Below are 60948 nucleotides of genomic sequence, written 5' to 3' on the forward strand. Positions count from 1 at the left end.
TTGTCACTGTATAACACTGGGCTACAGTACTGGTGTAACCGGTCTCTCTCTGTATAACTCCGGGGTACAGTACTGGTGGGGACAGGTCTGTCACTGTATGACACTGGTGTACAGTACTAGTGGGGAGGGGTCTGTCTCTTTATTACACTGGGGTACAGTACTGGTGGGGACGGGTCTATCACTGTGTAACACTGGGGTACAGTACTGGTGGGGACGTGTCTGTCACTGTATAACACTGGGTTACAGTACTGGTGGGGACGGGTCTGTCACTGTATAACACTGGGGTACAGTACTGCTGGGGACTGGACTGTCACTGTATAACACTGGGCTACAGTACTGGTGGGGACAGGTCTTTCTCTGTATAACACTGGGGTACAGTACTGGTGAGGACGGGTCTGTCTTTGTATTACACTGGTGTACAGTACTGGTGGGGACGGGACTGTCACTGTATAACACTGGGATACAGTACTGGTGGGGACTGGTATGTCACTGTATAACACTTTGGTACAGAACTGGTGGGGACGGGTCTGTCAATGTATAACACTGGGGTACAGTACTGGTGGGGACCGGTCCCTCACTGTTTAACACTCGGGTACTGTACTGGTGGGGATGGGTCTTTCACTGTATAACACTGGGGTACAGTACTGGTGGGGACGGGTCTGTCACTGTATAACACTGGGGTACAGTACTGGTGGGGACGGGTCTGTCACTGTATAACACTGGGGTATAGTACTGGTGTGGACGGGTCTGTCACTGTATAACACTGGGGTACAGTACTGGTGGGGACGGGTCTGTCATTGTGTGACACTGGGGTACAGTACTGGTGGGGATGGGTCTGTCACTGTATAACACTGAGGTACAGTACTGGTGGGGACGGGTCTGTCACTGTATAACACTGGGGTACAGTACTGGTGGGGACGGGTCTGTTATTGTGTGACACTGGGGTACAGTACTGGTGGGGACGGGTCTGTCAGTGTATAACACTGGGGTACAGTACTGGTGGGGACGGGTTTGTCACTGTATAACACTGGGGTACAGTACTGGTGTGGACGGGTCTGTCACTGTATAACACTGGGGTACAGTACTGGTGGGGACGGGTCTGTCACTGTATAACACTGGGGTACAGTTCTGGTGGGGACAGGTCTGTCACAGTTTCACACATGGGTACAGTACAGGTGGGGAGAGATCTGTCACTGTATAACACTGGGGTGCAGTACTGGTGGGGACGGGTCTGTCACTGTATAACACTGGGGTACAGTACGGGTGGGGACAGGTTTGTCACTGTATAACACTGGGGTACAGTACAGGTGTGGATGGGTCTGTCACTGTATAACACTGGGGTACAGTACCGGTGGGGACGGGTCTGTCACTGTATAACACTGGGGTACAGTACTGGTGGAGACAGGTCTGTCACTGTATAACACTGGGGTTCAGTACTGGTGTGGACAGGTCTGTCACTGTATAACACTGGGGTACAGTACAGGTGTGGATGGGTCTGTCACTGTATAACACTGGTGTACAGTACTGGAGGGGACGGGTCTGTCACTGTATAACACTGGGGTACAGTACTGGTGGGGACGGGTCTGTCAGTGTATAACACTGGGGTACAGTACTGGTGGGGACGGGTCTGTCACTGTATAACACTGGGGTATAGTACTGGTGTAACTGGTCTCTCTCTGTATAACACCGGGGTACAGTACTGGTGGGGACAGGTCTGTCACTGTATGACACTGGTGTACAGTACTGGTGGGGAGGGGTCTGTCTCTTTATTACACTGGGGTACAGTACTGGTGGGGACGGGTCTATCACTGTGTAACACTGGGGTACAGTACTGGTGGGGACGTGTCTGTCACTGTATAACACTGGGGTACAGTACTGGTGGGGACGGGTCTGTCACTGTATAACACTGGGGTACAGTACTGCTGGGGACTGGACTGTCACTGTATAACACTGGGCTACAGTACTGGTGGGGACGGGTCTGTCACTGTATAACACTGGGGTACAGTACTGGTGGGGACGGGTCTGTCACTGTATAACACTGGGGTACAGTACTGGTGGGGACGGGTCTGTCACTGTATAACACTGGGGAACAGTACTGGTGGGGACGGGCCTGTCACTGTATAACACTGGGGTACAGTACTGGTGGGGACGGGTCTGTCACTGTATAACACTGGGGTACAGTCCTGTTGGGGACGGGTCTGTCAGTGTATAACACTGGGGTACAGTACTGGTGTGTACGGGTCTGTCACTGTATAACACTGGGGTACAGTCCTGTTGGGGACGGGTCTGTCAGTGTATAACACTGGGGTACAGTACTGGTGGGGACGGGTCTGTCTCTAGACCCTGTCTCCCTCTCCTCCCCCTCATTGCACACCTCTGCCTGTTTATTTTCTGTGCACGTATTCATTCCCGTCAGAGTCCTGGGGCCCATATTTATCCCTCGACCCACCTCGCTTAAGAATAGCGGGGGAATCGGGCCATTGTCGCTTTGCCGTTTGTGGGAGCTTGCTGTGCACCGGATTTCCTGCCTTGCAGCTGGCGAGCTACCTCCCAGCAGCGATAGGATCCCCTCGGGCTGTCAGGATCGCTGGGTGGCTGGTGGGCAGGGCTGGGGTCGGGGGGTTGGGACGGGGGTGGGGGTGGTCTCGTGCTGTCGGAATGTGCTTTCCCCGTCCGCTTCGCTGCTCCCTGTTGGCCGGTTGGGTTGTCCGCTCGCTCTCGAACTCCCGCTGCACCGTTTGGGTACAGACGTCGGAGTTGGCAAGCTGGGCCAGCTACGAACAGCGCTCGGGGTAGTGGGGGACGCAGAACAGAAGCTGCCCTGTTTCCTGCGTCTCGCTGAGGCAGAGTGACGGGCAGTCGAGTCAGCAGCGCACGTTCAAAGTCAGACCTGCCCTTGCATCCAGAGCGTCTTTGTGTCAGTTTGTTTCTGTGTGGATGTCTCCCAGGGACAGTGAGGCTCAGAACATGTTGTCCCACTCAGAAAGGAACTCATTCTCCGAAATGTTAGAGCCGGAATCTAGAATTGGAGTAACACCCAAACTATTTTTGGAGGGATGCCTTTCGAGGCAGAGAAGTGAGGTTCGACGTGCAATGACCGAGTTTAGAGTATGTAGAGGGTGTACATTAGTGGCCAACTGCAGTGGCCTCCCACTCTCGCCTCCCGCTTACTAAGGTTCACGGATTCGAGTCCCACTCCAGAGCTGGGGAGTGCTGAACTTAAGGTGGGTGCCCTGGTGCAGTGCTGAGGGAGTGCCGCGCTGTCGGAGGGTCAGTGCTGAGGGAGCGCCGCACTGTCGGAGGGTCAGTGCTGAGGGAGTGCCGCACTGTCGGAGGGTCAGTGCTGAGGGAGTGCCGCACTGTTGGAGGGTCAGTGCTGAGGGAGCGCCGCACTGTCGGAGGGTCAGTGCTGAGGGAGTGCCGCACTGTCGGAGGGTCAGTGCTGAGGGAGCGCCGCGCTGTCGGAAGGTCAGTGCTGAGGGAGCGCCGCACTGTCGGAGGGTCAGTGCTGAGGGAGCGCCGCACTGTCGGAGGGTCAGTGCTGAGGGAGCGCCGCACTGTCGGAGGGTCAGTGCTGAGGGAGTGCCGCACTGTCGGAGGGTCAGTGCTGAGGGAGCGCCGCGCTGTCGGAGGGTCAGTAGTGAGGGAGCACACGCTGTCGGAGGGTCAGTGCTGAGGGAGCGCCGCGCTGTTGGAGGGTCAGTAGTGAGGGAGCGCCGCACTGTCGGACGGTCAGCGCTGAGGGAGCGCCGCACTGTCGGAGGGTCAGTGCTGAGGGAGCGCCGCGCTGTCGGAGGGTCAGTAGTGAGGGAGCACACGCTGTCGGAGGGTCAGTGCTGAGGGAGCGCCGCACTGTCGGAGGGTCAGTGCTGAGGGAGCGCCGCACTGTCGGAGGGTCAGTGCTGAGGGAGCGCCGCACTGTCGGAGGGTCAGTGCCGAGGAAGCGCCGCACTGTCGGAGGGTTAGTGCCGAGGAAGCGCCTTACTGTCGGAGGGTTAGTGCTGAGGGAGCGCTGCACTGTCGGAGGGTCAGTGCTGGGGGAGTGCCGCGCTGTCGGAGGGTCAGTGCTGAGGGAGCGCCGCACTGTCGGAGGGTCAGTGCTGAGGGAGCGCCGCACTGTCGGAGGGTCAGTGCTGAGGGAGCGCCGCACTGTCGGAGGGTCAGTGCTGAGGGAGCGCCGCACTGTCGGAGGGTCAGTGCTGAGGGAGCGCCGCGCTGTCGGAGGGTCAGTGCTGAGGGAGCGCCGCGCTGTCGGAGGGTCAGTGCTGAGGGAGCGCCGCACTGTCGGAGGGTCAGTGCTGGGGGAGCGCCACGCTGTCGGAGGGTCAGTAGTGAGGGAGCACACGCTGTCGGAGGGTCAGTGCTGAGGGAGCGCCGCACTGTCGGAGGGTCAGTAGTGAGGGAGCACACGCTGTCGGAGGGTCAGTGCTGAGGGAGCGCCGCGCTGTCGGAGGGTCAGTGCTGAGGGAGCGCCGCACTGTCGGAGGGTCAGTGCTGAGGGAGTGCCGCACTGTCGGAGGGTCAGTGCTGAGGGAGCGCCTCACTGTCAGAGGGTCAGTACTGAGGGAGCGCCGCACTGTCGGAGGGTCAGTGCTGAGGGAGCGCCGCGCTGTCGGAGGGTCAGTGCTGAGGGAGCGCCGCACTGTCGGAGGGTCAGTGCTGAGGGAGCGCCGCGCTGTCGGAGGGTCAGTGCTGAGGGAGAACTGCACTGTCGGAGGGTCAGTAGTGAGGCAGCACACGCTGTCGGAGGGTCAGTGCTGAGGGAGCGCCGCACTGTCGGAGGGTCAGTGCTGAGGGAGCGCCGCGCTGTCGGAGGGTCAGTGCTGAGGGAGCGCCGCACTGTCGGAGGGTCAGTGCTGAGGGAGTGCCGCGCTGTCGGAGGGTCAGTGCTGAGGGAGCGCCGCGCTGTCGGAGGGTCAGTGCTGAGGGAGCGCCGCACTGTCGGAGGGTCAGTGCTGGGGGAGCGCCACGCTGTCGGAGGGTCAGTAGTGAGGGAGCACACGCTGTCGGAGGGTCAGTGCTGAGGGAGCGCCGCACTGTCGGAGGGTCAGTAGTGAGGGAGCACACGCTGTCGGAGGGTCAGTGCTGAGGGAGCGCCGCGCTGTCGGAGGGTCAGTGCTGAGGGAGCGCCGCACTGTCGGAGGGTCAGTGCTGAGGGAGTGCCGCACTGTCGGAGGGTCAGTGCTGAGGGAGCGCCTCACTGTCAGAGGGTCAGTACTGAGGGAGCGCCGCACTGTCGGAGGGTCAGTGCTGAGGGAGCGCCGCGCTGTCGGAGGGTCAGTGCTGAGGGAGCGCCGCACTGTCGGAGGGTCAGTGCTGAGGGAGCGCCGCGCTGTCGGAGGGTCAGTGCTGAGGGAGAACTGCACTGTCGGAGGGTCAGTAGTGAGGCAGCACACGCTGTCGGAGGGTCAGTGCTGAGGGAGCGCCGCACTGTCGGAGGGTCAGTGCTGAGGGAGCGCCGCGCTGTCGGAGGGTCAGTGCTGAGGGAGCGCCGCACTGTCGGAGGGTCAGTGCTGAGGGAGAGCCGCACTGTCGGAGGGTCAGTGCTGAGGGAGTGCCGCACTGTCGGAGGGTCAGTGCTGAGGGAGCGCCGCACTGTCGGAGGGTCAGTGCTGAGGGAATGCCGCACTGTCGGAGGGTCAGTGCTGAGGGAGCGCCGCACTGTCGGAGGGTCAGTGCTGAGGGAGCGCCGCACTGTCGGAGGGTCAGTGCTGAGGGAGTGCCGCACTGTCGGAGGGTCAGTGCTGAGGGAGCGCCTCACTGTCAGAGGGTCAGTACTGAGGGAGCGCCGCACTGTCGGAGGGTCAGTGCTGAGGGAGCGCCGCGCTGTCGGAGGGTCAGTGCTGAGGGAGCGCCGCCCTGTCGGAGGGTCAGTGCTGAGGGAGCGCCGCGCTGTCGGAGGGTCAGTGCTGAGGGAGAACTGCACTGTCGGAGGGTCAGTAGTGAGGCAGCACACGCTGTCGGAGGGTCAGTGCTGAGGGAGCGCCGCACTGTCGGAGGGTCAGTGCTGAGGGAGCGCCGCGCTGTCGGAGGGTCAGTGCTGAGGGAGCGCCGCACTGTCGGAGGGTCAGTGCTGAGGGAGAGCCGCACTGTCGGAGGGTCAGTGCTGAGGGAGCGCCGTGCTGTCGGAGGGTCAGCGCTGAGGGAGTGCCGCACTGTCGGAGGGTCAGTGCTGAGGGAGCGCCGCACTGTCGGAGGGTCAGCGCTGAGGGAGCGCCGCACTATCGGAGGGTCAGTGCTGAGGGAGCGCCGCGCTGTCGGAGGGTCAGCGCTGAGGGAGTGCCGCACTGTCGGAGGGTCAGTGCTGAGGGAGCGCCGCACTGTCGGAGGGTCAGTACTGAGGGAGAGCCGCACTGTCGGAGGGTCAGTGCTGAGGGAGTGCCGCACTGTCGGAGGGTCAGTACTGAGGGAGCGCCGCACTGTCGGAGGGTCAGTAGTGAGGGAGCGCCGCGCTGTCGGAGGGTCAGTGCTGAGGGAGCGCCGCGCTGTCAGAGGGTCAGTACTGAGGGAGCGCCGCACTGTCGGAGGGTCAGTGCTGAGGGAGCGCCGCACTGTCGGAGGGTCAGTGCTGAGGGAGCGCCGCACTGTCGGAGGGTCAGTGCTGAGGGAGCGCCGCACTGTCAGAGGGTCAGTGCTGAGGGAGCGCCGCACTGTCGGAGGGTCAGTGCTGAGGGAGCGCCGCACTGTCGGAGGGTCAGTGCTGAGGGAGCGCCGCACTGTCGGAGGGTCAGTGCTGAGGGAGCGCCGCACTGTCGGAGGGTCAGTACTGAGGGAGCGCCGCACTGTCGGAGGGTCAGTGCTGAGGGAGCGCCGCACTGTCGGGGGGTCAGTGCTGAGGGAGCGCCGCGCTGTCGGAGGGTCAGTGCTGAGGGAATGCCGCACTGTCAGAGGGTCAGTGCTGAGGGAGCGCCGCACTGTCGGAGGGTCAGTGCTGAGGGAGCGCCGCACTGTCGGAGGGTCAGTGCTGAGGGAGCGCCGCACTGTCGGAGGGTCAGTGCTGAGGGAGCGCCGCACTGTCGGAGGGTCAGTGCTGAGGGAGCGCCGCACTGTCGGAGGGTCAGCGCTGAGGGAGCACCGCACTGTCGGAGGGTCAGTAGTGAGGGAGCGCCGCACTGTCGGAGGGTCAGTGCTGAGGGAGCGCCGCACTGTCGGAGGGTCAGTGCTGAGGGAGCGCCGCGCTGTCGGAGGGTCAGCGCTGAGGGAGCGCCGCACTGTCGGAGGGTCAGTGCTGAGGGAGCGCCGTGCTGTCGGAGGGTCAGCGCTGAGGGAGTGCCGCACTGTCGGAGGGTCAGTGCTGAGGGAGCGCCGCACTGTCGGAGGGTCAGCGCTGAGGGAGCGCCGCACTATCGGAGGGTCAGTGCTGAGGGAGCGCCGCGCTGTCGGAGGGTCAGCGCTGAGGGAGTGCCGCACTGTCGGAGGGTCAGTGCTGAGGGAGCGCCGCACTGTCGGAGGGTCAGTACTGAGGGAGTGCCGCACTGTCGGAGGGTCAGTGCTGAGGGAGTGCCGCACTGTCGGAGGGTCAGTACTGAGGGAGCGCCGCACTGTCGGAGGGTCAGTAGTGAGGGAGCGCCGCGCTGTCGGAGGGTCAGTGCTGAGGGAATGCCGCACTGTCAGAGGGTCAGTGCTGAGGGAGCGCCGCACTGTCGGAGGGTCAGTGCTGAGGGAGCACCGCACTGTCGGAGGGTCAGTAGTGAGGGAGCGCCGCACTGTCGGAGGGTCAGCGCTGAGGGAGCGCCGCACTGTCGGAGGGTCAGTGCTGAGGGAGCGCCGCGCTGTCGGAGGGTCAGTGCTGAGGGAGCGCCACACTGTCGGAGGGTCAGTGCTGAGGGAGTGCCGCGCTGTCGGAGGGTCAGTGCTGAGGGAGCGCCGCACTGTCGGAGGGTCAGTACTGAGGGAGCGCCGCACTGTCGGAGGGTCAGTGCTGAGGGAGCGCCGCGCTGTCGGAGGGTCAGCGCTGAGGGAGAGCCGCGCTGTCGGAGGGTCAGTGCTGAGGGAGCGCCGCACTGTCGGAGGGTCAGTGCTGAGGGAGCGCCGCGCTGTCGGAGGGTCAGCGCTGAGGGAGAGCCGCGCTGTCCTCCATATTTTATAAAGGATATAGGGACACTGGAGAATTGAATAAATTGATTCGCAAGGACGATCCCAAAAAGCACTGGCATGGAGCAGAGGGGCCGAATGGCCTGTTTCTGTGCTGGACGTTCTTTGCCACAATGGGAAGGTGAGTCTGCAGGCCGGACCCCATCGGCAGAGGGTGAGGGTAAGCACAGAGTTAAGGTATCCGGTCAGTGCCCTGTCTTTGGAGCTGGGCGAGTCGAACAGGGACATCAGACTGCAAGGGGGGCAGGTTAAAGGCTTAAAGGGGAGGCTCTGCGATCGGCCGAGGGGCATTTGATGGGGAAGAAGGGATGAGGGTGCAGGGCAGAACGAGGGCTGCGTGGGGCGGGGGTCCAATGGACTCTTTATGGGGTTCATGAGATGGGCCCTTTGACCTAGCAGCTTCTCCTAACTAAACATGTGCTGCTCCTGTTATCCCTGAGCAAGGAAAGGGGAGGTTGCAGCCGAGAGACTAAAATAACAGTCTGCGGAGCAAGGCTGCTACACTGGTACAGGTTTTATTAGTGACAGTGTCACCATTCTGATTCTCCAGGCAGAGAACGTTTAAAATTGAGGAAATTGCAACTGTCCTGTGGTTACAATGTGCACATCCCATTCCTCTGACTAAACACACACAGATCCTACTCCCATCCCCGATACAGGTGAAACCTTCTGCCCAATTAGACCCACCTCCCAAGGAGAGGCTGCAACCATTTTCACCGGGAGTGTTTGATGGGGACGGTGTAGAGGGTGCGTTACTCCGTATCTCACCCTGTGCTGTACCTGTCCTGGGAGTGTTTGCTGGGGACGGTGTAGAGGCAGCTTTACTCTGTATCTAACCCCGTGCTGTACCTGTCCTGGGAGTGTTTGATGGGGAAGGTGTAGAAGGAGCTTTACTCTGTATCTAACCCCGTGCTGTACCTGTCCTGGGAGTGTTTGATGGGGAGAGTGTAGAGGCAGCTTTACTCTGTATCTAACCCCGTGCTGTACCTGTCCTGGGAGTGTTTGATGGGGACGGTGTAGAGGGAGCTTTACTCTGTGTCTAACCCCGTGCTGTACCTGTCCTGGGAGTGTTTGATGGGGACAGTGTAGAGGGACCTTTACTCTGTATCTAACCCCGTGCTGTACCTGTCCTGGGAGTGTTTGATGGGGACGGTGTAGAGGGAGATTTACTCTGTATCTAACCCCGTGCTGTACCTGTCCTGGGAGTGTTTGATGGGGACAGTGTAGAGGGAGATTTACTCTGTATCTAACCCCGTGCTGTACCTGTCCTGGGAGTGTTTGATGGGGACAGTGTAGAGGGAGCTTTACTCTGTATCTAACCCCATGTTGTACCTGTCGTGGGAGTGTTTGATGGGGACAGTGTAGAGGAAGCTTTACTCTGTATCTAACCCCTGTGACATACAGAGGTAAAACTCTCTTTACGCTGCTCCGATGATCTGTATTAACATTTTGTTTGCTAAGGTTGTATCGATATTCCAAAAATGTTTTGCACACCTGTTGTGAATTGGAGTGTCACTTCATTACAAAGCCTTCTATTGTTCTATGTCATGGGGCACATTTGCCACATTACCAGACTCGACCCACACTCCAGAAGCTTGACACCATCCTAGACAGAGCAAACCTGCTTGGTTGACATCGCATCCACCACCTTCAATACTCAATCTCTCCACCACCGACGCACAGGGGCAGCAGTGTGTGTACCATCTACAAGATGCACTGCAGCAACTTGCCAAGGCTCCTTCGACAGCGCCGCCCAAACCCACCACCTCTACCACCTAGAAGGACGAGGGCAGCAGACACAGGGGGAACACCCACCACCTGCAAGTTCCCCTCCGAGCCCCTCACCATCCCGACTTGGAAATATATCGGCCGTTCCTTCACTGTCGCTGGGTCAAAATCCTGGAACTCCCTCCCTAACAGCGCGGTGGGTGTACCTACACCACACGGGACACAATCCTGGAACTCCCTCCCTAACAGCACGGTGGGTGTACCTACACCACACGGGACACAATCCTGGAACTCCCTCCCTAACAGCGCGGTGGGAGTACCTACACCACACGGACACAATCCTGGAACTCCCTCCCTAACAGCGCGGTGGGTGTACCTACACCACACGGACACAATCCTGGAACTCCCTCCCTAACAGCGCGGTGGGTGTACCTACACCACACGGACACAATCCTGGAACTCCCTCCCTAACAGCACGGTGGGTGTACCTACACCACACGGACACAATCCTGGAACTCCCTCCCTAACAGCACGGTGGGTGTACCTACACCGCACACGGGGACAAAATCCTGGAACTCCCTCCCTAACAGCGCGGTGGGTGTACCTACACCACACGGACACAATCCTGGAACTCCCTCCCTAACAGTGCGGTGGGTGTACCTACACCATACGGACACAATCCTGGAACTCCCTCCCTAACAGCGCGGTGGGTGTACCTACACCACACGGACACAATCCTGGAACTCCCTCCCTAACAGCACGGTGGGTGTACCTACACCACACGGACACAATCCTGGAACTCCCTCCCTAACAGCACGGTGGGTGTACCTACACCACACGGACACAATCCTGGAACTCCCTCCCTAACAGCGCGGTGGGTGTACCTACACCACACGGACACAATCCTGGAACTCCCTCCCTAACAGCACGGTGGGTGTACCTACACCACACGGGGACTGCAGCGGCTCAAGAAGGCAGCTCACCCACCACCTTCTCAAGGGGGGCAATTAGGGATGGGCAATAAATGCTGGGCCCAGCCACATCCTGTGAAAGAATTAAGAAATAGAAAAAACATTTCAAATCCTGGCTCTAAATTGTGTTCTGATGTCCTGTGCTGGGTATAGACGTTATATAATTTTATTTAGTTACTAGCACTTTCTAAATATAGGTTCCGTGATGAATTGAGGAGCTATGTTTTTGGTGCTGTTTGTCAATCAGTTACCACACCCTGTTTTTTTGAATATATATTCGTTCATGGAATGTGGGTGTCACTGGCTGGGCCCAGCATTTTTTGCCCATCCCTAATTGCCCCCTTGAGAAGGTGGGTGTGAGCCGCCTTCTTGAGCCGTTGCAGTCCCCGTGTGTTGTAGGTACATCCACCGTGCTGTTAGGGAGGGAGTTCCAGGATTGTGTCCGTGTGGTGTAGGTACACCCACCGTGCTGTTAGGGAGGGAGTTCCAGGATTGTGTCCCCGTGTGGTGTAAGTACACCCATCGCGCTGTTAGAGAGGGAGTTCCAGGATTTTGACCCAGTGACAGTGAAGGAACGGCCGATATATTTCCAAGTCGGGATGGTGAGTGGCTCGGAGGGGAACTTGCAGGCGGTGGTGTTCCCCCTGTGTCTGCTGCCCTTGTCCTTCTAGGTGGTAGAGGTGGTGGGTTTGGGCGGCGCTGTCGAAGGAGCCTTGGCGAGTTGCTGCAGTGCATCTTGTAGATGGTACACACACTGCTGCCCCTGTGCGTCGGTGGTGGAGGGAGTGAATGTTTGTGGATGGGGAGCCGATCAAGCGGGGTCTGATTTGTCCTGGATGGTGTCGAGCTTCTCGAGTGTTGTGGGAGCCGCACTAATCCATGCAAGTGGGGAGTAACCCATCCCACTCCTGACTTGTGCCTTGTAGATGGTGGAGTCGGGAGGTGAGTTACTCACCGCAGGATTTCCAGCCTCTGACCTGCTCTTGTAAATATTCTGTCACACTCCTGACTTGTACCTACTAAGGGTTAAGGTTGAGAAAGAGCAGCTGAGTGATTTTTTTTCTGCTCTGTATATATCATCGCTGAATCAATTGCGCCTCTCTCTCAGTGCAGAATACAGACAGTGGTTTGTGACTCTGACCGTAACTGTGCTTACATTCCATGTGCTCTGTGATGTTCTGACAGAACCACACGTTAGGGCAACAGCAGCTGATGCAATCCTCCAACAACAACAGCCTTACATTGATATAGCGCCTTCAACCTAGCAAAACATCCCGAGGAACTTCACACGTGGGCTGAATCAAAGAAATATCAGATCCCATGACATGTCAGGAGATATTAGGGACAGGCGACCGAGAGCTCGGTCAAAGAGATCAGTTTCAAGGAGCGTCTCAAAGGAGGAGAGTGAGAGAGGGAGGGAGAGGCGGAGAGGATTGGTGGGGGTGGATTTCAGAGCTCAGGGCCCCCACCCCCAGGCAGCTGAAGGCACGGCCGCCAATGGTGGAGCGATGGGAATCTCTCCTCATCCCTGTCCAAAATGTCCGTCCCCTTATCCTGAGAGTGTGACGCTCCCCCCACCTCCCCCGCAATGTTCGAGACTCTCCACCCAGGGAAGAGGGAGAGTGTACACAGCCTCTCAGCATTGTCCTGGTCAACCCCCCTCCGAGTTTTGTACCCTCCTGCTTGCATCGTTACCCTCTGTCATTTTGCTTTCCAGCTCCCTTTTTGCATATGGGTGGCTGTTTGACTGTGGGGGGCATCGATCGAAACATTGTCGCTTGGGCTGCGCTAGTGAAATGTGAGGCACATGTGCTTTTTTTACCCCCCCCCCACCACACACACACTGTCTGGTTTCTCATATAAGGGTCGGACACTGGGTGAGCCCAGAGACTGGGAAGCTGGGAGAGGGTTAGTGTCAGCTCTGTGACTCAGTGAGTTCCACTCACACCCTCTCAGTCAGGAGATTGTGGGATCGAGTCACCAGGCCAGACTCTTGTGTCACATGATTCAGGCCAACGCTTTCCGGCACAGTACTGAGGGAGTGCCGCGCTGTCGGAGGGTCAGTGCTGAGGGAGTGCCGCGCTGTCGGAGGGTCAGTGCTGAGGGAGCGCCGCGCTGTCCGAGGGTCAGTGCTGAGGGAGTGCCGCGCTGTCGGGTGGTCAGTGCTGAGGGAGCGCCGCACTGTCGGAGGGTCAGTACTGAGGGAGCACCGCACTGTCGGAGGGTCAGTGCTGAGGGAGCACCGCACTGTCGGAGGGTCAGTGCTGAGGGAGCGCCGCACTGTCGGAGGGTCAGTGCTGAGGGAGCGCCGCACTGTCGGAGGGTCAGTACTGAGGGAGTGCCGCGCTGTCGGAGGGTCAGTGCTGAGGGAGTGCCGCGCTGTCGGAGGGTCAGTGCTGAGGGAGCGCCGCGCTGTCCGAGGGTCAGTGCTGAGGGAGCACCGCACTGTCAGAGGTGCTGTTTTTCAGGATGAGACGTTAAACCGAGGCCCTGTCTGCCCTCTGGGGTGAATGTGAAAGATCCCATGGCCACTATTGGAAGAAAAGCCGGGGGTGGGGGGGTGGTGAGTTCTGTGGCTAGTACTTAAGACCATAAGACATAAGAGCAGAAATTAGGCCATTCGGCCCATTGAGTCTGCTCCGCCATTCAATCATGGCTGATCAGTTTCTCAACCTCATTCTCCTGCCTTCTGCCCGTAACCTTTGACCCTCTTACCAATCAAGAACCTATCTATCTCGGTCTTAAATACACTCAATGACCCGGCCTCCACAGCCTTCTGTGGGAATGAATCCCATAGATTCACCACTCTCTGGCTAAAGAAGTTTCTCCTCATCTCTGTTCTAAAAGGTCTTCCCTTTACTCTGAGGTTATGCTCTCGGGTCCTAGTCTCTCCTACTCATGGAAACATCTTCCCCACGTCCACTCTATCCAGGCCTCAATTGACATCCACGTGCAACTCCAGAGAGCAGGGGGGGGTTGCGGAGTGGGGGTACATGAGGTTTGCAGGGTACTGTACCAACTGTAGGACAGACCACACACACCCAGGGAGCAGAAACAAGAGTAACAGGCACATAACAAGCCCACAAAACACAATCGAGATAAAGAATGTTCATCCCTCCCTCTTAAGTCACTCCTAGCTTTGTATCAAAGTGGGATCCTGGAGTTTTATTCACTGACACATCCCCTGGGTCGATTTCCATTCCAATACGGATACTGTACCACTGGTTTGTTCATGAGCTTCCCTGGGTCTGAGTGAGAGACAATGTTGAGGGAGACAGTGTGACACGAGACAGTGAGGGGGAGAGAGAGAGAGAGAGAGGGAGAGAGAAAGATACGCAGGGAGAGAAAGAGACAGAGGAGGAGGGAGAGACAGAGAGAGAGAGAGAGGGGGAGGGAGAGAGAGACAGGTGGGGAGAGAGAGACAGGGGTGGGGAGAGAGAGACGGCGGGGGGGAGGGAGAGACAGGGGGAGAAAGAGATGGGGGAGAGAGGGAGGAAAGGAGAGAGACAGTGAGAAGGGGAGGGAGAGAGAGAGAGAATGACGGAGAGGGAGTGAGAGAGAGAGGGTGAAGGACTGTGAAACAGGAAGGTTTCAGAAAGAGGAAAAGACAAGATGGATACTAAGGAGAAGGGAAGTGAAAGAGGGACGGAGAAATGGAGAGAGCCGTGTGGATTCAGGAGCAGGGTCAGATAGTTAAACAGGAAAGCAGGATGTGGCAGCCTGAGGGCTAGGTCAGCCCAGAGTAATTACACCTATCCCTGTCCCTCCCTCTCTCTCTCTCTCTCTCTCTCTTGGAGTGACAGAGGAACTGACTGAAACCTTACAGAGTGGGAAACCTTGCAGAAATCCCAGACACTCTGCAGCAAGGTGCAGTGTGACGGCGGGACGAAGCCTCCACAGTCGAATATCACTGCGAACAGGGAGCGGGGCAGGGTTGGGGAGAGACAGGGAGAGGCAATGGCCCCTACAACAGTGGTGATTCATTATGGTCAGGGTTAAGGGGGACAGAGCGTGTGCTTTACAGGCACGAACCCAGCTGTCTGACCAGAATTTCATAACTCAGTCCTGGTGCCACGTAACAGTCTGTGCAGAAATTCTCTTGGCCCTCGGCACTGACCAACGTTCCACCCCTAAAACTGGCACTGACCCAACAACTGATCCCACACACCGCCTCCTAAAAGATTCGCATTTCTCTAGCGCCTATCAGCACCTCAACACATCCCCGGGCTCCTCATGGCCAGTGAAGGACTCTGTTTCCAAGTGTGTTCACCGTTTGATTTTCTTTTTACTCATTGGTTGTCGCTGGCCGGGCCCAGCATTTATTGCCCATCCCTAATTGCCCCTTGAGAAGGTGGGGGGTGAGCTGCCTCCTTGAGCCGCTGCAGTCCCCGTGTGGTGTAGCTACTCCCACCGCGCTGTTAGGGAGGGAGTTCCAGGATTGTGTCCCCGTGTGGTGTAGGTACACCCACCGTGCTGTTAGGGAGGAAGTTCCAGGATTGTGTCCGTGTGGTGTAGGTACACCCACCGCGCTGTTAGGGAGGGAGTTCCAGGATTGTGTCCGTGTGGTGTAGGTACACCCACCGTGCTGTTAGGGAGGGAGTTCCAGGATTGTGTCCGTGTGGTGTAGGTACACCCACCGCGCTGTTAGGGAGGGAGTTCCAGGATTGTGTCCGTGTGGTGTAGGTACACCCACCGTGCTGTTAGGGAGGGAGTTCCAGGATTGTGTCCCCGTGTGGTGTAGGTACACCCACCGTGCTGTTAGGGAGGGAGTTCCAGGATTGTGTCCGTGTGGTGTAGGTACACCCACCGCGCTGTTAGGGAGGGAGTTCCAGGATTGTGTCCGTGTGGTGTAGGTACACCCACCGCGCTGTTAGGGAGGGAGTTCCAGGATTGTGTCCGTGTGGTGTAGGTACACCCACCGCGCTGTTAGGGAGGGAGTTCCAGGATTGTGTCTGTGTGGTGTAGGTACACCCACCGCGCTGTTAGGGAGGGAGTTCCAGGATTGTGTCCCCGTGTGGTGTAGGTACACCCACCGCGCTGTTAGGGAGGGAGTTCCAGGATTGTGTCCGTGTGGTGTAGGTACACCCACCGCGCTGTTAGGGAGGGAGTTCCAGGATTGTGTCCCGTGTGGTGTAGGTACACCCACCGTGCTGTTAGGGAGGGAGTTCCAGGATTGTGTCCCGTGTGGTGTAGGTACACCCACCGTGTTGTTAGGGAGGGAGTTCCAGGATTTTGATCCAGCGACAGTGAAGGAACGGCCGATATATTTCCAAGTCGGGATGGTGAGGGGCTCGGAGGGGAACATGCAGGTGGTGATGTTCCCCGTGTGTCTGCTGCCCTTGTCCTTCTGGATGGTAGAGGTGGTGGGTTTGGGCGGCGCTGTCGAAGGAGCCTTGGCGAGTTGCTGCAGTGCATCTTGTAGATGGTACACACACTGCTGCCTCTGTGCGTCGGTGGTGGAGGGAGTGAATGTTTGTGGATGGGGAGCTGATCAAGCGGGGGCTGCTTTGTCCTGGACGGTGTCGAGCTTCTTGAGTGTTGTGGGAGCCGCACTCATCCAGGCAATTGGGGAGTGTCCCATCACACTCCTGACTTGTGCCTTGTAGATGGTGGACAGGCTTTGGGGGGAGTCAGGAGGTGAGTTACTCTCCGCAGGATTCCCAGCTGCTGAGCTGCTCTTGTAGCCACTGTATTTCTGTGGCTGTGTCCAGTTCAGTTTCTGGTCAGTGGTAACCCCCAGGATATTGATAGGGTATGTTGATACAGGAAACACAGCAAGATCCCACAAACAGCAATGTGATAATGACCCAGATCATCTGTTTTGAGTGGTGTTGATTGAGGGGTAAATATTGGCCTCAGGACACCAGGGTGAACTCCCGCTGCCGCACCCCCCCCTCCCCCCACCATCCCCCATAGGCCTTTAAATTTTCCCCCTCAATTACTTCTCCGATTCCCCCCCTTTTGAACGTTCCTATTGAATCTGCTTCCACCGCCCTTTCAGGCAGCGCCTTCCAGATCACCACAACTCGCTGCGTCAAACACATTCTCCTCATCTCCCCCCCCCACCCCCTCTGGATCTTTTACCGATTCTCTTCAATCTGTGACCCCCTCCCCCCACTCTGGTTACCGACCCTCCTGCCACTGGAAACAGTTTCTCCTCATTGACTCAATCCAAACCCCCTCGTGATTCTGAACGCCTCGATTCAATCTCCCCCCTTAACCTTCTCCGCTCTAAGGAGAACAATCCCGGCTCCTCCAGCGTCTCCACATTAAGTGAAGTCCCCTCACCCCTGGAACAGTTCTGGGTAAATCCCCTCCACACCCTCTGCAAACCCTTGACACCTTTCCTAAAGTGTGGACTCACGGGTCTCCAGCTGGGGGCTGAGCCCAGTGTTCCTGACCTCTGAACCTGTCCGCCACCTAGGGTCAGAGGTGAAATGCGGTACCTGGGTGAGCTGCAGGCTAGGCCAAGCTGTTGTTTGGTGTGGGGCTGGTGGGAGGGGGTGAGGGTGGGGTTCAGCACCCCCCCACCCATCAGAAGTTCACACCCTCAGAAGCTGAAGACTTGCAGGAGCAGCTCAGAGGCTGGGAATCCTGTGGCGAGTAACTCACCTTCCCGACTCCCCAAAGCCTATCCCCCACACTCGGAGCACTGTACTCAGTTCCGGTCTCCGTATCCCTCAAGGCACAAGTCAGGAGTGTGATGGGACACTCCCCACTTGCCTGGATGAGTTTCAGCTCCCACAACACTCAAGAAGCTCGACACCATCCAGGACACAGCAGCCCCGCTTGATCGGCACCCCATCCACCAACATTCACTCCCTCCAGCACTGACGCACAGGGGCAGCAGTGTGTGTACCATCTACAAGATGCACTGCAGCAACTCGCCAAGGCTCCTTCGACAGCGCCGCCCAAACCCACGACCTCTACCACCTAGAAGGACAAGGGCAGCAGACACATGGGGAACACCCACCACCTGCAAGTTCCCCTCCGAGCCCCTCACCATCCCGACTTGGAAATATATCGGCCATTCCTTCACTGTCGCTGGGTCAAAATCCTGGAACTCCCTCCCTAACAGCGCGGTGGGTGTACCTACACCACACGGGGACTGCAGTGGTTCAAGAAGGCAGCTCACCCCCCACCTTCTCAAGGGGCAATTAGGGATGGGCAATAAACGCTGGGCCCAGCCAGCGACACCCACATCCCATGAATGAATCTAAAAGAATAGAGGTGTCTGAGTTAGGGAAGATTTTTGTCCATAGTTGACCATTTTTGTTTATCTTTCTTTGCCTCTCTCTCAGGTTGAAGAGAAACATACCTCAGATTCCAGACAGACGTGAATAGATCTCCTGCAGATTCCCAACACAAACTTGCATCCGTATTTGTGAAATTAAAAAAAACCCAAAGAAAAGATGGAATTGGAGAAATTATCCAGCACGGAAGAGGGAGAAATGTTGAGCAATGGGAATCACTTGGGGGAGTTGAACCCGGAGAAGATGATGTTGAACGATGGGTAAGTGTGACAAGCTCTCTTCGTGCTCCCCAACATGACGCCCGGCTTTAACAGCTGTAAAGCAGTGAAACGAAACCATGTCACAACAAAACCCAGCTAGGGCGGCCCTCGACAGGTATCCAGTGGAAAAGTAGAGAGGATTATGTTAAATATAGATCAAACCTCGGTTAGACCACACTCGGAGCACTGTGCTCAGTTCCAGTCTCCGTATCCCTCAGTTAGACCACACTCGGAGCACTGTGCACAGTTCCGGTCTCCGTATCCCTCAGTTAGACCACACTCGGAGCACCATGCACAGTTCCGGTCTCCGTATCCCTGGGTTAGACCACATTCGGAGCACTGTGCACAGTTCCGGTCTCCGTATCCCTCGGTTAGACCACACTCGGAGCACTGTGCTCAGTTCCAGTCTCCGTATCCCTCAGTTAGACCACACTCGGAGCACCGTGCACAGTTCCAGTCTCCATATCCCTCGGTTAGACCACACTCGGAGCACTGTGCACAGTTCCGGTCTCCGTATCCCTCGGTTAGACCACACTTGGAGCACCGTGCACAGTTCCGGTCTCCGTATACCTCAGTTAGACACACTTGGAGCATTGAGTACAGTTCTGGTCTCCATATCCCTCAGTTATACCACACTTGGAGCACCGTGCTCAGTTTCATTCTCCGTATCCCTCAGTTAGACCACACTCGGAGCACTGTGCACAGTTCCAGTCTCCATATCCCTCAGTTAGACCACACTTGGAGCACTGTGCACAGTTCCGGTCTCCGTATCCCTGGGTTAGACCACATTCGGAGCACTGTGCACAGTTCCGGTCTCCGTATCCCTCGGTGAGACCACACTCTGAGCACTGTGCTCAGTTCCAGTCTCTGTATCCCTCAGTTAGACCACACTCGGAGCACTGTGCACAGTTCCGGTCTCTGTATCCCTCAGTTAGACCACACTCGGAGCACTGTGCACAGTTCCGGTCTCCGTATCCCTGGGTTAGACCACATTCGGAGCACTGTGCACAGTTCCGGTCTCCGTATCCCTCGGTTAGACCACACTCGGAGCACTCTGCACAGTTCCGGTCTCCGTATCCCCCTCGGTTAGACCACTCTCGGAGCACTGTGCACAGTTCCAGTCTCAAAATTATTAAAAATGATACAGATGCACAGGAGAAGCTACAAAGAACGGCTCACAAGGATTATCGCAGAACTGAGAGGTGAAAACTTATCAGGAAAGGCTGAACAGGCCGGGGCTCTTTACTCTATAAAAGAGAAGGCTGAGGGGGGTGACCTGATCGAGCTCTTTAAAATGATGGAGGGGGTTTCGATAGGGTCAGCGTAGAGAAGATGTTTCCACTTGTTGGGGGGAGACCAGAACTAGGGGTGGGCATCAATATAAGACAGTCCCTAATAAATCCAATCGGGGAATTCAGGAGAAACGTCTTTACCCAGGAGAGCGGGGAGAATGTAGAACTCACCCCCACAGGGAGGGGTCGAGGTGAATAGTGTTGATGTGTTTAAGGGCGGGGGGGGAGGCTGGATAAACACATGAGGGAGATTGAAATAGAGGGGCATGGGGATAAGGGGAGATGAAGACGGGGGGGGGAGTGAGATGTCAACTCTTTTCTTCTCTGCCGATGCTGCCAGACCTGCTGAGTTTTTCCAGGTAATTCTGTTTTTGTTGCCGTTAGAGTTCAGTTGGCAATGAGAATGAGATTGTGATGGTTATCAGTTTGTAAACAGTTGTTAAGACCTGGAGAATGACGTGGACTGTTCAATTCTCACGGAGTTGCCAGAATGTTTGCAGGATGTTAGCTGAGGTTATCAATCGCACTCATTTAGTCCCGGCCTAACCTTGACTCCGGATTAACCATTAACTTCAGTTTCACACTCTATCCCCCTCATACCTGTCCACGTGCCCTGATTCGCTGCCTGGTCTGAGAAAAAACAGAGCAGCAAAGACAGTACTTCCTCAGCACTGACCCTCCGACAGCGCGGCGCTCCCTCAGCACTGACCCTCCGACAGTGCGGCGCTCCCTCAGCACTGACCCTCCGACAGCGCGGCACTCCCTCAGCACTGACCCTCCGACAGCGCGGCGCTCCCTCAGCACTGACCCTCCGACAGCGCGGCGCTCCCTCAGCACTGACCCTCCGACAGCGGGGCGCTCCCTCAGCGCTGACCCTCCGACAGCGCGGCGCTCCCTCAGCGCTGACCCTCCGACAGTGCGGCGCTCCCTCAGCGCTGACCCTCCGACAGTGCGGCGCTCCCTCAGCGCTGACCCTCCGACAGCGCGGCGCTCCCTCAGCACTGACCCTCCGACAGTGCGGCGCTCCCTCAGCACTGACCCTCCGACAGTGCGGTGCTCTCCCAGCACTGACCCTCCGACAGTGCGTGCGCTCCCTCAGCACTGACCCTCGGACAGCGCGGCGCTCCCTCAGCGCTGACCCTCTGACAGTGCGGCGCTCCCTCAGCGCTGACCCTCCGACAGTGCGGCGCTCCCTCAGCACTGACCCTCCGACAGTGCGGCGCTCCCTCAGCACTGACCCTCCGACAGCGTGACGCTCCCTCAACACTGACCCTCCGACAGTGCGGCGCTCCCTCAGCACTGACCCTCCGACAGTGCTGCGCTCTCCCAGCACTGACCCTCCGACAGTGCGTGCGCTCCCTCAGCACTGACCCTCGGACAGTGCGGCGCTCCCTCAGCACTGACCCTCCGACAGTGCGGCGCTCCCTCAGCGCTGACCCTCCGACAGTGCGGCGCTCCCTCAGCTCTGACCCTCCGACAGTGCGGCGCTCCCTCAGCACTGACCCTCCGACAGCGTGACGCTCCCTCAACACTGACCCTCCGACAGTGCGGCGCTCCCTCAGCACTGACCCTCCGACAGCGTGGTGCCCTGGATTTAGCACGTGGGATAAGCCTTCCTGATGCATCTCCTCTCCATTCAGTGGCTGACAATGTAATGCCTCGAATGCTGCCAGTTCATGTTTGCACTCACCTGGAGAGTTTTCTCTGATGTTCCCCCAGTTATGAAGCCTGTGAATCCACTGCAGCCGAATGTGAAGAGTTCCTGCCTCACCTCTCCGAGAAGAAACAGATCCAGTTCACAGACGTAAGCAAAACCCTTCCACAGCCTTTACACTTTGTCAAGCCCAGTGAAGCGGTCGGCGGGGGAACTCTCCCTGAGAAACCCCCTGTGTGCTCCAGTGGGGAACTCTCCCTGAGAAACCCCTGCCTGCTCCAGTGGAGAACTCTCCCTGAGAAACCACTGTGTGCTCCAGTGGGGAACTCTCCCTGAGATACCCTGTGTGCTCCAGTGGAGAACTCTCCCTGAGATACCCTGTGTGCTCCAGTGGGGAACTCTCCCTGAGAAACCCCTGCCTGCTCCAGTGGGGAACTCTCCCTGAGATACCCATGTGTGCTCCAGTGGGGAGCTCTCCCTGAGATACCTCTGTATGCTCCAGTGGGGAACTCTCGCTGAGAAACCCCTGTGTGCTCCAGCGGGGAACTCTCCCTGAGATACCCCTGTGTGCTCCAGTGGGGAACTCTCCCTGAGAAACCCCCTGTGTGCTCCTGTGGGGAACTCTCCCCGAGAAACCCCTGTGTGCTCCAGTGGGGAACTCTCCCCGAGATAGCCCTGTGTGCTCCAGTGGGGAACTCTCCCTGAGAAACCCCTGCCTGCTCCAGTGGGGAACTCTCCCCGAGATACCCCTGTGTGCTCCAGTGGGGAACTCTCCCCGAGATACCCCTGTGTGCTCCAGTGGGGAACTCTCCCCGAGATAGCCCTGTGTGCTCCAGTGGGGAGCTCTCCCTGAGAAACCCCTGTGTGCTCCAGTGGGGAACTCTCCCTGAGAAACCCCTGCCTGCTCCAGTGGGGAACTCTCCCTGAGATACCCCTGTGTGCTCCAGTGGGGAACTCTCCCTGAGATACCCCTGTGTGCTCCAGTGGGGAACTCTCCCTGAGAAACCCCTATGTGCTCCAGTGGGGAACTCTCCCTGAGATCCCCCTGCCTGCTCCAGTGGGGAACTCTCCCTGAGAAACCCCTGTGTGCTCCAGTGGGGAACTCTCCCTGAGATACCCCTGTGTGCTCCAGTGGGGAGCTCTCCCTGAGAAACCCTGTGTGCTCCAGTGGGGAACTCTCCCTGAGAAACCCCTGCCTGCTCCAGTGGGGAACTCTCCCTGAGAAACCCCTGTGTGCTCCAGTGGGGAACTCTCCCTGAGAAACCCCTGTGTGCTCCAGTGGGGAACTCTCCCCGAGATAGCCCTGTGTGCTCCAGTGGGGAACTCTCCCTGAGAAACCCCTGTGTGCTCCAGTGGGGAACTCTCCCTGAGAAACCCCTGTGTGCTCCAGTGGGGAACTCTCCCTGAGAAACCCCTGCCTGCTCCAGTGGGGAACTCTCCCTGAGATACCCCTGTGTGCTCCAGTGGGGAACTCTCCCTGAGATACCCCTGTGTGCTCCAGTGGGGAACTCTCCCTGAGAAACCCCTGTGTGCTCCAGTGGGGAACTCTCCCTGAGAAACCCCTGTGTGCTCCAGTGGGGAACTCTCCCTGAGAAACCCCTGTGTGCTCCAGTGGGGAACTCTCCCTGAGAAACCCCTGTGTGCTCCAGTGGGGAGCTCTCCCTGAGATACCCCTGTGTGCTCCAGTGGGGAGCTCTCCCTGAGATACCCCTGTGTGCTCCAGTGGGGAACTCTCCCTGAGATCCCCCTGTGTGCTCCAGTGGGGAACTCTCCCCGATATACCCCTGTGTGCTCCAGTGGGGAACTCTCCCCGAGATACCCTTGTGTGCTCCAGTGGGGAACTCTCCCTGAGAAACCCCTGTGTGCTCCAGTGGGGAACTCTCCCCAAGATAGCCCTGTGTGCTCCAGTGGGGAACTCTCCCTGAGATACTCCTGTGTGCTCCAGTGGGGAACTCTCCCTGAGAAACCCCTGCCTGCTCCAGTGGGGAACTCTCCCTGAGAAACCCCCTGTGTGCTCCAGTGGGGAACTCTCCCTGAGAAACCCCTGTGTGCTCCAGTGGGGAACTCTCCCTGAGAAACCCCTGTGTGCTCCAGTGGGGAACTCTCCCTGAGATACCCCTGTGTGCTCCAGTGGGGAACTCTCCCTGAGATACCCCTGTGTGCTCCAACGGGGAACTCTCCCTGAGATACTCCTGTGTGCTCCAGTGGGGAGCTCTCCCTGAGAAACCACTGTGTGCTCCAGTGGGGAACTCTCCCTGAGATACCCCTGTGTGCTCCAGTGGGGAACTCTCCCTGAGAAACCCCTGTGTGCTCCAGTGGGGAACTCTCCCTGAGAAACCCCTGCGAACTCCAACGATTTCCGAATCCCCATCCGCCTCACGCTCTATTTTAAAATTCAAATCCCACTCGGGACCTGCTTTGGTAGGTTGTAACAGGAGGAGGCCATTTAGCCCCTCTCGAGCCTGTTACACAGGAACAGGCGGAGGCCATTCAGCCCCTCTTGCGCCCGTTACACAGGAACAGGAGGAGGCCATTCATCCCCTCTTGAGACTGTTACACAGGAACAGGAGGAGTCCATTCAGCAGTGCAATCAAGGACTTGGACTTTACTCTGTATCTACCCCGTGCTGTACCTGTCCTGGGAGTGTTTGATGGGGAGAGTGTGGAGGCAGCTTTACTCTGTATCTAACCCCGTGCTGTACCTGTCCTGGGAGTGTTTGATGGGGACAGTGTAGAGGGAGCTTTACTCTGTATCTAACCCCGTGCTGTACCTGTCCTGGGAGTGTTTGATGGGGACAGTATGGAGGGAGATTTACTCTGTGTGCTGGTGTCTGTAGGGAAACTGGTTTAAGGGGAGACGCACACTTGGGCATTTCTAGCCGCTGTCATACACCGAGTTTCTGATGGTTTCTCTTCCTCTACAGTTTGAAGGCAAGACCTCGTTCGGGATGTCTGTCTTCAACCTCAGCAACGCCATCATGGGCAGTGGCATTCTGGGCCTCGCCTATGCCATGTCCAACACAGGCCTTGTCGTGTTTGTGTGAGTATCGCTGCTCGTGCGCTTGTTGGGGGTGGGCAGGGAAGGGGGGGGAGCAGGGGGAGGTTCAGGAGAGTTGGCAGGGGGCGTTGTGGCTGCACCAACGGCCGGCTGGAGCTGAGCGCGTACCCTCGGGAAGCACCTCAACGGCCGCTCCAGAAGCCCTCGGTACAGCCATCACCTCAGCACCAGCCCGGGTTGGGGGCGAGGCAGTCGGCATGCAGTTCGACTGTATGAGGCATCGCGGTTGAGGTGAGCCCAGAGCTGCTTTGTAGCGGCAAGCGAGTGGCCGGCTGACGCTGCCAAAGGAAGGTTCCTGAAGCACTGACGTGTTTCTTCTTTTGGAAGTTGCAATAAACTCTCTGTCTTGCATCATTCCTGGCTCGGGCACTGTGCAGCTGGGACCTGTCCAAGTCGAGAAATCTGCACATAGTCACGGAGAGGAAGGGCCAGGCGACAGCCTTCCCGGTCCCTCACTAACAAGCCTGCGGGCAAAGACTCTGCATTTCAAAAGCTCCTTTCGCCACCTCAGGCCACACCGGACCTGGAGGTCAGGGAGAACTCCCCCCACCCCACCCCACCCTCCGCAGCCACAGCCAGCCTCTCTTCCCATAACAGCCGTGGACACTTTTACACCCGCAACAAAGGGGTCTCGGTTTGACGTCTCATCCTGAAAGACGGCATCTCCGACAGTGCAGCGCTCCCTCAGCGCTGACCCTCTGACAGTGCGGCGCTCCCTCAGCACTGACCCTCCGACAGTGCGGCGCTCCCTCAGCACTGACCCTCCGACAGTGCGGCGCTCCCTCAGCACTGACCCTCTGACAGTGCGGCGCTCCCTCAGCACTGACCCTCCGACAGTGCAGCGCTCCCTCAGTACTGACCCTCCGACAGCGCGGCGCTCCCTCAGCACTGACCCTCCGACAGTGCGGCACTCCCTCAGCACTGACCCTCCCACAGTGCGGCGCTCCCTCGGCACTGACCCTCCGACAGTGCAGCGCTCCCTCGGCACTGACAGTCCCACAGTGCGGCGCTCCCTCAGCACTGACCCTCCGACAGTGCGGTGCTCCCTCAGCACTGACCCTCCGACAGTGCGGCGCTCCCTCAGCACTGACCCTCCCACAGTGCGGCACTCCCTCAGCACTGACCCTCCCACAGTGCGGCGCTCCCTCGGCACTGACCCTCCGACAGTGCGGCGCTACCTCAGCACTGACCCTCCCACAGTGCGGCGCTCCCTCATCACTGACCCTCCGACAGCGCGGCGCTACCTCAGCACTGACCCTCCGACAGTGCGGCGCTCCCTCAGCACTGACTCCCTGACAGTTTGGCGCTCCCTCAGCACTGACCCTCCGACAGTGCAGCGCTCCCTCAGCACTGACCCTCCGACAGTGCGGCACTCCCTCAGCACTGACCCTCCGACAGTGCGGTGCTCCCTCAACACTGATGATCTGACAGCGCAGCACAGTCAAGATTAATTCCCTAACCAACATCACTAAAAACAGGTGACGTGGGTCATGACTACATGGCTGTTTGCAGGAGCTTGCTGTGCGCAAATTGGCTGCTGCGTTTCCCTGACTACAACAGAGAGCAGACTTCAGTGTCTCTCCTTCTTTGGCTGTGAGCAGTGTTGTTATATCCCGAGCTGGTGAAGGGTGCTGGAGAAATGCAAGTTCTTACTGAATATAACCAGGCGATGCGGTCTTTCATTCGCCCACTTGTCAGCTGTTTGGGGCCCTGCACTGTGGGGCTCGAGTCTTTGGAGTGGGGTTAGAATCCAAGACTGCCTGACCCATCCCCCGCCTCCCCCAATCACTGGCGCCGCACTTGAGGAATGGACATCTCGTAGCCCCCATCCCTGACTCAGTCCCGCGGGTATTTCTCAGTCTGTCCCACACTCTGAAGGAAGCCCGGGGGGTGGGGGAGGGGGCGGTGAACGAGTGTGGGTTGGAAGGGATGTCTCAGTAAGACAGGCGCAGTCGCAGTCGGCGCTGGCTCTAACTCTGTCTGTTTGCCGTTCCAGAATCTTGTTGATATGTATCGCCATGCTGTCTGCTTACTCCATCCACTTACTCCTCAGGTCGGCCGGATTTGTCGGTGAGCTTTACCACTTTTTCTCTTTCCTGGCACCTTCCCCACCACCACCCCCCCCACCCCAGGGCCAGCCTCCCAATGCCACCCCCTCACCCACACTAATATTCATCACACCAAAACTACATCGCCCTGTTTGTTATCTCTGTAACCTCCTCCAACCCTTCTACCCTCCCTATCTCTGTAACCTCCACCAACCCTTCTACCCTCTCTATCTCTGTAACCTCCACCAACCCTTCTACCCTCCCTATCTCTGTAACCTCCACCAACCCTTCTACCCTCCCTATCTCTGTAACCTCCACCAACCCTTCTACCCTCCCTATCTCTGTAACCTCCACCAACCCTTCTACCCTCCCTATCTCTGTAACCTCCACCAACCCTTCTACCCTCCCTATCTCTGTAACCTCCTCCAACCCTTCTACCCTCCCTATCTCTGTAACCTCCTCCAACCCTACACCCCTCCCTATCTCTGTAACCTCCACCAACCCTTCTACCCTCCCTATCTCTGTAACCTCCTCCAACCCTTCTACCCTCCCTATCTCTGTAACCTCCTCCAACCCTTCTACCCTCCCTATCTCTGTAACCTCCACCAACCCTTCTACCCTCTCTATCTCTGTAACCTCCACCAACCCTTCTACCCTCCCTATCTCTGTAACCTCCTCCAACCCTTCTACCCTCCCTATCTCTGTAACCTCCACCAACCCTTCTACCCTCCCTATCTCTGTAACCTCCACCAACCCTTCTACCCTCCCTATCTCTGTAACCTCCACCAACCCTTCTACCCTCTCTATCTCTGTAACCTCCACCAACCCTTCTACCCTCCCTATCTCTGTAACCTCCTCCAACCCTTCTACCCTCCCTATCTCTGTAACCTCCTCCAACCCTTCTACCCTCCCTATCTCTGTAACCTCCTCCAACCCTACAATCCTCCCCATCTCTGTAACCTCCTCCAACCCTACTAGCCTCCCTATCTCTGTAACTCCTCTAGCCCCTACACCCCTCCCTATCTCTGTAACCTCATCCAGCCCTGACAACCCTCCCTATCTCTGTAACCTCCACCAGCCCCTACACCCCTTCCTATCTCTGTAACCTCCTCCAGCCCCCTACAACCCTCCCTATCTCTGTAACCTTCTCCAGCCCGTACAACCCTCCCTATCTCTGTAACCTCCTCCAACCCTACAAACCTCCCCATCTTTGTAACCTCCTCCAACCCTTCTACCATCCCTATCTCTGTAACCTCCTCCAAACCACACAACCCTCCCTATCTCTGTAACCTCCTCCAGTCCTAATACCCTCCCTATCTCTGTAACTTCCTCCAACCCTACTACCCTCCCATCTCTGTAACCTCCTCCAAACCACACAACCCTCCCTATCTCTGTAACCTCCTCCAGTCCTAATACCCTCCCTCTCTGTAACTTCCTCCAACCCTACTACCCTCCCATCTCTGTAACCTCCTCCAAACCACACAACCCTCCCTATCTCTGTAACCTCCTCCAGTCCTAATACCCTCCCTATCTCTGTAACCTCCTCCAACCCTACAATCCTCCCCATCTCTGTAACCTCCTCCAACCCTACTAGCCTCCCTATCTCTGTAACTCCTCCAGCCCCTACACCCCTCCCTATCTCTGTAACATCCTCTAGTCCCCACAATCCTCACTATTTCTGTAACCTCCTCCAGTCCTAATACCCTCCCTATCTCTGTAACCTCCTCCAACCCTTCCTATCTCCATATCCTCCTCCAGCCCCTACACCCCTCCCTATCTCTGTAACCTCCTCCAACCCTACTAGCCTCCCTATCTCTGTAACTCCTCCAGCCCCTACACCCCTCCCTATCTCTGTAACATCCTCTAGTCCCCACAATCCTCACTATTTCTGTAACCTCCTCCAGTCCTAATACCCTCCCTATCTCTGTAACCTCCTCCAACCCTTCCTATCTCCATATCCTCCTCCAGCCCCTACACCCCTCCCTATCTCTGTAACCTCCTCCAACCCTTCCTATCTCCATATCCTCCTCCAGCCCCTACAACCCGCCCTATCTCTGTAACCTCCTCCAACCCTACTATCCTCCCTATCTCTGTAACTCCTCCAGCCCCTACAACCCTCCCTATCTCTGTAACCTCCTCCAGCCCCGACAACCCTCGCTATCTCTGTAACCTCCTCCAACCCTTCCTATCTCCATATCCTCCACCAGCCCCTACAACCCTCCCTATCTCTGTAACCTGCTCCAGCCCCTACAACCCTCCCTATCTCTGTAACCTGCTCCAGCCCCTACAACCCTATCTCTGTAACCTCACTCCAGCCCCTACAACCCTCCCTATCTCTGTAACCTCCTCCAGCCCCTACAACCCTCCCTATCTCTGTAACCTCCTCCAGCCCCTACAACCCTCCCTATCACTGTAGCTTCCTCCAGCCCCTACAACCCTCCCTATCTCTGTAACCTCCTCCAGCCCCTACACCCCTCCCTATCTCTGTAACCTCCTCCAGCCCCTACAACCGTCCCTATCTCTGTAACCTCCTCCAACCCCTAGACTCCTCCCTATCTCTGTAACCTCCTCCAGCCCTGACAACCCAGTGGTCAGGAACATATCCCACACCAGAACACAAAAATACAAGTAGTAAGGGAGCCCTGCACTGGGGGGGTCAGTAGGGAGGGAGCACCTCACGGTCGGAGGGGCAGTATTGAGGGAAAGCTGCGCTGTCGGAGGGTCAGTGCTGAGGGAGCGCCGCACTGTCGGAGGGTCAGTGCTGAGGGAGCGCCGCACTGTCGGAGGGTCAGAGCTGAGGGAGTGCCGCACTGTCGGAGGGTCAGTGCCGAGGGAGCGCCGCACTGTCGGAGGGTCAGTGCCGAGGGAGCGCCGCGCTGTCGGAGGGTCAGTGCTGAGGGAGCGCCGCACTGTCGGAGGGTCAGTGCTGAGGGAGAACCACACTGTCGGAGGGTCAGCGCTGAGGGAGCGCCGCACTGTCGGAGGGTCAGTGCTGAGGGAGAACCGCACTGTCGGAGGGTCAGCGCTGAGGGAGCGCCGCACTGTCGGAGGGTCAGCGCTGAGGGAGCGCCGCATTGTCGGAGGGTCAGCGCTGAGGGAGCGCCGCGTGTCGGAGGGTCAGTGCTGAGGGAGCGCCGCACTGTCGGAGGGTCAGTGCTGAGGGGCCCTGTTGCGACATGAGGTTCTGTGATCCCAGTGCGATCTCTGGGTAAATCACCTGCTTTGTTTCCTGCTTTCCAGCAGTGACCACGGCTCAAAAATAACTCCGTGAATATCGCTGAGGGGAGAGACGTGCTGCCGAAGCCTTTCATCCTGCACTCATCAGGATAAACACAAGAATGCCGGAGTTCAGACTATCACAAGAATCTATACTGCGGGGGAGGGGGGAAAGGGTGCTGATTGGTTGGCAAGTTGACTCCGATTCACTGAGGTGTGGCCATGGAGGAAGCTACATGTCTGGCACTTCTAGCCCGTGTTACCAGCCCAACTGGTTATCTTAACTTGGTTGTCCGTGTAACTATCGGCGCACTCAGGATTGCACTGCAAGTGCTGGCCCATTGGGAGTCGCCCTGAATTGCAGGCATTCTGTTTGGGTTTTGCAAGCCGTGTAAAGCATTTCAGAGGCCTTCTGAGGCCGTGAGAGATGGTGGATAGAAATTGCTCTGAGCTTTGAGGCATTTCTTCCTCCTGCTTGACTTTTGTACGTTCTGGTGAGCCCCTGTTCTCTCTTTCCTTTAGGAATCAGGGCCTACGAGCAGCTAGGCCACAAAGCGTTCGGGCAGCCTGGTAAAATCGTCACTGCTGTCATCATATCGTTGCACAACATTGGAGGTGAGATCTCGCTCGTCATTTTATTTCTGTCTCTGTGTCCCTCACTCTCGCAACACCAGGAGGAGGCCCCATTCAGCCCCCCTCCTCCTCGAGCCTGTTACACAGGAACAGGAGGAGGCCCCATTCAGCCCCTCTCCTCGAGCCTGTTACACAGGAACAGGAGGAGGCCCCATTCAGCCCCCCTCCTCCTCGAGCCTGTTACACAGGGACAGGAGGAGGCCCATTCAGCCCCTCTCCTTGAGCCTGTTACACAGGAACAGGAGGAGGCCCCATTCAGCCCCCCTCCTCCTCGAGCTTGTTACACAGGAACAGGAGGAGGCCCCATTCAGCCCCTCTCCTCGAGCCTGTTACACAGGAACAGGACGAGGCCATTCAGCCCACCTCTTGAGCCTGTTACACAGGAACAGGACGAGGCCATTCAGCCCCTCTCGAGCCTGTTACACAGGAACAGGACGAGGCCATTCAGCCCCTCTCGAGCCTGTTACACAGGAACAGGACGAGGCCATTCAGCCCACCTCTTGAGCCTGTTAGACAGGAACAGGAGGAGGCCATTCAGCCCCTCTCGAGCCTGTTACACAGGAACAGGAGGAGGCCATTCAGCCCCTCTCGAGCCTGTTACACAGGAAGAGGAGGAGGCCCATTCAGCCCTTTGAACCTGCTCCCTCAATCGATGAGGCTAATCTTGGCTCAGCTTGTAACCTCCAGAATTTAGAAGGTTCAGGAGGTGATTTGATCGAGGTTTTCAAGATATTCAAGAAGCAGACAGGGTCGATAGAGAGAAACTGTTTCCTGCTGGTTGGGGGAGTCTGGGACTAGGGGGCAGAGTCTAAAAAAAGGAGAGAGAGACCATTAAGGAGAGAAAAGGGGAAAGACTCCTATACACAAAGGGTGGTCGGAGTTTGAAACTCTCTTCCACTAAAGGCAATTGATGCTGGGTCAGTTAATTCTAAATCGAGTTTTGTTATCCAAAAGTATTAAGGGATATGGGGTGAAGGTGGATAGATGGATGTAGGCCACAGATCAGACTTGATCTCATTGAATGGTGCAAAAGGCTTGACAGGGCTGAATGGCCTCTTCCTGTTCCTGTGTAACAGGCTCGAGGGGCTGAATGGGCCTCCTCCTGTTCCTGTGTAACAGGCTCGAGGGGCTGAATGGGCCTCCTCCTGTTCCTGTGTAACAGGATCGAGGGGCTGAATGGCCTCCTCCTGTTCCTGTGTAACAGGATCGAGGGGCTGAATGGCCTCCTCCTGTTCCTGTGTAACAGGATCGAGGGGCTGAATGGGCCTCCTCCTGTTCCTGTGTAACAGGCTCGAGGGGCTGAATGGGCCTCCTCCTGTTCCAGTGTAATGGGCTCAAGAGGGGCAATGACCATCTCAACAAGAGAGAATCCAACCATCCCCCCTAGACATTCAATGGCATTACCATCACTGAATCCCCCACTCTCAACATCCTTGGGGTTACCATTGACCAGAAACTGAACTGGACCCAACCATATAAATACTGTGGCTATAAGAGCAGGTCAGAGACTGGAAATCCTGCGGAGAGTAACTCACCTCCTGACTCCCCAAAGGTTGTCCACCATCTATAAGGCACAAGTCTAGAATGTGATGGAATACTCCCCACTTGCCTGGATGAGTGCAGCTCCCACAACACTCAAGAAGCTTAACACCATCCAGGACAAAGCAGCCTCGCTTGATCGGCTCCCCATCCACAAACATTCACTCCCTCCACCACCAAAGCACAGTAGCAGCAGTGTGTGTACCATCTACAAGATGCACTGCAGCAACTCGCCAAGGCTCCTTCGACAGCGCCGCCCAAACCCGCGACCTCTACCACCTAGAAGGACAAGGGCAGCAGACACATGGGGAACACCACCGCCTGCAAGTTCCCCTCCGAGCCCCACACACACCATCCCGACTTGGAAATATATCGGCTGTTCCTTCACTGTCGCTGGGTCAAAATCCTGGAACCTAACAGCGCTGTGGGTGTACCTACACCACACGGGGACTGCAGCAGCTCAAGAAGGTGGCTCACCCACCCCCACCTTCTCGAGGGGGCATTTAGGGATGGGTAATAAGTGCTGGGCTCACTAGCGACATCCACAGTCTATAAACGAATGAAAAAAGGGTCAGTCGATGAATGCTGAGTTAGTGGACCAGTAATCCAGAGGACTGGATAATGCTCCTGTGACATCAGTACAGATTGCAACTTGACAGCTGTGGAGAGGGGACTTAAACTCAAGCAGTGAATCTGGAACATTGACAACCAGGTCGCTTCTTTCAGTAAAAGTTTCTCATTTCGCACTCATCCGGACAGATGCCAAATTTCAGGCGGTGTCCATTTATATCGCGTGAGAAAAAGGGTGGGTGATGGGTTGGCCAGCAGACTCTGATTGGCTGAGGTGCTGCCAAGGGGAACGCGCCCCTGGGAAATCCGGATGTTGAATTCTGCCAGTGTCACTAACAGCGAGTGCGAAATGTTTCCAAATGGTTGTAAAAAAAACCCATGTGGCCCACGAGGGAGGGTGGGAAATCTGCCACCTTTACCCGGTCTGGTCTACCCTTCACTGCACAACCATGTGGTCGAGTCATGACTGCCCTCAAGGGCAATCCGAGATGGGTAATAACCTCGCCAGTGATGCTCGTGTCCCAAGGAGGCGTAAAACAGACAAATCCCGGTTGGATTTCTGTGTGTGAGTACATAGGGCAGGCCTGGATAGAGTGGACGTGGGGAAGATGTTTCCATTAGTAGGAGAGACAAGGACCCGAGGGCACAGCCTCAGAGTAAAGGGAAGACCTTTTACAACAGAGATGAGGAGAAACTTCTTTAGCCAGAGAGTGGTGAATCTGTGGAATTCATTGCCACAGAAGGCTGTGGAGGCCGGGTCATTGAGCGTATTTAAGACCGAGTTAGATAGGTTCTTGATTGGTAAGGGGGTCAAAGGTTACGGGGAGAAGGCGGGAGAATGGGGTTGAGAAACTTATCAGCCGTGATTGAATGGCGGAGCAGACTCGATGGGCCGATTGGCCTAATTTCTGCTCCTACGTCTTATGGTCTCTCCGTACTGCTCACGTGATTGGATTTGTGCTGAAGTCTCTCTTTGCGATGAGGAATATCGTTGACTGGTGTTTGTAACTCCTCTCTCTTTCTCTCTCGGCTCCTTTTCTAGCCATGTCGAGTTACCTATACATCGTGAAGTATGAACTCCCGCTTGTCATTCAGGCTTTCCTTCAGCTACAAGAGAACAACCGGTGAGTCGTAGTGACAGGTGGAGCACGCTCCCCACCGCTCAGTGAGATCGTGGCTGATCCTGTCAGCCCCGCTTCCCTCGTCCTGTCCCTCGGTGTCCGAAGATCTCCCGATCGGCGTCTCGAATCTACTCGCCGACTGAGCCTCCTCAGGGGTTGAGAATTCCAAAGACTCTCAACCCCCCCGGAGTGAAGAAATTTCTCCTCCTCTCAGTCCAAGATGGCCGACCCCTTAACCTGACACTGTCACCCCTGGGGGGTGTGGGGGTGGGTGGGGGGGGGAAACAGCCTCTCAGCATCGACCCTCTCTAACCCCCTCAGACATTTCACAGTGAGATCACCCTTGTTCATTTATTCCGTGAGGCCTTGACTGATCATATCTCATCTCTATCCAGACGTTTTCGCTCCTTTCCCCTAAATACCCTTATGCGACAACTATTGATCAACCGATTGTTCAAAATTTAAGTCATTACTGCTGCAAAAGAGGCACTCCGTTGAATCTTTTCATCCAGCACTCATCTGGGCAGTCTCATCAGAATACCAAATCTCAAAGGCAACAATAATTTATACTGCACGAGAAGAGAGGGCTGATTGGTTGTCCCAGCTACGACTGATAGGGAAGCAGACTCTGATTGGTAGAGGCATTGCCAACTCCAAATCAGGGTCCACTTGCCAAGCAATCAGCACTCTCTTCCCATGCAGTATAAATTGTTGTTTCCCCTTGAGATTTGGTATTCTTGCAAACCTGTCCAGATGAGTGCTCGACAAAAAGGTTCAACTGTATGTCTCTTTTTTTTTCCCCAGATTCTGACCTATCAGGCGACTATTAAAGTGATTAATTGGGCTAGCATCTACAGCTCTTTGTGGGAGAGAGTTCCACAGTCACTTCCACCCTGTCTTGTGATGAAGTGTTTCCTAATTTCTCGGCTGAGTCTACCTGGTTCTGATTTTGCTGTGATGTGCCCCTTATCCTTCGGTGGTCCTGCGGAGCAGTGGGCAGTGTCGCTACCTCTGAAGCAGAAGCCCCAGGTTTGAGTCCCACTCCAGGACTTGATGGTCGGGGAAGGAGCATTCATAATGAGGCCAAACAGGTTAAGTGTCAGCCTGTAAGTCCTTCCAACGCATATGGCAATGACAGACAGTGAGAGCGGGAGAGATTCCTGGTCAGCCATTGATAGAAAGAAAAACTGGAGCTTCTACCATCACTACGACATCATCCACGGAGGACCAGACTCGCCCCGCGGAGGTCCAGACTCTCCCCCCCGCGCCCCCCCACCGGCGGTCCAGACTCGCCCCACAGAGGTCCAGACTTGCCCCACAATTGTCTAGAATCATCCATAATTGTCAGGACTTTCCCTTGCTAGTCTAGACCTGCCCACGATGGTCTAGACTCACTCATAATGGTCTAGACTCACCCACAATGGCCTAGACGCATTCACAATGGCCTAGACGCATTCACAATGGCCTAGGCTCACCCACAATGGCCTAGACTCACCCACAATGGCCTAGGCTCATCCACAATAGCTTAGACTCACCCACAATGGCCTAGACTCACCCACAATGGCCTAGGCTCACCCACAATGGCCTAGGCTCACCCACAATGGCCTAGGCTCACCCACAATGGCCTAGACTCATTCACAATGGCCTAGACTCACCCACAATGGCCTAGGCTCACCCACAATGGCCTAGACACATTCACAGTGGTCTAGACACACTTACAATGGCCTAGACTCACTCACGATGGCCTAGACACATTCACAGTGGTCTAGACACACTCACAATGGCCTAGACTCACTCACAATGGCCTAGACACACTCACAATGGAGTAGACTCACTCACAACGGCCTACGCTCATCCACAATGGCCTAGACACACTCACAATGGAGTAGACTCACTCACAACTGCCTACACTCACCCACAATGGCCTAGGCTCACACACAATGGCCTAGGCTCACCCACAATGGCCTAGGCTCACCCACAATAGCCTAGGCTCACCCGCAATAGCCTAGGCTCACCCACAATGGCCTAGACTCACACACAATGGCCTAGACTCACCCACAATGGCCTAGACACATTCACAGTGGTCTAGACACACTCACAATGGCCTAGACTCACTCACAATGGCCTAGACTCATTCACAATGGCCTAGACACATTCACAATGGCCTAGACACACTCACAATGGCCTAGACATATTCACAATGGTCTAAGCCCAGCCGCAATGGTCTAGACTCGCCCTTGACAGTCTCGAGACGACCACAGTGGTCTAGACTGACTGTGCGATGCTCTAGATTTGTGCGTGAGGGATGGCACTGCTGCTCTGTATCCCAGCAAGTCAACACCCTGGGGGAAGGAAGGGTTAAAAACCAAATTAGGTTTTATGACCTTAAAGCAGCATTCTTGTTTGATGTGGTTGATGGATACTGAACGGTGTTGGGGTGAGAAGCCAAACTCTGGTTGCAGTCTGACAGGATTTGGCATTCAGGAACTGAAGCTATTTCCTAACATGTGATGGCAGTTTAGTATTTGGGCGTTATTTTTAACCGTGAGTTTCTGGAACATTCTGTTCCTGCTCCTGCTCCACGCCTGGCTGATCCAAGGAATCATTTGGACTGTGAGAAATTAATGATGCCAAACTTTGCCCCCAGAGATCCACAACAACAACTTGCCTAGCTCTAGCGCCTTTAACCTTGCCAACGTCCCAAGGCACTTCACAAGAGCGTAAGTCAGACAGATTTTGACCCCGGGCCACATGAGGGTATGTTGGGGAATGGCGTCCAGAAGCTCAGTCAAAGAGGCCAGTTTTAAGGAGCATCCTAAAGGAGGGGAGAGAGAGAGAAAGCCGGAGAATTTAGGGAGGGAATTCCAGAGCTCAGGGCCCCCCCAGGCAGCTGAAGGCCCGGCCGCCAATGGTGGAGCGATGGGAATCGGGGGATGGTCAAGAGGCCGGAATTGGAGGAGCGCAGAGATCTCAGAGTGTTGTAGGAGGTTACAGAGATAGGGAGGGGTGTAGGGGCTGGAGGAGGTTACAGAGATAGGGAGGGCTGTAGGGGCTGAAGGAGGTTACAGAGATAGGGGTAGTTGTAGGGGCTGGAGGAGGTTACAGAGATAGGGAGGGTTGTAGGGGCTGGAGGAGGTTACAGAGATAGGGAGGGTTGTAGGGGCATGGAGGAGGTTACAGAGATAGGGAGGGGTGTAGGGGCTGGAGGAGGTTACAGAGATAGGGATGGTTGAAGGGGCCGGAGGAGGGTACAGAGATAGGGAGGGGTGTAGGGGCTGGAGGAGGTTACAGAGATAGGGAGGGCTGTAGGGGCTGAAGGAGGTTACAGAGATAGGAGGGCTGTAGGGGCTGAAGGAGGTTACAGAGATAGGAGGGTTGTAGGGGCTGGAGGAGGTTACAGAGATAGGAGGGCTGTAGGGGCTGAAGGAGGTTACAGAGATAGGAGGGTTGTAGGGGCTGGAGGAGGTTATAGAGATAGGGAGAGGTGTAGTCGCTGGAGGAGGTTACAGAGATACGGAGGGGTGTAGGGGCTGGAGGAGGTTACAGAGACAGGGAGGGGTATAGGGGGCTGGAGGAGGCTACAGAGATAGGGAGGGTTATAGGGGCTGGGGGAGGTTACAGAGATAGGGAGGGGTGTAGGGGCTGGAGGAGGTTACAGAGATAGGGAGGGGTGTAGGGGCTGGAGGAGGTTACAGAGATAGGGAGGGTTGTAGGGGCTGGAGGAGGATACAGAGATAGGGAGGGGTGTTGCGGCTGGAGGAGGTTACAGAGATAGGGAGGGGTGTAGTCGCTGGAGGAGGTTACAGAGATAGGGAGGGGTTTAGGGGCTGGAGGAGGTTACAGAGATAGGGAGGGGTGTAGGGGGCTGGAGGAGGTTACAGAGATAGGGAGCGGTGTAGTCACTGGAGGAGGTTACAGAGATAGGGAGGTGTGTAGGGGCTGGAGGAGGTTACAGAGATAGGGAGGGTGTAGGGGCTGGAGGAGGTTACAGAGACAGGGAGGGGTATAGGGGGCTGGAGGAGGCTACAGAGATAGGGAGGGTTGTAGGGGCTGGGGGAGGTTACAGAGATAGGGAGGGTTGTAGTCGCTGGAGGAGGTTACAGAGATAGGGAGGGGTGTAGGGGCTGGAGGAGGTTACAGAGATAGGGAGGGGTGTAGGGGCTGGATGAGGTTACAGAGATAGGGAGGGGTGTAGGGGCTGGAGGAGGTTACAGAGATAGGGAGGGTTGTAGGGGCTGGAGGAGGATACAGAGATAGGGAGGGGTGTAGTCGCTGGAGGAGGTTACAGAGATAGGGAGGGGTGTAGTCGCTGGAGGAGGTTACAGAGATGGGGAGTGGTCAAGGAGGCCAGGGAGGGATTTGAAAACGTGGATGAGAATTTTAGCTGTATATTAGTTAAGTATTTTATTACATCCGGGCAGTGGGTATTAACTGGGGAATCACTTGTGCTTCAGACTGAAAAAATACTGTTTGCTGTGTCTGGAGGTGCAGAGGCACACAATGTAAATAAACGCTTATAAAGTGTGCCAGGCTGAAGCTGCAGCTCTCCCCTTGACTGCCTGGCCTCCGGGAGCAGAGCAGAGGACTTTGAAAGGGGGGGTTGCTGGTGGAGGGGGGCTGGCAGTGTAGTTTGAGGAGCGCGGTGGGGGGGTGGTGGGGACGGTGATGATGGGTGAGTGGGAACGTGATGCGATTTAGCGCGGCCCGTGCACTGCGATCAGAATGGGGTGCTAAATCGATCGAGCGGGTGCCCGGAAGGAGACATGGCTGCCTGGTTGTAAGGCCACACGGAGGCAAGGTTGGGGTGGGGGGGGGGGAGATGGGCAGATGACACTAGGTGCCCGCTGGCTATGGGGTCGGAGCACGGGGCGGCACAGCTGGACACGCCTGGCGGCTCCCCAGACTCGATTTGTATCGGGGGAAAGGTAACGCGGGGACAGGGATGGCCTGAATGAGTTAAAACACTGAAGCCGAGGGAAAAGGACTTGCCAAGCGGTGCTGGAGCCAACAACCCCAGTGGCAATCGGGCACAGATTCCTAACTATATATGGAGTGTTCCCAGTTCGCAGCTGAAACCTTGCACTGCATTCACGTGGCCCCCTTACTAAAGGGCGGCGGAGTAGGTGGGGGCGGGGAGAGTGGGTGACATGGTGAGGCCTGGTCCAGCTCGGCCTGCTGCTGTGAGACCCCAGCGCAAGAGCTGACTTAAAGCAGCAAGTTTCACTCTTTAACCCTTCCGGTGCTGTTCGGAGGCCCCGGATGTCCTCCGAGCTGGAGGGACCTGGAAGCCCGCGCTCCTGCGTCGGCCCTGTCACCCCCAACCACTCCCCCCTCCCACGGTGGGGGGGGCGCCGTCACAGAAGCATGGCAACCAACAGGGGCACATCAAGATCCCACGGTGGATCGGCGGGATGAATGTCGAACCGGGGGCTGCGGGGGTGGGGGGGTGGAGAACTCCCTCTCGTTCCTCACCCGGTCACGGGGGGCGGTGGGGGGGCGGATTGTTTGACGTCCAGCGTGATGTAGCAGTCCGCCACGTCTGTGCAGCCGCTTACCGTCGGCTCAGTGCCCTCTGTGGAGTTTCGCTGATTCCCAACGCCCCATATCCCAACCTGCGCCAAGTCCCCTCCGCACCCCACAACCCCCCAACCAAACCCCCTACCCACCGTCCTCATTCCCTCACTCACCAGCACTCACCCCCCGTTTGGCACCGGTTCAATTATAAAATTCTCGTCCCTGCTTTCAAATCCCTCCATGGTCTCGCCTCCTCCCTATCACTGTAACCTCCTCCTGCCCCCTACACCCCTCCCTATCTCTGTAACCTCCTCCAGCCCCTACAACCCTCCCTATCTCTGTAACCTCCTCCTGCCCCCTACACCCCTCCCTATCTCTGTAACCTCCTCCAGCCCCCTACAACCCTCCCTATCTCTGTAACCTCCTCCAGCCCCTACACCCCTCCCTATCTCTGTAACCTCCTCCAGCCCCTACACCCCTCCCTATCTCTGTAACCTCCTCCAGCCCCTACAACCCCTCCCTATCTCTGTAACCTCCTCCAGCCCCTAAAACCATCCCTATCTCTGTAACCTCCTCCAGCCCCTACACCCCTCCCTATCTCTGTAACCTCCTCCAGCCCCTACACCCCTCCCTATCTCTGTAACCTCCTCCAGCCCCCTACAACCCTCCCTATCTCTGTAACCTCCTCCAGCCCCCTACAACCCTCCCTATCTCTGTAACCTCCTCCAGCCCCCTACAACCCTCCCTGTCTGGAAGGAAAGAAGAAGTTTTTGTAACCTTGTGAATTTTTCCTGTTTGCGATTCTGATTTGTTTTCTCTCTGTGTTCTGTTCCAGAATGTGGTACATGAATGGGAACTATTTAATTGTTATTGTCAGCATCCTCATCATTTTGCCTCTTGCACTCATGCGTCAGCTCGGTAAGTGACAGACCGGGGCCTGTGTTCCCTCCAGTGCTGAAGATTAAGGGGTGATCCGATCGAGGGGCTTAAGATGGTTAAGGGATTCGATGGGGTCGACAGAGAGAAACTATTCCCTCTGCTGGGGAGGGGGTGTTGGGGAGTCCAGATCGAGGGGGGGGTTGCGGAACCTTAAACTGAGAGCCAGGCCGTTCGGGGGGGGGGGGGGATGTCAGGAAGCATTCCTTCACACAAAGAGGTTTGGGAATCTGGACCTCTCTCCCCCCTACAGGAACCTGTTCAGGCTGGGGAGGAGTGGCGGGGGGGAGGGGGTTCATTTGGAACTTACAGAAGTGAGATTGAATGGATTTTTGTTGGGTGAGGGGGATTATGAGGAGCTCTGGTGTTGCAATGGGGGAGTGTACCTGCTTCTGAGCTGGAAGCCCTGGGTTTGACTCCCCCCACCCCACCCCCGCCAGGTTTTGAGACTAATGGAAGGGATGCCATAATGTGTCAACCCCCACCATCCTTGGCAGACGGCAAGAGCTGGTGAATCGCCTGGTCAGCCAGTACCTGCAGCGCCTTGCCAAGCATAACCACGGCCTAATCCGCCAATGTCCAGGCTCGCCAATGTCCTCTGGGGGTATGGTAACTGAAGGGACAGAGAGAAAAGGGATTAAGGATGGCAGAGCCAAGGCTGGTAGATGGACTTAAGATACAGGTCAGCCATGACTTAACTGAATGTTGGAGCAGGCTCGAGGGGCTGAACGGCCAGCTAACAGCGTCAGGACCCACCCTCCGACAGTGCGGCGCTCCCTCAGCACTGACCCCCCTGACAGTGCGGCGCTCCCTCAGCACTGACCCTCCGACAGTGCGGCGCTCCCTCAGCACTGACCCTCCTGACAGTGCGGCGCTCCCTCACTACTGACCCTCCGACAGTGCAGCGCTCCCTCAGCACTGACCCTCCGACAGTGCGGCGCTCCCTCAGCACTGACCCTCCGACAGCGCGACCCTCCCTCAGCACTGACCCTCCGACAGTGCGGCGCTCCCTCAGCACTGACCCTCCGACAGTGCGGCGCTCCCTCAGCACTGACCCTCCTGACAGTGCGGCACTCCCTCAGCACTGACCCTCCTGACAGTGCGGCGCTCCCTCACTACTGACCCTCCGACAGTGCGGCGCTCCCTCAGCACTGACCCTCCGACAGTGCGGCGCTCCCTCAGCACTGACCCTCCGACAGTGCGGCGCTCCCTCAGCACTGACCCTCCGACAGTGCGACCCTCCCTCAGCACTGACCCTCCTGACAGTGCGGCGCTCCCTCACTACTGACCCTCCGACAGTGCGGCGCTCCCTCAGCACTGACCCTCCGACAGTGCGGCGCTCCCTCAGCACTGACCCTCCGACAGTGCGGCGCTCCCTCAGCACTGACCCTCCGACAGTGCGACCCTCCCTCAGCACTGACCCTCCGACAGTGCGGCGCTCCCTCACTACTGACCCTCCGACAGTGCGGCGCTCCCTCAGCACTGACCCTCCGACAGTGTGGCGCTCCCTCACTACTGACCCTCCGACAGTGCGGCGCTCCCTCACTACTGACCCTCCAACAGTGCGGCACTCCCTCACTACTGACCCTCCGACAGTGCGGCGTCCCTCAGCACTGACCCTCTGACAGTGCGACCCTCCCTCAGCACTGACCCTCCGACAGTGCGGCGCTCCCTCACTACTGACCCTCTGACAGTGCGGCGCTCCCTCAGCACTGACCCTCCGACAGTGCGGCGCTCCCTCACTACTGACCCTCCGACAGTGCGGCGCTCCCTCAGCACTGACCCTCCGACAATGCGGCGCTCCCTCACTACTGACCCTCCGACAGTGCGGCACTCCCTCACTACTGACCCTCTGACAGTGCGGCGCTCCCTCAGCACTGACCCTGCGACAGTGCAGCGCTCCCTCAGCACTGACCCTCCGACAGTGCGGCGCTCTCTCACTACTGACCCTCCGACAGTGCCGCACTCCCTCAGCACTGACCCTCCCACAGTGCAGCGCTCCCTCAGTGCTGACCCTCCGACAGTGCAGCGCTCCCTCAGCACTGACCCTCCGACAGTGCAGCCCTCCTTCAGCGCTCCATTAGAGCGTCAGCATTGGTTTCGGTGCTTGCTTTTCGGATTGGGTTTGAACCCAGCTTCTCCTGCCTCATGACCATGGCTAACACCGAAACATCTTCGAATACCTCGATGGCGCCAAGTTAAACGTTGCTCTTGCAAATCCACTGACCCGCTGCTTTTATTGACATAGGATGGTTCCTGGGAGTGTCTGATCTTCTTGTATTTCTGTTTCCAGGTTACCTGGGGTACACCAGCGGTTTTTCATTGAGCTGTATGGTCTTTTTCTTGATCTCGGTGAGTCAGTACCTTGTGGCCACCAGCTGCAGAGCTTGTGTGACGCATGCTTTGAATGCAAATCACCAGACAACTCCTACCTTGCGGGACTGCTGCCAACATCCTGCTGGTCCAAACATGCCATGCCGCTTTCTGCCAGTTACCCTCTCCTCTGAGCTGGGGAGGGGGGTTGGCGGGGGGGGAGGTCACCGTCACACAGTCCCCTCGCTGCTGACAGCCCATCGCATGTCACGCTCTGCTCCTCTTGGGTGCGCTCAGTGACTCGGACTATGTTGAATGCCCGTCACAGAAAGGGGCCGTTCGGCCCCACTGCTCCATGCTGGCGTTTGTGCTCCACGCCAACCCCTACCCAGCCCCCTCCTCGTCTCCCCCCTATCAACGTGTCCTTCAGTTCCTTTCTCCTGCTTGTGCTTATCCAGTTTCCCTGTTTGCCTCAATTGTACGGTCGGAGGGTCGGTGCTGAGGGAGCGCCGCGCTGTGGGAGGGTCAGTGCTGAGGGAGCGCCGCGCTGTCGGAGGGTCGGTGCTGAGGGAGTGCCGCACTGTGGGAGGGTCAGTGCTGAGGGAGTGCCGCACTGTGGGAGGGTCAGTGTTGAGGGAGCGCCGCACTGTCGGAGGGTCAGTGCTGAGGGAGTGCCGCACTGTCGGAGGGTCAGTGCTGAGGGAGCGCCGCACTGTCAGAGGGTCAGTGCTGAGGGAGCGCCGCGCTGTGGGAAGGTCAGTGCTGAGGGAGCGCCGCGCTGTCGGAGGGTCGGTGCTGAGGGAGTGCCGCACTGTGGGAGGGTCAGTGCTGAGGGAGTGCCGCACTGTGGGAGGGTCAGTGTTGAGGGAGCGCCGCACTGTCAGAGGGTCAGTGCTGAGGGAGTGCCGCACTGTCGGAGGGTCAGTGCTGAGGGAGCGCCGCACTGTCAGAGGGTCAGTGCTGAGGGAGCGCCGCGCTGTGGGAAGGTCAGTGCTGAGGGAGCGCCGCACTGTCGGAGGGTCAGTGCTGAGGGAGCGCCGCACTGTCGGAGGGTCAGTGCTGAGGGAGCGCCGCACTGTCGGAGGGTCAGTGCTGAGGGAGCGCCGCACTGTCGGAGGGTCAGTGCTGAGGGAGCGCCGCGCTGTCGGAGGGTCAGTGCTGAGGGAGCGCCGCGCTGTCGGAGGGTCAGTGCTGAGGGAGCGCCGCGCTGTCGGAGGGTCAGTGCTGAGGGAGCGCCGCACTGTGGGAGGGTCAGTGCTGAGGGAGCGCCGCACTGTGGGAGGGTCAGTGCTGAGGGAGCGCCGCACTGTGGGAGGGTCAGTGCTGAGGGAGCGCCGCACTGTCAGAGGGTCAGTGCTGAGGGAGCGCCGCGCTGTGGGAAGGTCAGTGCTGAGGGAGCGCCACACTGTCGGAGGGTCAGTGCTGAGGGAGCGCCGCACTGTGGGCAGGTCAGTGCTGAGGGAGCACTGCACTATTAGAGGGTCAATGCCGAGGGAGTGCTGCACTATTAGAGGGTCAGTGCCGAGGGAGCGCTGCACTATTAGAGGGTCAGTGCCGAGGGAGCGCCGCACTATTAGAGGGTCAGTGCCGAGGGAGCGCCGCACTATTAGAGGGTCAGTGCCGAGGGAGCGCCGCACTATTGGAGGCTCAGTGCTGAGGGAGCACTGCACTGTGGAAGGTCAGTGCTGAGGGAGCGCTGCACTATTAGAGGGTCAGTACTGAGGGAGCACCGCACTGTCGGAGATGCCGTCTTTTGGGATGATGCGTTAAACCGAGGCCCCCATCTGCCCCCTCAGGTGGGTGTAAAAGATCCCATGGCCGCTATTGGAAGAAGAACAAGTGGGAGAGTTTTCCCCAGGGTCCTTTGGCCAAAATTTACCCCTCAACCAACATCACTAAAAACAGATGATTTGGATGGTTATCACATTGCTGTTTGTGGGAGCTTGCTTTGCATAAATTGGTTGCTGTATTTCCTGCATTATAACAGTGACCACACTACAAAGCTAGGCAAAGAGAGCCCTCAGTTGAGCACACACCTCCACCATGCTGCGTTAACTGAACCTTATTCCAATTATGTAGCTCTTCCTTGAGGCTTTTCCCTGCCCGGTCGATGCTCTCTAATTACAAAGCTGAAAACAGAAACCTTTTAATTAAGAGCTGCCATCTCACTGGGGAGGCTTCAGGCCGATCCACGTCCGACAACCTGCTCTGAAAACTCTGCTCACATTTTGACGGCTGTGACCACTTCCACTCCAGCAGCTGAGCCATACGAAAGAGGAGCAGAAGTAGGCCATTCAGCCCCTCGAGCCTGCTCCGCCAATCAATAAGATCATGGCTGATGGGTTTGTGTTTCGAATTCCACGTTCCCAGCTACCCCCAATAACCTTTGATTCCCTTGCCTAATCAGAATCAATCTACCTCCCACCTTAAGAATATTCAGTGGCCCCTCCTCCATCGCCTTTACGGGCAGAGAGTTGCAAAGTCGCACAACCCTCAGAGAAAAATTTCTCCTCATCTCTGTCCTAAAGGGCAACCCCTAATTTTGAAACAGAGCCCCCCTAGTTCTGGACTCGCCCACAAGAGGAAACATCCTTTCCTTGTCCACCTTGTCAAGACTGTTCAGGATCTTATATACTTCAATCAAATCACCCCTCACTCTTCTAAACTCCAGTGGAAACAAGCCCAGTCTGTCCAACCTTCCTCATAAGACAACCCACTCATTCCGGGTATCAATCTAGTAAACCTCTTCTGAACCGCCTCCAACGCATTTACACCCTTCCGTAAATAAGGAGACCAAAGCTGCACACGGTATTTGAGATGTGGCCTCACCAACATCCTGACTTTTATGTTCAATTCCTCTCGTAATAAAGGATAATATTCCTTTAGCCTTCTTGATTGCTTGCTGTACCTGCATACTAACTCTTTGTGACTCATGCACTAGAACACCCAGATCCCTCTGCGCCTCACAATTCTGCAGTCGTTCTCCAGTTAAGTTAGACTCGGCTTTTTTATTCTTCCTGCCAAAGTGATCAACTTCACATTTTCCCACAATTTACTCCATCTGCCAGATCTTTGCCCACTCACTCAACCTATCAATGTCCTTCTGCAATCTCCTTATGTCTTCGTCACAACATACTTTCCTACCTATCTTTGTGTCATCTGTGACTTTAGCTACCATGCCTTCACTCCCCTCATCTAAGCCATTGACATAAATTGTACAAAGTTGAGGCCCCAGCTCAGATCCCGGGAGACTCCATTCGTCACATTCTGCCAATCAGAAAAAAACCCATTTATGCATATTCTCTGTTTTCTGCCAGCCAGCCAATCTTCTATCGATGCTAATGTGTTACCCCTTGCACCATGAGCTTTTATTTTCTACAATAACCTTTGATGTGGCACTTTATCAAATGCCTTCTGGAAATCCAAGTACAGCACGTCTACAGGCTCCCCTTTATCTACTGCGCATGATACTCCTTCAAAGAACGCCAATAAATTGGTTAAACGTGATTTCCCTTTCACCAAACCTTGTTGACTCTTCCCGATTACCTTGAGTTTCTCTGAGTGCCCAGCTATAACATTCTGAATGATCAATTCTAACACTTTCCCCACAACAGATGTCAAGCTAACTGGCCTATAGTTTTCTGCCTCCCTCCCTTCTTGAATAGAAGGGTTATGTTTGCTACTTTCCAGTTTGACCAAACCTTTCCAGAATCAAGGGAGTTTTGGAAAATTAACACCAACGCACCCACTACCTCGCTAGCCACCTCTTTTAAGACCCTAGGGTGGAGTCCATCAGGACTGGAAACAATCCACGACATTCTGAAACAGTGAACCACGTTGTAAATAAAACGCTCCACAACTTTCAAAGAAAAAAGTTAACGGATCCTTAATAAATGCCAGGACCTGCAGCCCGGTGTCCGTGAAAAGCTAGTCAGTTCTTCATTGGGTCATCAGTGCCAGAGGTTTATAAAAAGTACTTCAGTGGCTGTGAAGCACTATGGGATGTTACGACTGTGTGAAAGGCACTAGAGAAACACTAATCCCCTCTTTCTGTCCCCCTTCAGCTGATCTACAAGAAGTTTCAGATCCCGTGCCCGCTGCCTGTCTACGGAAATGACTCCCATCACAGCCAGATCATTCATTCCGACGCTAAAAACATCACGATCGAGGAGCAATGTACAGCAAAACTGTTCACCATCAACCCTGAGGTAGTTTCCAACCCTGTTCTGATGCGGACGGTGTAGAGGGAGCTTTACTCTGTATCTAACCGCGTGCTGTACCTGTCCTGGGAGTGTTTGATGGTGACGGTGTAGAGGGAGCTTCACTCTGTATCTAACCCCGTGCTGTACCTGTCCTGGGAGTGTTTGATGGGGACAGTGTAGAGGGAACTTTACTCTGTATCTAACCCCGTGCTGTACCTGTCCTGGGAGTGTTTGATGGGGACAGTGTAGATGAAGCTTTACTCAGTATCTAACCCCGTGCTGTACCTGTCCTGGGAGTGTTTGATGGGGACAGTGTAGAGGGAGCTTTATTCTGTATCTAAACCTGTGTTGTACCTGTCCTGGGATTGTTTGATGGGACAGTGTCGAGGGCGCTTTAATTTGTTTCTAACCTCGTGCTGTACCTGTCCTGGGAGTGTTTGATGTCTTTTTGCTTTGAGCGTGTTCTTTGATGAAAATGTGTTCCATTTAGTGTTTAATGTTGGCATGTAATTTGTTACACAGACGGCCTACACCATCCCTATTCTAGCCTTTGCTTTCGTGTGTCACCCAGAAGTTCTCCCAATCTACACTGAGCTCAGGAGGTAAGATTAAACTAGACAGGATGCATGGTGGGGACACAAGTTAACAAGGGGCTGGTAAAGCGTATTGGGTCAAACATTGACCTTACAAAGCATTATTTGGAGTTACACAGCACAGAAACAGGCCATTTGGCCCCTCTGCTCTATGCTGGTGTTTCTGCCCCACACCAGCCTCCTCTTCATCTCCCCCTATCCGTCTAATCCTTTCTCCCTCGTGTGTTTATCCAGCTCCCCCGCTTAAACACATCGATACTTCCTGTGGGAGCGAGTTCCACATTCTCCCCATTCTTTGGGTAAAGAAGTTTATCCTGAATTCCCCCCACCAATTGGATTTATTAGTGACTGTCTTATATTGATGGCCCTCGCGTTCTGGTCTACCCCGATAACTGAAAACATCTCTCCACATCTACCTTGACCAACCTGTGCTGCACTTATACTGGGTGTTCAACTTTAGACCTAGCAACACTTACATTTTACAATTCTCATCCTTTTTCAAATCCCTCCATGTCCTGCTCACCCCCTTCCTCTCTGTAACCACCTCCAGCCCCAACAACCCTCCCTATCTCTGTAACCTCCTCCAGCCCCTGCAACCCTATCTCTGTAACCTCCTCCAGCCCCTACAACCCTCCCTATCTCTGTAACCACCTCCAGCCCCAACAACCCTCCCTATCTCTGTAACCTCCTCCAGCCCCTGCAACCCTATCTCTGTAACCTCCTCCAGCCCCTACAACCCTCCCTATCTCTGTAACCACCTCCAGCCCCGACAACCCTCCCTATCTCTGTAACCTCCTCCAGCCCCTACAAACCTCCCTATCTCTGTAACCTCCTCCAGCCCGTACACCCCTCCCGATCTCTGTAACCTCCTCCAGCCCCTACAACCCTCCCTATCTCTGTAACCTCCACCAGCCCCTACACCCCTCCCTATCTCTGTAACCTCCTCCAACCCCTACATCCCTCCCTATCTCTGTAACCTCCTCCAGCCCCTACACCCCTATCTCTGTAACCTCCTCCAGTCCCTACACCTCTCCCTATCTCTGTAACCTCCTCCAACCCCTACATCCCTCCCTATCTCTGTAACCTCCTCCAGCCCCTACAACCCTCCCTATCTCTGTAACCTCCTCCAGTCCCTTCACCCCTCCCTATCTCTGTAACCTCCTCCACTCCCTACAACCCTCCCTATCTCTGTAACCTCCTCCAGCCCCTGCAACCCTCCCTATCTCTGTAACCTCCTCCAGCCCCTACAACCCTCCCTATCTCTGTAACCTCCTCCAGTCCCTACACCCCTCCCTATCTCTGTAACCTCCTCCAACCCCTACATCCCTCCCTATCTCTGTAACCTCCTCCAACCCCTACATCCCTCCCTATCTCTGTAACCTCCTCCAGCCCCTACAACCCTATCTCTGTAACCTCCTCCAATCCCTACACCCCTCCCTATCTCTGTAACCTCCTCCAGCCCCTACAACCCTCCCTATCTCTGTAACCTCCGAGATCTCTGCGCTCCTCCAATTCCGGCCTCTGGAGCATTCCCCGATTCCCATCGCTCCGCCATTGGCGGCCGTGCCTTCAGCTGCCCGGAGCCCTAACCATGGAATTTTCTCTTTGAACCCCACCTTCATCACTCTCTCTCTCCTCCTTTAAGAGGCTCCTTAAAACCGACCTCTTTGACCGAGCTTTTCCTCACCTGTCCCTGATATCTCCTCGTGTGGCTGGGGGTCAAATTCCTGTTTGACTAATGCTCCGGTGATGTGCCTTGGCGACGTTTTGCTATGATAAAGGTGCTATTTCAATGCAAGTTGCAGGTGTGTGATGGTGCCCAGTCCATCTTCCCCCCCCCCAACAAAAAACACCCTGTTGTATTGCCCGGAACTTCGGAAAGGCTTTGCAGTTCCCACGATAATTGAGCCAGAACGATATTGCAAGAAATCTTCCTTTGTCTTTCAGCCCAACTAAGCTGAGGATGCAGAAAGTTGCAAACGTCTCGATCGCAGCAATGTTTATTATGTATCTCATTACCGCCCTGTTTGGATACCTGACCTTTTTTGGTGAGTACAGCTCACGGTGAAAAGTACGGCTTCGTTTTAAGTCAAATAAAGGGGATCGTTTTCAGACAGATAAAATTGAAAAGCTCAGATGTTGTGTCAAATGTGTATTGGATTTACTTAGACCGCACTCGGAGCACTGTGCACAGTTCCGGTCTCCATATCCCTCGGTTAGACCACACTCGGAGCACCGTGCACAGATCCGGTCTCCGTATCCCTGGGTTAGATCACACTCGGAGCACCGTGCACAGTTCCCGTCTCCGTATCCCTGGGTTAGATCACACTCGGAGCACTGTGCACAGTTCTGGTCTCCGTATCCCTCACTCAGACCACACTCGGAGCACTGTGCACAGTTCTGGTCTCCGTATCCCTCGGTTAGACCACACTCGGAGCACCGTGCACAGATCCGGTCTCCGTATCCCTGGGTTAGATCACACTCGGAGCACCGTGCACAGTTCCCGTCTCCGTATCCCTGGGTTAGATCACACTCGGAGCACCATGCACAGTTCTGCTCTCCGTATCCCTCACTCAGACCACACTCGGAGCACCATGCACAGTTCTGCTCTCCGTATCCCTCGCTCAGACCACACTCGGAGCACCGTGCACAGTTCTGGTCTCCGTATCCCTCGGTTAGCCCACACTCGGAGCACCGTGCACAGTACCGGTCTCCGTATCCCTCGGTTAGCCCACACTCGGAGCACCGTGCACAGTACCGGTCTCCGTATCCCTCGGTTAGCCCACACTCGGAGCACCGTGCACAGTTCCAGTCTCCGTATCCCCCTCGGTTAGACCACACTCGGAGCACTGTGCACAGTTCCGGTCTCCGTATCCCTCGGTTAGACCAAACTTGGAGCACCGTGCACAGTTCCGGTCTCCGTATCCCTCGGTTAGACCACACTCGGAGCACCGTGCACAGTTCTGGTCTCCATATCCCTCGGTTAGACCACACTCGGAGCACCGTGCACAGTTCCAGTCTCCGTATCCCTCAGTTAGACCACACTCGGAGCACCGTGCACAGTTCCAGTCTCCGTATCCCTCAGTTAGACCACACTCGGAGCACTATGCACAGTTCCGGTCTCCGTATCCCTCGGTTAGACCAAACTTGGAGCACTGTGCACAGTTCTGGTCTCTATAACTCTCAACTAGACCACACTTGGAGCACTGTGCACAGTCCTGGTCTCCCTGTCCCTGGGTTAGCCCACACTCGGAGCACTGTGCACAGTTCTGGTCTCCATATCCCTTGGTTAGAACACACTCGGAGCACTGTGCACAGTTCTGGTCTCCATATCCCTTGGTTAGAACACACTCGGAGCACTGTGCACAGTTCTGGTCTCCATATCCCTTGGTTAGAACACACTTGGGGCATTGTGCACAGTTCCGGTCTCCGTATCCCTTGGTTAGAACACACTTGGGGCATTGTGCACAGTTCCGGTCTCCGTATCCCTTGGTTAGACCACACTTGTGGCATTGTGCATTGGTGATGTTTTAAGAAAAAGATTTACAAGGATAATGCAAGGAGAGGTTTATCAGGAAAGATTGAACAGGCTGAGGCTCTTTTCTCTAGAAAAGGGAAGGCTGTGGGGTGGGAGGGGGGTGACCTGATCGAGCTCTTTAAAATGATGAAGGGGGTTTTGATGGAGCAGATGTAGGGATGTTTCCACTTGTCAGGGGAGACCAGAACTAGGTACCATCAATATACAACAGTCACTAATAAATCCAATCAGGGAATTGATGAGAAATATCTTTACCCAGAGAGCGGGGAGAACGTGGAACTCACTCCCACATGGGTTTTTACGACGATCCGCAATGGTTTCATGGTCATCATTAGATTTTTAATTCACCAAATTCAAATTTCACCATCCATCATGGTGGGATTCGACCCTGGGTCCCTGGAATACTAGCCAGTGACAATACCACTATGTCACAGCCTCCCTGCAATCAGGGAGATGGTGTTGTGAATTGTGATTCCAAAGCTCCTGCAACCCTAGGCTCTAGCTGCACGGGAGGCCATTCAGCCCATTGTGCCTGCGTTGGCTCTTTGAAAGATCTATCCCATTAATCCCACCCTCTCCCCCACCCCGGCCCTTTCCCCCACCGCTCTGCAAATTTTTCCCCTTTGAGTATTTCTCCGATTCCCCCCTTTTGAACATTCCTATTGAATCTGCCTCCACTGCCCTTTCAGGCAGCGCCTTCCAGATCACAACAAGTCGCTGTGTCAAAAACATTCTCATCTTCCCCCCCTCTGGATCTTTTACCGATTCTCTTCAATCTGTGTCCCCCTCTGGATTCAGCCCCACTGCCACTGGAAACAGTTTCTCCTGATTGACTCTCTCCAAACCCCTCGTGATTTTGAACGCCCTCGAATAAATCTCCCCCTTGACCTTCTCTGCTCTAAGGAGAACAATCCCAGCTCCTCCAGTCCCTCCGCATGAACTGAAATGAAGGTGTTAGCTAGGGAGGGAATATGGCGGTTTCTTTGGAGTGTAGGATTAGGAGCTCAGTGTGTGACTTCTGCCTCGAATGATGTTGGGCACCAGAGCTCAGCAAGAGTTTACAGGTCTTCGAAGCAGTGCAGTACAGATTCAGCAGAATGTTACCAGTGCTCCCAGGAGTTAGATTAGCAGGAGAAATTACCATAAACTAACTTTGAATCCCTGAGCTATGCAAGGTTAAGGGATGATTTGACTGATATTTTTAGGATTTTTGAGGGAATTGATCAGGCAAAGAGAAAGCTTTTCCCACAGTTGGTGGTGGTCATGGGAGTTTGGGGCGGGGGGGTGGTGTGTGTGTGTGGGGAGTGGGTGGTGGTGACAGTGGGGAAGCAGGCAGCAGGTGTCCATGAAAAGGGGCACATTGCCTTAAAATCAGAACCAGGACATTCGGAAGCGAAGATTGGGAACACTGCATCAGGCAAAGGGTGGTACTCTCTCCCACATCGAGCGGTGGGTGGTTTCAGTCGATTAATTGAACCGATTTGACCAATTGATTCGAAATTGCAGGTCAACAGATTTGGGTTATAAAAACAAGACAGTGCCGGAAAAGCTCGGCAGGTCTGGCAGCATCGGCGGAGAGAGCGTTTCAACTCTTTGGGATTTAGGTTGGCTGTTGGTGGGGTACGGAGCCAAGCGGATAGAATGCAATTACAGTCATCTGGCTGACTGGTGGATAAGGCTCGAGGGGGGCTGATCGATGGACAGCGGGGTCGGTGTAAAATTGGCTTCTTACTGAAACTTTAACGGAATTCCGTTCGCTGGTTGCTGCAGGGAATGTGGAGCCGGAGCTCCTGCACACGTTCAACACAGTCGACCCCCTGGACACGCTCATTCTGTGTGTGCGTCTCGCTGTGCTCGTAGCGGTGACACTAACCGTACCTGTCGTCCTCTTCCCGGTGAGTCACCTTGTGGGGGTGGGCAGCGGGGGGGAGGAGTTGTGCTTTTTTTCTCTTTCCCTTGTTTGTCTCGAAACGAAGCTCCAGCCAAAGGTGTTCCCAGTTTAACCAAACGGCCGTGTTTCTGCTTTCTCTCCCCCGCGGCTTCGCCTGCTGCAGATCCGCCGGGCCATCCAGCAGCTCCTGTTCTCCAGGAAAGACTTCCACTGGCTCAGGCACATCGCCATCGCTGTCGTGCTGCTCATCTGCGTCAACCTGCTGGTTATCTTCGTGCCCAACATCCGAGATATCTTCGGCATCATCGGTAAGGGTGGAACTCTCGTCCCTGAAGGCAGTGCCTGGACTTCTGATTTTGCGGCGCAGAAACAGGCCGCTCGGCCCCTCTGCTCCCTGCCGGTGTTTCTGCTCCACGCCAGCCTTCTCCCGCCCTCCTCTTCATCTCCACCCATCCTTTTATCCCTTTCTCCCTCTTGTGTTTATCCAGCTTCCCCCATCCTTTAGATACATCGACACTATCCACCTCAACCACTCCCTGTGCTAGCGAGTTCCACGTTCTCCCCAATCTCTGGGTAAAGAAGTTTCTCCTAAACTCCCCTGATTGGATTTATTAGTGTCTATTGATGGCCCCCTAGTTCTGGTCTGTCCCCCGCCCCCACAGGTCTCTATGTCAACCCTATCGAACACCCCTTCTTCATTTTAAAGACCTCGATCAGGTCTCCCCCCTTTTCTAGAGAAAAAAGCCCCGGCCCGTTCAAACTTTCCTGATGAGAACTGCTCAGTTCCGATGCGAACAGCTTGTATTTATTTTGTGCCTTTGACATGAAAGAACATCTGCAGGTGCTTCACAGGAGTGCTTATCAAACAAAATTTCACCCCAAGTCACAGCAGCAGTTATTAGGGACAAATTGACAAAAGCTTGGTCAAAGAGGTGGGTTTTAAGGAGCACCTTAAAAGGAGGAGGGAGCGGGAAAGAGGGGATGGAGAAGTTTAGGGAGGGAATTCCAGAGCTTAGCGCCCCCCCCCCCCCCCCCCCCCCCCCCCCCCCGCCCAGGCAGCTGAAGTCCCGGCCGCCAATGGTGGAGCGACGAGAACCAGGGGATGCTCAAGAGGCCGGAATTGGAGGAGCGCAGAGATCCCGGAGGATTCTGGGGGGGTTACAGGGATAGGGAGTGTGTACGGGGTGGAGGAGGTTACAGAAGTAAGGACTGGGACCTATTTTTCGAGGAGTTGAATTTTAAAATGAAGCTGTTGCTGGACTGGGAGCAAACATAGGTTGGTGTTTGGGGGTGATGAAGGAACGGGTTTGGTGCAGGTTATGGCATGGATTTGAATGTTTCTTACTCCAATGCCTCTACATCCTTTTTACAAAATGGCAACTGCAACTACACACAGTTCTCCAAGTAAACTTTGTTTCTTGTTTCAATCAAGGTGCCACCTCAGCTCCGAGTCTGATCTTTATACTGCCTGGTTTGTTCTACGTCCGCATAGTGCCGAATGACAGAGAGCCCTTGAAATCCAGATCAAAAATCCAGGTATTGCTGGGAGAGCTGTGGGTCACACTTGCTTATTCTCATGTTCTGTTAGAATCACAATGCAGCGCTCCCTCACCAAAGACCCTCTGAAAATGCGGCGCTCCCTCAGTATTGACCCTCCGACAGCGCGGCGCACCGTTAGTACCGACCCTCCGACAGTGCGGAGCTCCCTCAGCACTGACCCTCCGACAGCGCGGCGCACCGTTAGTACCGACCCTCCGACAGTGCGGCGCTCCCTCAGTATTGACCCTCCGACAGCGCGGCGCACCGTTAGTACCGACCCTCCGACAGTGCGGAGCTCCCTCAGCACTGACCCTCCGACAGTGCGGCGCTCCCTCAGCACTGACCCTCCGACAGTGCAGCACTCCCTCAGCACTGACCCTCCGACAGTGCGGCGCTCCCTCAGCACTGACCCTCCGACAGTGCGGTGCCCCCTCAGCACTGACCCTCCGACAGTGCGGCGCTCCCTCAGCACTGACCCTCCGACAGTGCGGCGCTCCCTCAGCACTGACCCTCCAACAGTGTGGCGCTCCCTCAGCACTGACCCTCCGACAGTGCGGCGCTCCCTCAGCGCTGACCCTCCGACAGTGCGGCGCTCCCTCAGCACTGACCCTCCGACAGTGCGGGGCTCCTTCAGTACTGACCCTCCGACAGTGCGGGGTTCCCTCAGTACCAACCCTCCGACAGTGCGGCGCTCCCTCAGCACTGACCCTCCAACAGTCCGAGGCTCCCTCAGTACTGACCCTCCAACAGTGCAGTGCTCCCTCAGCACTGACCCTCCAACAGTGCGGATTCCCTCAGCACTGACCCTCCGACAGTGCGGCGCTCCCTCAGCACTGACCCTCCGACAGTGCGGCGCTCCCTCAGCACTGACCCTCCGACAGTGCGGCGCTCCCTCAGCACTGACCCTCCGACAGTGTGGCGCTCCCTCAGCACTGACCCTCCGACAGTGTGGAGCTCCCTCAGCACTGACCCTCCGACAATGCGGGGCTCCCTCAGTACTGACCCTCCAACAGCGCAGGATTCCCTCAGTACTGACCCTCCGACAGTGCGGCGCTCCCTCAGCACTGACCCTCCGACAGTGCGGCGCTCCCTCAGCACTGACCCTCCCACAGCGCGGCGCTCCCTCAGCACTGACCCTCTGACAGCGCGGCCCTCCCTCAGCACTGACCCTCTCACAGAGCGGCGCTCCCTCAACACTGACCCTCCCACAGTCCGGCGCTCCCTCAGCGCTGACCCTCCGACAGTGCGGCGCTCCCTCAGCGCTGACCCTCCGACAGTGCGGCGCTCCCTCAGCACTGACCCTCCGACAGTGCGGCTCTCCCTCAGCACTGACCCTCCGACAGTGCGGCGCTCCCTCAGCACTGACCCTCTGACAGTGCGGCGCTCCCTTAGTACTGACACTGAGAATGCATTATGTGCTGAGGTGAGTGGAATGTGAGCTCTAAGCCACACCTTTCCGACTCAGCAGTTGAGGCTCGTTGGAACCTGCATACCTAATTTAACCCATTTAGAATGGCTCGCTGTGCGTAATCAGTTTTGTTTTTCACGTGGCCTTTTGAATCTTCTGTTATAACGCTCTCTTCTACCCCCTTCACCCCTGTCTGTCCCCATCTTATTTCCTCGTAGGCTATCAGCTTCGCGACGCTTGGATTCATCTTCATGATCATGAGCTTGAGCTTCATCTTCAGGGACTGGACCAGCAATGACGGAAGAAGTCACATCAGTGGACACTAGCCAGAATCCCTCACCAACCTCACCACTCCCCGCCTACCCCCTTCCCCCACACCCTCACCCCTCACAGCTCTCGTTTAAGGAGGACGGGAAGGGACTGCGGGGCGAGAAGCACAGCAAGGAGGAATGAAATGGACCGACTGCTCTGAGACTATACGTCTCGGCCCTCTCCTCGCCTCTCTTTTCCCCCGACCCCTGAACTACCTCTCCCCCCTTTGCCTTGGAAGTAATCCCTAGCCCCACATCAAACCAGGAACCCCTCTCCCTGTGTGCCCCTGCCCTCATGGGGCAAATGCTTGCTAACATTCCAACGTGTCGAAAGCAGCGACAAAGGAAGATGCCCATGGGGTGGTAAAGGGGTGCAAGATGATCAAAACTAGTCGCTGAACGCCTGCAGGATTTGCTAATTTATTGCGGACTGTTGCACTCGGGGTTCAGCCCCGCCAGGTGGCAGGCTCTCTATTTATTCAACACAGAGACAAAGACGAAATAGGCCAACGTTTCAAAGGATCCATGGCCACAGACCTCCTCTTTATCACGAGATTGTTGTGAACCATTCAGATTGGAGAGAGTGGAGGGCGCTCATGGCAAAATGGAGGCTGAGGTGTGGAGATTGAGGCGCTCACCACGCTGACCACATTTCCCGGAGCTGCCCTGGGTTGGAGGTTTGGGGGTGGCAGGTGGTGCGCTGGGTGCGGCGGGGGCTGGTTTGGATCAGCGCCCTCCCCTTCCCCAGCTCCTGTCCCCTTTCGGCGCTGCGGGCTGGCTGTGTCCAAGACCCTTTTGTCCCATGGCTCCCATGTGTCAAACGTGACAAAAAGGCCCAGTGAAACACTTTCTCTTAGCCCGGGGTGGCGATGTCGTAGTGGTGTCGTCGCTGGGCTAGTAATCCAGAGACCCAGGGTGATGCCCTGGGGACCTTGAATCCCACCACGGCAGATGCTGGAATTTGAATTGAATTAAGAGTCTAATGATAACTATGAAACCATTGTCAATTGTTGTAAAAACCCCACCTGGTTCACTAATGTCCCTTTAGGGAAGGAAACCTGCCGTCCTTACCCAGTCTGGCCTACATGTGCGGTTGACTCTTAAATGACCCTGAACAAGGGGCAACCAGGGATGGGTATTAAATGCTGGCCCAGCCAGCGAAGCTCTCATCCCGTGAATGAATTAAAAAAACAGCTCACACCCAGCGTTACATCTCACCTCACCCTCTGAGCAGATGTCTTAAACTGTGCGATAAAAGCAATCTACCGCAGATGCTGGAAATCTGAGATAAAAGCTGAAAAGGCTGGAAAAACTCAGCAGGTCTGGCAGCCTCTGTGGAGAGAGAAAAACAGAGTTAGCGTTTCGAATCCGTGTGACTCCTCTTGTTCAGAGGAAGCTCTGAGAGGGCTCGAAATGTTGACCCTGTTTCTCTCTCCGCAGACGCTGCCGGACCTGCTGAGATTTTCCAGCATTTTCTGTTTTTTCATCTTAAACTCTGCGCTGGACTCTTGGTTGAACATGCTCGCAGAATATCCACCTGTTACGAGGCAATATTATTGTCAATATATATGTTATGATATTTGAGAATCAACCTCGAGGCCACTCGGCCCATCATGCCTGTGCCTGCTCTTTGTTAGAGCTATCGAATTAAACCCCGTTCTCCACCCTGTTCACAGTCCTGCAGACCCTTCCCCTTCAAGTATTTATCCGATTCCCCATTCTGGGCGTTCCTGTTGAATCTGCTTCCACCGCCCTTTCAGGCAGCGCCTTCCAGATCGCCACAGTTCATCGTTTCCCCATCTGGTTCTTTTTGCCAAATGTCTTAAATTATTTTAACGTTGAAGTTATGAGTTTACAGCGCAGAAACGGGCCATGCGGCTAAACCGGTACATGTTTATGCTCCAAACCAGCCTTCTCCCACCCAACTTTATCTCACTCTACCAACATGGCAGTCTGCTTCTTTCTCCATTGTGTGTTTAGCTAAGATTCTTAAGATGCTGTGGAGTGTGTGTTTTTGTGTGAGAGAGAGAGTGAGAGAGTCGTTCCGTTTACGGTCAAATACCCTTCCCAGACTTATCTAGGATACTTTCAACCTGACTCTGCGGAAATTCCACTCTGTCGGGAAAAGCACAAGATCAGACAGAAACCGAATGGGTTGACTGGGGTAAAATCTTCCCTCTACAGGCTAGGCTTGCTCAAAGAATTGGCTCTGGTGACAGCCAGCACCTTCGCAGGGGTGGGGAGGGGCAGCGGTGCTGGAGAGGGCTGCAGTTGGGAGAGAAAATCCTGTCTACCTTGAAGAGGAGCAGGAGAGAAGAAAAGCGATACTTGAATAATATTATCCACTTGAATTTGCCACGAGGAACCGGCAACGCAAGTTGTGATTTCTCCATTCTTAGTCAGGTAAAAAGTCCGAATAACGCATGGCGTCTGATCTTAACTTCTTTGCTGTGGCTGAACTTCTAATTGTCTGCCCAGATTCCAAATCCTCCATCTTTTACATATATGCATGACAGTGTGTGCTGGAGTGTGTGTGCGCGCGTGACTGTGTGCTGGAATGTGCGTGTATGTGTGACTGTGTGCTTGAGTGTACGTGTGTGTGTGTGCGTGACTGTGTGTGCTTGAGTGTACGTGTGTGTGTGCGTGACTGTGTGTGCTGGAATGTGCGTGTGTGTGTGACTGTGTGCTTGAGTGTACGTGTGTGTGTGTGTGTGTGACTGTGTGCTTGAGTGTACGTGTGTGTGTGCGTGACTGTGTGTGCTGGAGTGTGCGTGTGTGTGTGACTGTGTGTGCTGGAATGTACATTTGTGTGTGACTGTGTGCTTGAGTGTGCATGTGTGTGTGTGTGCATGTGAGTGTGTGCATGCATGTGTGTGTTGTGCTTCTGCAAAAAATTTGTGCCTTAATTTTTTCTTCTGAATTAAGGGCACTTTCTGGTTGCAAAATGGGAAAAGTGTTTCTGAGTTTGAGTGTACGATTTCTCTACTCATGATTATCCTTCCTATTCACCCACAGTTTGTCTCATGCATGTTGTATGAGTTGAACTGTTCAATATTATACAGTTAAAAGAATTTTCTTAGCAATAACGTAGAGGGTATTAGAACAAGGTTTTTTACACAATGTGCTGTGCAAACTGGTTATGTTACTGGACTAGTAATATGGAGAACATGAATTCAGATCCCACCAACTGGTTCGCTCATGAGCTTTAGGGAAGGACACTCGCTGTCCTTAGCCACTCTAGGCATTTACATGGCTCCAGTCCCACACACTCATGGCTGATTCTTAACTCTCTGAGCAAACCACACAGTGCATCAGTCGCCAGCATTTGTTTCCCATCCCTATTTTCCCCCTGAAAAGGTGGCAGCTAATTGCCTTCTTGAGCCGCTACAGTCCGTGTGGTGTAGTACACCCACAGCGCTGTTAGGGAGGGAGTTCCAGGATTGTGTCCGTGTGGTGTAGTACACCCACCGTGCTGTTACGGAGGGAGTTCCGGGATTTTGACCCAGCGACAGTGAAGGAGCAGCCGATGTATTTCCAAGTCAGGATGGTGCAAGGCTCGGAGGGGAACTTGCAGTGGTTGTGTTCCCCCATGTGTCTGCTGCCCTTGTCCTTCTAGATGGTAGAGGTCATGGGTTTGGGCGGCGCTGTCAAAGGAGCCCTGGCGAGTTGCTGCAGTGCATCTTGTACCTGGAGCAACACTGCTGCTACTGTGTGTTGGTTGTTCCCTGGTGGCTTAGCGCATGAGGCGCGCTTGCTGATTTCGTATTAATGACCCAAATTCTCAACCTTGGTCAGGGCCAAAGTTAGCCAGGACAGTGCAAGGGCTGTCGGGCGTCCTGATTAGGGAGTGGTGAGGCAGAGGGGGTGGGGGGTGGGGGCGCGAGGAGTTCAGTCAGGATTCCCATTCCTCGTGAGGCAAAGGCCATTTCAGACAGATGGAATAATGCAGTTAGCTGCAGTGAAACTGGGCCCCACCACGAGTTAGTGCCTTGAGGGTGTGTGTTGGCAAGAGCAGCTGGTGGCGAGGAAGGAAGCGATTTCACTGTAAACACTAAGATAAAAGCAAAAATGCTGGAAGTCTGAAACAGAAACAGAAAATGCTGGAAAAACTCAGCAGGTCCGACGGCATCTGCGGAGAGAGAAACAGGGTTAACGTTCCAAGCTATGGAAGCTCTGAAGAGGAGGCATACGGACTCGAAACGTCAACCCCGTTTCTCTCTCCGCAGATGCTGTCGGACCGGCTGAGTTCTTTCAGCATGTTCTGTTTTTGTTTACCATGACACTGAATTTGCTGTTGTTGGTACGGAGTAGCCTGAGGGGACCTTGCCAGGCGAGGAAGCATTTCATTAACACAAGGGAGAGAATGTGCTATTAATTAAATAAAAGACTGTCCCTGTCACATGCCCACTTAGAGATTTGGTAAGTGCTTTCATTTTTTTAATGCACAGGCACAAAAGTAATGCCAGCGCTGGGAAACCTTCGCGGTGGTTGGATCTAATTTACATTGTGCAGGTGTCAGAGCAGTACATACAAATTGGGAACAGGAGTAGGGCCATTAGGCCCCTTTAAGCCTGCTTCCCCCATACAGTAAGATCATGGCTGATCTGATTGTGGCTTCAACTCCACATCCCTGCCTACCTCCTGTTAAACTTTGACTCCCTTGTTAGTCAAGAATCTATCTACCTCCGCCTTAAAAATATTCAATGACCCTTCTTCCACCGTTCCCTGGGGAAAGACTTGCAATCCTCTCTCTGGGAGGAAAAATTTCTCCTTGTCTCCGTCTTAAATGGGCGACCCCTTATTTTTAAACTCCGTCTCCTAGTTCCGGTCTGCCCCACCACGGGGAAACATTCTTTCAGCATCTGAGCTGAGCATCTGTGTCTTACCGAGATTTAACCGCACCAGTGATGTCCCTTCACTTCCGCTGCCCTCCTGCATTTGTAGCAAAGCTCCCCTCCGTCATTCTCTGTTTCTCCTTCTCCTCCTGAAGGCTTAAGATCCAGTTCTGTTGAGCCAATTTCTTGCCAAGAGGCACTCAGAATGGAGCAGATCCGTCTGTGTGCCTCTTTCCCCCACCTCAGGTATCGCTGCTCCTTATTTTGGGGGTCTGGGGGAGGGGGGAGTTGTGGAAAGTTAAGCAAGTTCAAAACAGAATTTTAAAACGATTGAATGATTCAACGAAAATGACATGCTGCCAAAGCACCGTAAAAGAACTAATGCTGCTCATGAGCATGTCTGAGATTGCTTTACTCCCCCACACGAGTAGC

General features: G+C 55.7%; 1 protein-coding gene across 2 annotated transcripts; it reads left to right on the plus strand.

Moving 5' to 3' along the window:
* Positions 1 to 18094: 18094 nt before the first annotated feature.
* Positions 18095 to 56693, plus strand: slc38a5b (solute carrier family 38 member 5b). 2 transcript variants are annotated; one of them, XM_041181427.1, is made up of 15 exons: positions 18095 to 18306; positions 21318 to 21402; positions 24176 to 24291; positions 26306 to 26379; positions 30096 to 30188; positions 33358 to 33439; positions 39786 to 39868; positions 42180 to 42238; positions 46264 to 46407; positions 46924 to 47003; positions 48942 to 49042; positions 52303 to 52427; positions 52587 to 52731; positions 53856 to 53959; positions 55589 to 56693. In XM_041181427.1, exons 1-15 carry the CDS (start codon positions 18206 to 18208, stop codon positions 55694 to 55696), a joined length of 1500 nt encoding a protein of 499 aa, XP_041037361.1. In that variant the 5' UTR covers positions 18095 to 18205; the 3' UTR covers positions 55697 to 56693. The 2 variants fall into 2 exon arrangements, with proteins under 2 accessions (XP_041037361.1, XP_041037362.1); XM_041181428.1 differs by lacking the exon at positions 53856 to 53959.
* Positions 56694 to 60948: the final 4255 nt, after the last annotated feature.

This window comes from Carcharodon carcharias, assembly GCF_017639515.1.
Source record: "Carcharodon carcharias isolate sCarCar2 chromosome 35 unlocalized genomic scaffold, sCarCar2.pri SUPER_35_unloc_4, whole genome shotgun sequence".
NCBI lineage: Eukaryota > Metazoa > Chordata > Chondrichthyes > Lamniformes > Lamnidae > Carcharodon > Carcharodon carcharias.

What these genes read in the sequence shown, in the direction of transcription:
- slc38a5b (XM_041181427.1), top strand. Translation starts at nt 18,206, where the DNA reads ATGGAATTGGAGAAATTATCCAGCACGGAAGAGGGAGAAATGTTGAGC. An exon ending in ATCTACACTGAGCTCAGGAG is followed by an intron (nt 47,004 to 48,941) that starts GTAAGATTAAAC and finishes TTTGTCTTTCAG; the next exon opens with CCCAACTAAGCTGAGGATGC. An exon ending in AATCCAGATCAAAAATCCAG is followed by an intron (nt 53,960 to 55,588) that starts GTATTGCTGGGA and finishes ATTTCCTCGTAG; the next exon opens with GCTATCAGCTTCGCGACGCT.